Source organism: Nicotiana attenuata, unplaced genomic scaffold (assembly GCF_001879085.1).
Source record: "Nicotiana attenuata strain UT unplaced genomic scaffold, NIATTr2, whole genome shotgun sequence".
Classification (NCBI taxonomy): domain Eukaryota; kingdom Viridiplantae; phylum Streptophyta; class Magnoliopsida; order Solanales; family Solanaceae; genus Nicotiana; species Nicotiana attenuata.
The window spans coordinates 48,316-120,404 of NW_017671019.1; positions in this window are offsets into that span (position 1 = coordinate 48,316).

Here is a 72,089-nt window from a genome sequence, read left to right on the forward strand (position 1 = left end):
TCAGGTTTGCATGTTTGAATCACACATAAATTGCTTGCAAAATCGCCTTGCTCTTTTTCTCTCAATTTAAGTTTAACTTCTGCTTATGTGCATTACCTGTAAAAGAGAACAACACTGATATTTAAATGGGTTAGTAGTTAGAGATTAACTAGGATACAGATTTTACTCTTCTATCGTAGAGGAGTTCTAGTTGATCTCATACTCTAACACTATCCTCTTCTTAAACTGTGTTCTCTTCATGTAAGGAGTCTTTCTCTCCTTATCCAGTATGCAACCTTTTCGATCAGATCAGGAGATATTACTTCTGATAAGTTAGATTTATCTCCTTCACGTGCATCTCACATGTTTGGGTCGGTCATGACTGTGTTTCACAAGATGGACCTGGTCCATGTCTGAGTTATTTTGTCAGTCTTCAAAACTTCACCTGTTCTTGGGCCAACAAACCTGTTTGTCTTAAAAAGACTTCAAAATTCTACTACAAATTCATTAGATGAAATTATTAGACGTGTTTTTCTAGCAACAAATGCCTTGAATCTTGATCTGGAAAAAAATGAAAAAGAGAAAACATAGACGAGTTGGCTCGAGTGTCACTAAGCTTTATGCTTTGATGATAACAATCAATCAACAAAATAGTCCTTCAGCTAATTAAATAGCTTCAGACAGTCTGAGTATATGCCATTGTATCATCTAGTAATCCTTTGAGCCTTGACTTGACTTTGAATAGCATAAAGTCCATTATCCATTCAAAGTATATCATCTCCAAACCATGCGTAGCTTGTGTAAACACGGAGATTGCAACATCAAACAGTGGCATCTCTACGTCAAACATAGGACTGGTAACAAGGAAACCTGAGGCAAAATCGAAAAAATGAAAACTAAAGACAACAAAAAAAGCTAGTGAGGCAATAAAAGATATGCCAAGATTAATACATGCAATATTTTCACATATATTACCTGCTCATTTTTGTGGTTTCTCCATCTTTAGTCATTTTCATATCAAATATGTTTCCTGCGAACAATCATCACAGTGAACTCAATCAAGTTTAAATTACTGCTGCTTTTAGAGAAGAAAATCGTAGGGCTGACTTCTAAACAATTCTTGGATTATCAGTGCCAAACTGAAATTGATCTAAAATAAAAGGGACACAATTATACCATGACAAAGATAAAAATTTCCTTTTGTTGTATGTCGAAAAACAAATAGCTACACAAAATAGGTAGCAGACTAGCTTACCAGTGTTCGAATTCTTACTAGATATATTAACACTATACGTCAATTATGGAAGGGTCTTTTCCAGCGCTAGCTAAATCTGAAGAAAAAAATTATAATAATGAGTTATAGGATAAATATAAACTATTTACAACACTAATATACAACAAATATAGTAACAATATTATTAACTTGTTCAAGCTGCTTGATTTTATCAAGATCTTCCTCAACACTAACCGGTTGTTTTAATTTTTCCTTTCCAAGCCAATCTTGAAGACACACTAGAGCTTGCACCAATTTAGGAGTTAATGAACTCCTAAATGAATCAAGAAGACCTCCTCCCATACTAAACGCACATTCGGATGCCACACTTGAAACCAGAACAACTAACACATCACGAGCCATCTCCGCAAGAATCGAAAATCTAGCCGAGTTCAATTCCCACCAGAGAAGAACATCCTCAGTTTCTTCAGCAAAATATTTATCTAACTCTGTTCTAGTATCCACACCTCCATTCACAGTTTTATATTTTTGTAGATCTTGCATGAGTGATTCTAAAAGTCCTGTATTTTGGGTGCATACTTGACTACAGAAAGCCGGGAAGTAGAATTATCCAATGAAGAGCAATGTAAAAATGAAGCAAGCGCAACACTTTTTGAGCTGGACTTTACATACTCACAAAAATAATGAAGTCATATGCTTCTTCACTTCTACTTGTATAGTTGCCCTCGAATCTTCACCAAACATCTTTACAAGTGCATATCCAACTGATTCGAGCTTGTAACGTGGATCCAAAATACATGAGATGAAAATTATCTTGTTCATTTTTCCTGGATCACCCTAATACTTATCAAACTTTTCTTTCATCTTCTTTGTCATTTCACTTAAAACTGTATCTTCATTTGCTATCAATTGCTTCAAATAAATAGAGACCGCGAGAATTTCAAGAAAATGAATAATTGATGTAACATAACGTGATCCAGATATTTTCAAAGTAAGAAGAAGATTCAAGAAACTTTGTAATTCTTTTTACATTCTCCCAATCACTACTCAAAAGTTCACCTGTAGAAATTCCAACATCAATATAAGAATGCTCAAGATAATGTCCCAGGTCAACTTCATTAGAAGCATAATGTGAAAATGCAATTTCAAATTCAATAGCCTTACGCAATATCAAGTAGGTGGAATTCCACCTAGTTGGAACATCCGAGCATAAAGTTTTTTTTACAATTGAGTTGTTCATCATCAAAACATTCTTGAAACTTTTTTAACCTAGCAGGAGACTGCCTAACATATTTCACTGCATGCCTAGCACGTTCAATAGACACTGAAGATTCTTTTAAACCATCCTGGACCATAAGATTCATTATGTGAGCCATACATCTCACATGAAGGTGATTACCGATCAACAAATTAGTTTCCATTTTTGTTAATTGCTTAGACAATTTTTTTACTTCATATCATTTGAGCTTGCATTATCAATTATGACAGTGAAGATCTTATTTATCCTCCACTCATGTAAGCACCTACCAATACCATTTGCCATATCTTCGCCTTTATGGCTAACAATAGGACAAAAATTAATTATTCTCTTATGCATATTCCATTTACTATCAATCTAATGGACAATGATACACATGTAATTGATTCTTTGTATAGAAATCCAAGTATCAGTGGTAATACATACTCTTTGTTTTGTTTCTATAAAAGACCTATTCAACTTTTTCTTTTCTTCATTAAAAAGATTAAAACAATCCCTAGTTACAGTACTACGGGAAGGAATCCGAAAATAAGGTTGCGCCACTTTCATAAAGTCTCTAAAACCTTTTTTCTAAACAAAGCTGAAAGAAAGCTCAACAACTATTACCATATGACATATCCCTTCCTACACTCTTCTTAATCAGATTTCTAAGTAACAACAACTACGTCACCCTGACTACCCCCCAGAACAAATTGAAAGCCTAAATTTGATTGTTTTTTTTATCAACAATAGCAGGGCGTTTAGGACACTTAAACATAAGAAAGAAGTGTCAATGCACCGTATTTTGTCTTAAAACAATACTCACGAAAGCAATAGTCGTATTTTGCTTTTGTACTCCCTTCGGAAGTAACAATTTCTGTAAAATGATCCCACGCAACTGACCTTTTTTGTCTTTTTTTGGTTATATTTGACTCCGTTGTTTCAGCTTGACTTATTACATTTGAATTAAAAGCCCCACTTTCACCCATCACCTTATCACTTTGTATATTTTCAGTCATGCTATGAGTCACTATAACTAGAAAAGAAAAGGAATGAATACGAATGATAAAAAAACTACAATCTTTTTTATGACGAAGAAGTATTTTTCATTTAGAACTGAATCTAAATCGAACTAGAAAGTAAATTTATTTCCAGACAAACTATAGCGAGGAAACTAGCATTCTTATGCCACAAAATTCCTCTTTTAATCCCCAGAATAATTTTTACATTTTCCCCATATTTTTGACATATATTTGGCCTATTTTATCAATAGCAGAACTAAAGATTCGACCATAAAGTAAATATACTTCTAAGATCTGAGGGAAATTAGAAATTAAGAATTTTAGATTTTAGGGTTTCTAATAGAGTAATAGTGGATACGTGGAAAGGATATATATATATATATATATATATATATATATATATATATATATATATATATATATATATATTCTTAACGGGTTAACAGTTTATCCGATAAGAAAATTGAATAATCCGACCCCAAACTGATAAGTCGTTAATAATAGAATTTCAATATATTTTCCATCCGTTAAACTGATAACCCGGTACCAATAAGCCATTAAGCCGCTTTTGCGGTTCGGTTTTGGGTTTCGATTCGGTTTTGAACACCCCTACTCGGCATGCGTGTTACAATGTGTTTTATCATAGAAAAGATTCCCATTTATATAGTAGGAGAGTTTTATTCCTAGTATAAATCTAGAAAAGGTAAAAAAAATCTTCCTTTCTCATTAATTAACGATTCGTAACCGTCATCGAGCGAGATCCGCACCATGATATCCGGTTGGTTGCGGATATCACGACCCTCTATCTGTCATACACAACCGCTCATGGTGTTTTCCAAACTCTCAAAAGCCATCCCGAGTCTGGGGCGCGTCGCTTCATCAAGTCCGATGGCAAGCACTTCGTGTACTTTTTATGGGCCTCGATACAAAGAGTTCCCTACTTCGATATCGATCCCGTATGTCTATTGTAATGACCCCATCGTTCGTTTTGAACTTTAGTGCGTCATTCAGCAGTTTGAGGCCTTGAGTGGCTTCACTTCAGGTATTATGATTTGCACATGTGGTCGGAATTGAATTTCGGGAAGTTCAGAGTTGATTCAAATGGAAAATTCACATTTCGGAAGCTTTTAGTTAGAAGAGTTGACTAAGGTATGAATTTTGAGTAAACGACCTCGGAATTAGGATTTGAAGGTTCCAATATGTTTGTATGATGATTGTGAACTTGGGCGTATGCCCGGATTGGGTTTTGTATGACCCGGGAGCGTTATAAAGCTTATTGTGGAAAGTTGGCATTTTGAAAGAATTTCATAAATTTGGGTTGAAGTGTATTGTAATGTTATCAATGTCCATTTGGGATTCTGATCCCGAGAATAGCTCCGTATGGTGATTCTGGTTATGGAGCGCGTCCGGATGTGGATTTGGAGGTCCGTAGGTCATTTGACGAAAGTTGGAAATTTGAAGGTTTTTGGGAAGTTTGACCGAGAGTGGACTTTTTGATATCGGTTTTGGATTCTGATTCCGGAAGTTGGAGTATGTCTGTAATGTCAAATATGAGTTGTGTGCAAAATTTAAGGTCAATTGGACGTGATTTGATAGGTTTTGACATCGAATGTAGAAGTTTGAAGTTCTAAAGTTCATTAAGCTTGAATTGGGGTGCGATTCATGATTTCAATGTTGTTTGGTGTGATTTGAGGCCTCGAGCAAGTTTGTGTCATGTTTTGGGACAAGTTGGTGTGATTGGACAGGGTCTCGGGGGTGTTTCGGGGTGGTTTCAGACTAAGTTGGGCTGTTTTGGAACTAAAGTGCTGGTGTCTGGTTTCCTCTTTCACGAACGCAAAGGATCTCATGCGTTCGCGAAGGGGAATTTTGGGCGTGCTAGGTTTTGCCCTTCGCGAATTTGAGGCAATGGCCGCGAACGTGGAGAAATGCCCGAGTAACCTACGCGAACGCGAAGGGTCAGTCGCGAACGCATAGAAGGAAAGGGAGGAGGTAGGCCTGAGCGTTTGGCCTACGCGAACGTGAAGAGGGAAACGCGAACGGGAAGGGGCAAGGGTAGCTGGCCTTCGCGAACACGCTCAGGAGGTCGCGAACGCGATGAAGGTCGGGCCTGGGCAAATTTTTTTAAAGCGGGATTTAGCTCATTCCACTCATTTCTCTCTTGGTTTGGGCGATTTTGGAGAGGCTTCAAGGGGAGGTTTTCATTATCTATATGAAGGTAAGTAATTCCCATGTATTGTGAGCTAAATACAAGGTTTATATATAGATTTAGACATGAAAATTTGTAAAAATTTGGAATTTTAAAGAAAAACCTAGAAAATGGTATTTTTGGATTTTGACCACGAAATTGGACATGGAATTGAGAATAAATTATATATTTGAGTTCATAATGTTATGGGTAATGGTTATCTTCGAATGTTTTTGAAATCCAGGCACGTGAGTCCGAGGGTTGCTTTATCAACTTTTCGAGCGGAGTTGGGAATTTGTCTAAATCGATTTGTTATGAGTATTAGAGTATATTTTTATTGTGGACCGAAAAGTAAGCTTTGAGACGAGGTAAGTCTCTTTTTCTGACCTTGTAAGAAGGAATAACCCCATAGGTGAATTGGTTTAATATGTGCTTCTATTTGAGGGGGGCTACGTATGCACGAGGTGACGAGAGTCCGTACGTAGCTACTAATTATGCTTATGTCCGGGTAGCCTAGAACCCATATCATGTTATACTTGCGATGGTTGCACCCTACTTGCTAATTTAATTGCTTAAATCATATTGGAACTTGATAAAGGAATTGTAAAAGGTCAAATTTCATTTACATGAGTTTGGGACGGGTTACTTGACCGTTAATGAGAATTGGTATTTCTTTGAGTATTAGCCTCTTAATAATTCTTGAATCAGTTGTTTATAAAATATTTTCTCTTTCTTGTGGAGCGGGCCGAACACCTCGGTAGCAGATAAATGCATCTATGGTTCGTGCCGTTCGGCCATCGGCAGTGCACATTTTATATATTTGTATGTTGAATCGAGTCGTACGATCTCCACATAATTCGTGCGTAAAAATTCTTGGAGCCTAATTATAATTGATATTGTTTCACTAGCTTGAGACATTATTGTTAAATGATTGAAATTAATTTGGATTTTACTATTAGTGAAAGAATTGTTTATTTATTTCTTGTTATTGAGTTTTCACCCGTATTTATATAATCCATACTTAATTATAATTTCGGTACTTTATTGTTAGCCCATAGTAAGTGTCGATGTTGACCCCTCGTCACTACTTCTTCGAGGTTAGACTAGATACTTACTGGGTACGCGTTGATTTACGTACTCATGCTATACTTGCTGCACATTTTGTGCAGGCTCATATATGTCTAGTGGTCTTGTGGGAGCAGAGGCGCGGTTATTGCGGGGACATACGGTGAGCTGCATTCCATGTTACGAATCCGCAACATACAGAGTCCATATCAGAGTTATTTACATTCTCCTGTCTAATTTGTATTCCAGACAGATGTTGTATATTTTCATGTTTCATAGTTGATGCTTATGCACTTGTGACACTAGGTTTTGGGGGTGCTTACGGGTTGTTCATTATTGTAGCTGTGAAAAATGTTATCATTGCCCTGTGAATTTTATTTCTTACTATTTAATTGATGAAAAATTATGATTTCAAAAATACTAAAATGAGTAATTAAGTTAATCCTTCACTATTGGCTTGCCTGAGGCCGGTGTTAGTCGCTCACGACCTTTAGTAGATTTTGGGTCGTGAAATTTATGCCCTCGCTTCATTTTGTTCACTGGGAAATCAAGGTGTGCGTCATCTTCGATTTCACCCATATACAGATAGTCCCCTCGTTTTCCGGAGATCAGGTTTGCCGAAACGATGGGAAACAATAGATAAACTCCAGTTCCTTCCCTCGTACGTTACAACCGAGGTGACAGATAAGCCGAAACGTCCTGTCACTCATGTTGTTCTGACTCTCGACATGTGTCAGTCCTCGGTTGACTACGTTTGAATGTGACACGCCACGTATTGACTGTTTCTCCCCTATAAAAGCTTCACTTTTTTGCATTTCCTTCACTTTCTGATCCTAGCTGTTACCATCGAACTTTATAACAGCTTTCAACTTTTTCAAATCTTCATACCTCACTTCTTGATCCCTCATATCTTCATCTCTAACCTTCAAACCTTCACATTTTTTCTTGGATTTCCAACCCAGAACTTCATAACTTCATCTTTAACCTTCAAACTTTCATACGCCTTCTTCAAATCTTCATATATTTCCCAGATTCACGATGGCTAAAACTTCCAAGTCTGTACCACAACAAGCAGCCCCCTCATCTTCCCACCCGAACACGGGCATCCAGACGACCGTCCCCGAGGTGGCTCCTGAGCTTCCTATGAAGAGCTTTATACACAGGGGTTGCTCTATCGGGGATGATTTCAAAGTCAAGAATGCCTCCATCTAACAAGAACGAGGTGAAGGAGCATGGAGATACATATGCTCCATTACTAAAGATACCCTTCCCATAGTCTGAGAGGACTGTAAATGGGAAGGCAAATACGTGGTCGTCCACGGGCCTAATGAGGATATTACTACCCATGTGGAAAGGTATTTAAGTGTTTTCACTACCCCTTCACGCTGGGCTCGGTAAACCCAATAATCCGAGCCTTTTGTAAGAGGTACGAGTTGTGTCTCGGGCGAATCCACCCGTCCTTCTAGAGGGTCATGATCCTTCTACGCCATTTCGTGAACAACATTGAACCTTCCCGGTTCACCCTCGACCACATAATCCATCTTTACAGTCCCCAAATTTTCCAACGAGGACTGATAAAGCTAGTTCGCCGAGCAAGCAAGGCCCCCTTCTCAAGTATCGACGAGGATCGAGACTGAGGCTAGCAGGGGAGGTTTGTTCGAGTGAAAATCGAAGACCTTATCCCTCTCGAGTTCCTGCCGTTTCCTTAGAAGTAGAACGCATCTCGTAAGTGTCGTCTTTCTTAAGTATTAACTTCTTTTTGATTCTTTCTCTCATTGCATGTATTTACGGCCGTCAGTTGTTGCCCGAGTTCCTGATGCAATCCCCCGGTTCAAGGAGTAGATCGGAGGGATCTATAAGCAGATGTCGTACTCCGAGCGCACATGGCGCGAACTTTCAAAGGGAAAATGGGAGTCCCGTTCTCATCTGCATAGTTATCACTACATCCACAACTTACATAATGCTAACTTTGTCTCTTCTTTTATAGGTCTGCCTAAGACCACCAAACTTAGGCCGCTGGACGGGCACGAGGATACGTCCTTACCCACCGGGCCCTCCATTTTGGGGTAGTCCGGGATTGCTACGGAGGAGGAGAAGAAGAGGAAAAGAAAATCCTCAGGTTCCCCAGATCCCGAGGCAAAGAGAAAAAAGAGGGCATCCACCCCGGATTCTAAAGCCCAAGAAGAATACTAAGTCCAGGGTACCGGACCCTGACTTCCTATACCGGCTCAGGGATGAGCCCGAAGAAGACGACATCTTTGTTTTCCATGGATTTACCCCTACCGCAGAGAAGGCGGCGACTGAGTAAAGGGGCCACGAAGTCGATCCCCTTCCAATTCGAGAGGCCGAAGAGGAGATGGAGGCTGCGACCTCCCAAGAAGTTGTTCCTGCTCTGAAGGAGGCGACCAGTATGATCGATATCATCTACACGCCCTCCTATACCGAATCCATGATTGAAGAGGCCTAAGCGGGTAAAGGAAAGTCAAGTGAAGGAGTACAAGGTGCAGATGATCCTCTCTAATCTTTCTTCGATGGCATGGAAATGTCCATATTATTTCTCTGGGCCGGGTCACCTAGAGATCCCAAAGAAGGACATGCCCTTGGGAGCTGGCGGGCCGAGTTCAAGCCCAAGATTGGTAAAGAAATTTCCCGCACCGAGCATGGACCCTGAGCGTAAAAGAACAGTTGTTCTCACAGTACAGGAGGATGATCGTGTCATGTCTGCTCCGGTAGGTATAGCCAGCTACCTTTGATGCCTGGTGACCGAGGAGGACCAGGCAAAGATGAACGAGGTAGGCACATCAAGTCTCTTCAACGAGGCACACCATGCGTTGAACGGGTAAGGCTCTACCACTTCCCTTTTATGAATCCCACTTAAATTTTTCCTTTGATGTATCTTACTAATTCCACTGTTTTACAAGCTTCAGTGCTTCACCATGAAAGCTTCCTCCGGTACCGCATGGAAATCATCCAGCTCGAGTTCGAGCTGAAAGAACAGATCCGGAAGAAGGACATGTACATGATTCTTAGTGAGTAACAGGACGAGGCCCTTAAGACCTCTCGATTGTCTAGGCCGAGCTGGAAAAAACTTAGAAGGAAGCCTCAATCCTTAAATAGGAACTAGGCATGGTGGCTAACAACACAACTTCACAGGTCCAACAAAAGATAGACCTGATCGACCAATTGTGAGCCGAGATGGATAAGGTCAAGGCCTAGACCAAAGTATGGAAAGGTAGGATGGATCGGCTGGCTTCAGAGAAGGAAGCTGCTAAGGTGGAGCTGGCTTCGGTCGAGAACCAACTTTGGGTGGCGAAGGACAAAGCCGACAAGTGGTCTAGTTTGAACGACAATCTACGGGCACAACTGGGCTCTGCCGTCGTGGAACGGGATGCCCTCGCAAGAGAATATGCAGCACTGGGGGCCAAATTGGATACAACTTCTGCTGATGCCAAGGAAATTGTGGCCCAGTATAAGGCCGATGTGGAGGCGGCCGAGACTCACTTAAAGACAAAGGCCGAATATATGAAGTAGCTGTCCCGAAGAGAGACCCTCGAAGAGTTTCACGCCCGAGGTTTCGACTTAGCGGCCGAGATCGAGGAACGTAAGAGGCTCGAGGATGAGGCAAAGGTTCTCTACAAGCCCGAGGGTTCCGAAGGCTCTGAGGGATCTGAGGGCTCCGAGGGTTCTAGTGACGAGTTGGGCCCTGATGAAGACCAGGCGTACATGCCTTAGTATCTTTTTCAGTATTTTGTTTTGTTCTGCATGTATATTTTTTTGTTTTGAGGTCGTTCTATCGGCCCTTTTTAAATATATTTTTGAATATATATATGAAATTTTCCCTTTTCTTGCAATATCACATCTTTACTTTTCCAGCATCTTCTTGCGATTTCTATTCATGTATTGTTTTTGATGCCTTAGCATAAAATTAGATGTAGTTATAGGGCATTCGTTTTCCAGAGGTTCGAACGAAGCTCGACTTCGATGCAACTTTCTTTGCTCGTGGCTTCGAAACCTCGGTACAACTGGGGGTTTCCAAGACGCTTAAGTGTTTTTAGACGATGCTTTTGTCGGGAGTAGCCTTTTAGTAGATTTCGAGTTCTTGTAGAGGCCTTAATTTCTAGTTTCGGACGTCTCTGAGCCGTTTTCATGGTGGCCGTAGCCATTGGGCACTACCTAATAGGTTTGGTACCTCCAAAATTCGGTAGTCCAGGCCGTCCGAATTTTCTTCGGGCGGCAGTCCCCGAGTCGGGGTAGCCCATGGGCTCGATAATCCCCGAGTAAGGGTAGTCCGTAGGCTTTTAGGATCTGTGACTGAAAAACCCGTAATGATAAAGTGTAAAGGAAGTGGAAATTTATTTCATTTCTTGGTATGCAAGGGACATGATTAAAAGCGGATAAAAACTTGTGTCATGCCTAGGATGGACTATGTGGGCTCTTCGGTTGTAATACTTTCTATTCGCTGTTTCTGCACGGCCAACCGAACCAGGGTGGCTTCCCGCCTTTCATCCAATAGTTCCAGGCTCGTGATCTTGGCTTCGCCATTTGACTCTTCTGCTGCAGATTGAAACCTGAGGCTCGATTCTCCCACTTCGACTGGTATTAAGGCTTAGGCCCCGTAGACCAATGAAAACGGGGTGGCCCTGGTGCTAGATTTCAAGGTCGTACGGTATGCCCACAGGACTTTGGGCAGGATTTCCTTCCATTTCCCTTTGGCATCGGTCAACCTCTTTTTCAGGTTTTGAACTATGGTCCTATTTGTTGATTCTTCCTGCCCGTTCCTACTAGGGTGATAAGGCGTCGATAGTATCTTATCTTGTGATCTTCGAAAAACTTGTTTACCATGGTGCCGATGAATTGTTTCCCATTATCACAAACGATCTTGGCCGATATCCCGAATTGACATATTATGTGATCCCAGATGAAGTCAATGACTTCTTTCTCCCAGACTTTTTTGAACGCTTGAGCTTTGACACATTTGGAAAAATTATCGGTCATGAATAGTATTAATTGAGCCTTACCAAGTGCCCATTATAGGGGACCGACGATTGCCATTCCCACTTCATATATGGCCATGGGGACAAAACCGAGTGGAGTTTTTCCCCCGGTTGATGGATCATCGGGACGTGTCTCTGGCAGGCGTCGCACTTTCATACGAAGTCATTTGCATCTTTCTCCATTTCGGTCCTGTAATAGCCGACCCTGATTAATTTCCGAACCGAAGATTCTGCCCATGAATGGTTCCCGCAAGTGCCTTCGTGAACTTCACTCAAGGAATATTCGGTATCTCCCGCCCCCAAACATCTGTCTAGCGGATTGTCAAATGTTCTTCTGAACAATATCCTTTCGACCAAGCTAAATCTGGCAGCCTTGGTATGCAGGGCTCTCGATTCTTTGGGATACGATGGAAATTTTCTGATCTTCAAGTAGTCTATATACTTGTTCCTCCAATCCCAAGTTAAACTCGTCGAATTTACTTCAGTGTAGACTTCTTCTGTCACCGGCTTCATGAGCTGCACTACTGTTCCCGAGCTAAATTCATCGGCATCGACCGCCCCAAGTTAGCTAGAGCATCGTCCTCGTTGTTCTGATCTCGGGGTACGTGTTGCAGGGTTCATTCCCTAAAGTGATGTAGCATTACCTGTAATTTATCTAAGTACCTTCTCATCCGTTCCTCTTTTACTTCGAACGTCCCATTAACTTGATTTACCATGAAGAGGGAGTCGTACTTAGCTTCGATCACCTCGGCCCATGGCTTTTAGCCAATTCAAGACCTGCACTCATGGCCTCATATTCGGCCTCATTTTTAGTCATTTTTACAGTTCTAATACACTATCTAACTACATTCCCTACATGCGGTTTTAATAAAATGCCGAGCCTAGATCCCTTTGCGTTTGAGGCACTGTCCGTAAAAAGGGTCTGACGAGGGCAAAGCACACAATAAAATTGTACTCGCAAGTCAATGATAGTATAGATTAATTATCGTCTCCACAGGGATTAAAAGTGAACGGTGTTTGAATAATCTCCAGTTGATTACTATCCGGAAAAACTAACACTTGATTTGATATCTATTACTATGATTAACTATTAAAGTTTAAGCAAATAACAATTGATCACTAAAGATAGAAAGTCAGCACGACGAAATATCAATGAGGAAAATAAGGGTAATTTACTAAATAGGTGCACGATAACTGACTCGGGATCCAATTCTTGAGTTAATTCACTCTATAATACGATTGATTCTTATGAATTCAACCGATTATCAGATTAAACTTGAAGCTAATATTTCTCTTTCAATTAAATATTAATTTCAGTAATTAACCCAATTGAAGCATAGTAAACAATTGCAACAATAAAATGATATTATGATCTAAAGGGTAACTTCTCAAGAATGTTCCCTATTTTCTAGTTTAATTAACATTTCAAGAGACTCATTCGATTACCTATTTGAATCACAAAATTAAACTAGAGCATAAGATGTGAAGAAATTCAATATCAAACTCCTCTTTCAATTAAGCAAAATACTAAATAACTCCATAATACATATCAAAGCTCCATCTATTAATTCTCGCACTTATCAAGAATCGAATCCCAAATCAAGTTATTGAAACACCATATCTATCAACACCAAAATGGAAATTACTCCATAGCAATGGAGTAAGATATCTCAAATAAATTTAAGAATAAAGAAAACATCAATTCTAATGATTTGATACAAATTCTCGTATTGCACCGATTGTCGGTTGAAATCCTGATGAATCCTTGAGTCTTCTTCCTTGGGTGGCTCTCCAATCTTCTCTATGTCAAAAAAGATGCTTCTAAATGGTGTTTTTTTGGTGCATTTAAGCTATCACAAAATCATTCCGGAGGAAACTAACCTTTTTTTAGCCGAAATAGGAAAACACTCTAACACTTTTGTAGAGCCGCGCCGCACCCCGCACCGCGCCATGCAGCGCGCTTGTAGAAAATTCCAGAACACTTCACAAAATGAAACATGGGCATACTTTGCACTGCCACGCTGCACCTCGCGGCGCCCCATGCGGCACGATTATGCCATTTTCACAGAGCAAATTTGTTTCGTCATCTTTATACATCCGGACTTGGTTCTCGACCCCCGAATGTGATCGCAACTTAATAGCTTGGGCTTCTACTCAGACTTCAAAGATCCAACTTGTTCGATTTAGCTCCAAATTACCTTAATAGCTCGGATTGTTTCCTTCAAGGCATAAAGCACATAATAAGTGTAAATCACTATCGTTTAAGCTCAACCACACGTAAAATGCGGTAATTAGAGTGCAATCTTATGGCTGAAACACGAGTTTCTAGCCTACCATAAACACCACACACCTAAACCATTGCGCATCCTCGAGCAATCAAATTGCACTTCACATAGATATGACCTTCTTATCAGATAACTTCCCTGACGCCATCATGTCAAGAGTATTTAAAATAGACTAAGCACTACATCATGACATCCTAGCCTCAAAAGTCGACTCACAGGCACCATGCAATTTTCACAACCTGCTCACTTACTCTAACTCAGAGGTCAAAGATTTTACCTTACCTTCGTAAATTATGTGCCCACACACAAACAATAGAGAGTAGTTCCACATACAATAAAATTCAAGGACAAATAGGAAGTCATGATAGAATGGATTAACTCACTCTTAGAAATGAAATTCATGTGCCACAGAGAATGTACCATAGGCTTACTCGTAGTGTACTACTCTACTAATTGAGCTCATTCAATCAAGGATCAAGTAGGACTTTATTTGGTTGTAATGTAAGCTGCGGGATGGGTAGGATACATTTGGATATAAGCGTGACTACACCTCCCTAAGCCCTTTAATACATACAATTTAACCATTCAAAACCCCCCACTTATGTCAACCTATAACTCCACCTTCATATCAATATACGTCAACTCCCAACTTCTTTAAGCACAAATACATGAAGAGTTACCACTATCAATGAATATTTTTTTTCACAACAATGCAACTTTTTTTTTCATTTTCTTTTTCAATTCAAGTGGCTCTTACTTTTTCGAAACAGTGCACCTTTCGCATTATTTCAATTGTTCCACTCAAAAGACAAACCAACACCCCACACTCTAACTTTTACAAAGTTCATAACAAATTCAAGTGCTCACGAGAGGAGAAAGGTTCAAATAGATGGTCAATTCAAACAAATGAGTAAGGCTTGTAATGTGGTAGCCAAAGAAACAGGATTACAGGCTCAAAGGGGTTAAGTAAGATTCATAACAATGAGGTGGTTAAAAGAATATAATTGGATCAACAAAGAGACCCCTATATAATTTCCAAGACTGAATAAAACTACTATTTCGCTTTGCAAACACACAGGGGAAGTTCTAGACATCAAATGCAATGCACAGAATAACACAAAACCTCACACACACAAGGCAAATAACTCACTTAGTACCGGATCTATCCCGACTCTCTAGCCAAAGTAGTTAAGCAGAGTCACAATTAAACAAGTTAAGGTACCTGTCCATGAGTCAAAAACTGAGTCTTGTCATCACAACTAAGATACTCACTACTCTCAAGGCATAACAACGTCGAGAAAAATAATCTTCATAAAATATACAGCACGAGACTTCATTATTCCTAATCATAGAAAAACTTACTACACCCAGCTCAAACAAAACCCTTGGAAAAGAACCATGACACAAAGAAAAATGAAGGGGGAATTATTACACTATCTCAAAAAGACAAAATAATTTTTTTATCGACTATAATTCCCTCAAGAAACCAGTCAACGAAATCCATCGTCAGGAAAGTCGAAACTAAACAATTACTATATTATCTACAAAGCAAGAAAACAAATAGAAACAAGTACAAATAAGAGGGAATAGAGTTGGAATCCTCATCCCGTGGCCTACTCCTCATCAACACCCTCAAAGGTGCGTAGGTACTCTTCATCATCAGAGGGAATAGAGTTGGCTTCCTCATCTGGTGGCATCTGTGCTCCATCGGCCAAGCCTAAGCACTACTGAGTGACTGCAGAGAGGGGATTGTCCTCCTGTAGTTCTGTCAGGTCAACCTCACCCCGAGAAGCGCTGTCACACCTCCTTTTTCCTACACCCGGAAGGGGTATAAGGGAGTTTTTTCTAATTTAAGTGACAATCGAAACGGGATTATTTATTTAAAATTCAGAGTCGCCACTTGGGATAATTTTATGGTGTCCCAAGTCACCGGTTCAAATCCCGAATCGAGGAAAAGATTGACTCTGTTTTACAGTCCGCGAACACATAAATCCGGGTAAGGAATTCTGTTAACCCAGGAGAAGGTGTTAGGCATTCCCGGATTCCGTGGTTCTAGCACGGTCGCTCAACCGATATAAATGGCCTATTATCTGATTTTAGTACATGTTTTAGCCTATGGTTCAATTGTAACTTTATAACCTCTTTTATTCATTTTTAAGGAAGATTGCAACGCCATTTAAAATACGTCTTGAACCACGTCACATAAATGCACCCGCAGTCCGCAACACATTTTATCTAACGTTGTTGAGATTTGAATTTGGGTTACATAAATGCGCACCCGAGTTTAGGAAGGTAAATTATTAAATAGCGCGCCTAAAGCAACTACGCATTTTTAAATTTGCGAGGGCCATGGAAATTTTTCTAAACGGCGCGCCTCGATTTCTAAGGATTAAAAAAGATATTAATTAAGCGAGGGCCGAGCAATCTTGCAATTTTATTTGGCACGGCACACCTCGATTCTAATTTTAAGGATCTAACTAACTAAATGAGGCTTAAAGAAATTATAATTACTCCTAAGTTCATGCTCAAACTCAGATTATTAATCATAGGGCCAGCACTAAGCGAGGCCTAATCTAAATTGAGGTTCAGTTTGCATCTTGCTGGTCATAAACCCAAGTGTAATGAAAACAAACATTTTAATCACATGAGATGGTTTGGGCCATGCTATAGGCCCAATGTTATTTGAAGATTTTTCAAAGGAGAATGCAGAGTGGCCAGGCCTGGTCCAAAACCCATGTCTGGTTGCCCATTACTGCCGATTCAGCGTGTGAAATAACTGGGCTCAAAGTGAAGCCCATCTTGGCAGCCTGATTATGAAACGGGAGGGCAATTACAATTGCACCAATGATGACAACCCAAAACATGATTCAGCAAATACACTTGAAGCAAAATGTATCATTCAAGAAAATCTGCATCGAGTAAATACTGATAATCTTTAATTCAAATGCAAAGCAGATTTTAAGGCTAACATAGATTTTAAAGTGAAGATACAATCCCTAGTTGCAATAATACACCCTTACATAAATTATCCACTAATTAACAAAACCCAAAGACCCCCCCCAGCTCACATTGAATTCTGATTCACCTCTCACCCTTGAACAAGACATGGATTTCAAATTGCCTCTAAAGCAAACAAGATACAAAAGAGCTGAAACTGAATAATGAAAATTACTAATTCTGAAATCAAACTCCAGAAATCATTTGACAGTCTTTATAGGTTCAACATGACAGGGACACAAGCAAAGGAAGGTTGAACTTCAAAATGATGCACTTCGAGCTATTCTACAAACCATGAGAAAAATTGACCAACCTAATGACCATGCTAATTAATAGGAAGAATGGATCTTAAGTTAGATACTTAAAGAAACAAATGACTATCCTAATGAACACTCAACCATAACCATATGCAGCACTTTCAGAAAAACCCACACAAACCACATATCAAGTTAACAGCACTCATATTCTTCCACTTATGCATATTATCCTAATTATGGGCAACTTATAAGCCATACACAGGTGAGCAACAAACTAACATGAGGTATTCTCCATGCAAATACCTCCAATTCGACAGACTAATAAACTCCATATCCCACCTTAAGACGGAATGTAACATGAAGGATACGAATGAGTAAGATAAATCATAGTTACATTACACTACTTCAGAAATTCCTAAAAACATAGCTAACATTCATGGGAACAGAATAATATTCATTTCTAAAATCTTCAATCAATTACAGTACTCCAAACTTGCATCTCAACTATTCAGAGAATCAAGAAGTACCTGGATGCAGAAATCAAAACAAAAAAAAGATGAGAGGATCATTAGCAATGTAGTAAACCCAGCCAGCAATTCAACGACAGTGAACTCAACTTCTTTAAACCATCTTTAAACCCCAGATGAATCATAGATAACTTCAGAAATTGAAAACCTCAAGAATTAAAGAAGAACTCCAATGGAACAGTGAATTTGTGATATTTTCAGACCCTTTCAGTATTTCAGCCGTTTTTCAATTTTCAGTATTTTTCTCTCTAGCTTTCTCTGCCTTGTTAATGAAGAAAAGGTGCCTTTATAGGCAAGCCTTTAGGGCAGCAAGAATGCATTTAGTTTTGCACTTCTGCCCTTTTTCGATTTTCATTTCTGCTTAGGGATCCTTAGGTTAAATATCAAATTAGCACATTAGTCCCTACCCCAGCTTTCTAGAAGCTTCCTTAATCTGTTATGCAAGATTCCCTAAGCTACACTACCCAAAATACCCCTTAAACCTCTGCTAATTTGCCCAGAAATTTCATGGGTCAAGTTGACCCAATGGCTCAAACCCAGCCTAATTCTAACAAGACCTGGGCTAATTCCTTTTCTTTGGGCCCATGTCTAACTCTGCAGTTCAGGATAAATGAGGAGGCAGAAAAAGGTAATTCAGATTTCAAACAAGCTATGCACCAAATGTTCCCAATACGGCCCAAAACTAACTAAAAAAAGAAATTAAACAAAAACTAATCTAATGAAACCTAATAAACTAAAGAAAAATAGCAATTAACACCTAAACTGAACTAAAAGAAACATATGCAAGGGCGATTTTGAGAAACAGAATAACAGAAAAAGAAGAATAGAAGAAGATAAGAAAAAATGGAAAAGAGAAAGCACTGGACAAACCTATCAAAACTAGGCAGACATAAGATTTGAACCAATCTTGAAGAGTCCTCAAACTTTTGGCCGAAATAGACCCTAATCGTGTGTTCTCGACTGAAAACATACGATTAGAGTCAAATTCGACCTCAAATTCTCAAAAGCCTCGCCGATTTGATTTTTGGGATTTAGGATTCATACTTTGATCTAATATTCGACGCGTTCTGTGAGGATTCAAAGGAAAAGAAGTGAATATTTGGAATGGGGAAATGAAAGGGAATTTGGGGTGTTGATTTGGGGCAGTTTGGCGGTGGCGCCGCCGGGCTCAAGGTGGGGATATGGAGGCGGCGCTTTAGGGTTTATGTCTCTGAAGGAGGGCTGAGTTGAGAGAAACGATGAGAGAAGGGGGGGGGGGGCAACTGTTCGGACAGTTATATATGGGGGAAGTGATCAGTTCTGAGCCGCTGGATTTACAGGGATCAACGGCTCAGATCAAGGGTCAAGAAACATCGTCGCTTGGTTTTTTTTAAGTGAGATGGACCGGGTTGGGGACCAAATTGGACGGGTTAATTGGGGGAATTTGGTTTTAAATCGATTGGGCCTGAATGGATTGAGTGGAATTGGCCCAAAACTGATTTCTTTACTTGTTTTTTTCGTTTTCTTTTCAATTATTATTTTCAAAAATTCTTTTTTTTTTCAAAATTAAAACCTAAATTAATTCCTAAACCAAATTAATTCTAAAAAATTAAATTAATTACTAAAAATAATACTTACTACAACTAATTGATTATCAAGTTAAAAGTAAACTACCAAAGTTCAAAACTAAAATTAAAAAGTGCAAAAATAAGATATTCTTTGTGACTTTTCCATTTCTTAAAACAACTAATTTGCTAATTAATCTAAAAAAGGTAAAATTAAGTCCTAGATNATTGGGGCGGGTTTGGGCTGGTTCTGGTTGGGTTTGGACGAGTACTGATTGGTCCTGGAGGGATTTGAATGGAATTCTCCCAAAACCGATTTCTTTCCTTTTCCCTTTTCAAAAATCTTTTTAATTCCCTTTCTTTTTGTTTGTATTTCTTTTTCTAAAAATAAAATAAAACAAAACCCAACTTAATTCTTAACCCAAATTATCCTAGAAAATTAAATTAATTAACCCTAATAATTATTACAACTAATTAAATACCAAATTAAAGGAAAACCAACAAAGTTCGAATCTAAAAATTGAATAATGCAAAATAAATCATTTTTTTGTGATTTTTCCATTTTGTAAAGCAACAAAATTACTAATTCATTTATATAACTTGTTATAGTATATGTTAGTGTGTGTATATATATAACAGAGTTAATGAATTACATTCATTCATCACTAGGTTGTTAGTCGATGAATCAATTATAACATATTATTTGATATAAGTCGAGACGTTTTGTTTTTAATCAATACTCTCTCCCTCTCTTTCCCTCTCTCTCTCTCTTTCTCTCTCTCTCTCTCTCTATATATATATAGACACGCACACACATACACACACACACAGAGACACACACACACATATATATATATATATATAGACACACACACACACACACACACACACACACACATATATATANCCAAAGTTCAAAACTAAAATTAAAAAGTGCAAAAATAAGATATTCTTTGTGACTTTTCCATTTCTTAAAACAACTAATTTGCTAATTAATCTAAAAAAGGTAAAATTAAGTCCTAGATGCAAATGCAACATATTTTTTTTATTTTTCATGAATTAAATAAAATAAACGTGCACAGACAAATGCAAACAGTTGATAAAAAAATGCCACAAAAATCTACAAAATTGCAAATAATGGGAGAAATTTAGTTTTCTTGAATCTATGGGAGTAATTCATATAGGGAAAAAATTACGTGCTCACAGTTGTCCCTCTTTGCTCGGAAACACGAAGAGTTTTCGTGCAAAGATAAAGTGAGCGGATACGAGCGATTTTTGCCCGCTTGAATACTCCGAGGGAAGCATTTTTGAAAGATTTGACCGCACCCTGCTTCCGAGGTTGCCTACATATCCTTGGCTATAAAGGAATCAGGTCAGTGTAGTTCAGGAAGTTTCGGTAACTGGGACTACCAGGAAGCTATGATTTCACTGTTGCTGCAGCTGCTACTGCTTACTGAACTCCTTATGACACCATGACAAAATAAAAGAAGCTAGACTAAACTATGATCGATGCATTACAAAAATCCTATCTATATCCTCAAACTTGATCTTGTGGTTCCTGTTGCCTTGTTGACTTGTGTTCTCCAGATGAAGTTCCTTTGTTGCTGACTTGAATTGTAATCTGAGATGCTTTCCCTTTTCTTCAGGTGGGCGCCTGATTGCTGAACTTGAACCGTCTTCCTTCGAACATTGCTGCTTTCCCTTCGTTCTTCAGGTGGTCTCCTGCTTACCAACACTTGCATTGCTGCTTTGTTCTTCAGGTGGGCTCCTGATTACCAGCACTTGAGTTGCTTTGTTCTTCAGGTGGGCTCCTAATTACCGACACTTGAATTGCTTTGTTCTCCAGGTGAGCTCCTGATTATCGACGCTTGAATTGCTTTGTTCTCCAGGTGGGCTCCTGATTACCGACGCTTGAATTTCTTTGTTCTCCAGGTGGGCTCCTGATTACCGACACTTGAATTGCTTTGTTCTCCAGGTGGGCTCCTGATTACCGACGCTTGAATTGCTTTGTTCTCCAGGTGGGCTCCTGATTACCGACGCATTGATTTGTTCTCCAGGTGGGCTCCTGATTACAGACACTTGAATTGCTTTGTTCTCCAAGTGGGCTCCTGATTACCGGCGCTTGAATTGCTTTGTTCTCTTGGTGGGCTCCTGATTACCTGATTAAGGAGTTGTCGCACCTCCTTTTTCACTACACCCCCGGAAGGGGTGTATAAGGGAGTTTTTTCCAGCTTAAAGTGACAATCGAAACGGGATTTATTTATTTAAAGATTCAGAGTCGCCACTTGGAATAATTTATGGTGTCCCAAGACACCGGTTCAAATCCCGAATCGAGGAAAAGATTGACTCTGTTTTACAATCCGCGAACACAGAAATCCGGGTACGGAATTCTGTTAACCCAGGAGAAGGTGTTTGGCATTCCCGAGTTCCGTGGTTCTAGCACGGTCACTCAACTGTTATTATTGGCCTATTATCTGATTTTAATACTTGTTTTAGCATATTGTACAATTTTAAACTTTATAACCGCTTTTAATTATTTTTAAGGAAAAATTGCAATGTCATTTAAAATACGTCTTGAACCACGTCACATAAATGCACCCGCGGCTTTCGACACATTTTATCTAACATTGTTGAGATTTGGATTTGGGTCACATAAATGCGCACCCGAGTTTAGGAAGATAAATTATTAAAATAACGCGCCTAAAACAACTACGCATTTTTAAATTTGTGAGGGCCATGGAAATTCAACTAAATGGCACACCACGAATTTTAAGGATTAAAATATTAATTAAACGAGGGCCATGCATTTTGAGATTTTATTTGGCACGGCGCGCCCCAATTTATCCTAACTTTTAAAGGAAATTCAAAACTAAGCTTTTGAGGGCCATAGACTATGTTTTTGCTTCATATGGCTCGCCTCCCAACTTTGCAATTTAAAAACCCAATTGACTAATCGAAGATTGTTTGAAGATATTGAAAATTACGTTAAGCTAAAGCTCAAACTAGGTGAATAGGCCTTGGCCAACACAGACAATTAACCAGAAAACGGGGCAGAAGGGGCGAAAAGGATCCAAGTCCCATTCGCAGGTATCTTAAGTTTTGGGCCCAAGGTGAGCCCAATTTTCATAACTCTGGAACTACCACATACAGGACTCAACATCGAGCCCTCACAGCATACAAGTAGCGATTGAAATGGCAAAAGATCGAAGTAAATCCAAATGGCTAATCAATGGAATTACCATATACACAACAATTTTAAATCATCCTTTAATTGACCAATGAATAATTACATGAAGCTTTAGCAATGCCATGATTTTGAAAACAATTAGAGGTCCAATTTTTGAGAAACTATACAGCAGATGACTCTAAATTTTCAAAGCCCTAAGTTAACTTGAAGTGCTAATATTGGAATCTAAACCTTAATTAAACCTCACATTAACAAAACTTATAGGATTAAATAGCCATGGTCTTAAAGCAACCAAATCTACTCAATCAAATTCTTCTAATACTAACAGTATCCAAACCAACAATTAAGATCCAATTTTACCTGAACCCCAAAAATCACACCAAAGCTCTCAACATAGCTTAGGCATTTCACACTTAGTCAAAAACAAATGCAGAATACAGAGCATGCTTGTTAGTCATAGCTATAACTTCAATCGACAAAAGAATAACTGTGAAGCACCACATATATTCTGAATCAAACTGATCCAAATGGGAGTTCAAACCTATATAAATGTTCAATCACTCATCCATAAGACTTGCTCACACCACTTCTGAACATGCTATCTACATTGAGACTAAACATTTAACTCTAATCCCAATCACAACTTTATAATATGCAGGTATTAGCTCATATAACATCTATCACTACAGATCTATTACATAATGTTGAAACAATAAGAGAAACAGAGAAAAACTATGTCAAACACAGCTTGTATTCCATCAAGTTTCTACTCGAATTACATAGTCAACATTTATTCATTGTTCATGGGCTAGAGAGATACCTGGAAAGTAAAAATAATAGAAAAGTGAGAAAATCAGCAGCAGGCAGTAGCAGTCAGCCCAGATTTGACCAATCAAACAGTGAAATCAGCTCATGAAAATCAATGGTACAGTAGAAGCAATCCAAAACCAACTCTTGAAATCCCAAATTCAAGACATTTCTAATCAGATGCCATGACTTGAAAATAACCTTTTCAGAAATTTTTAAACCAACACAAGAAATCTAGAAGCTGAAACTTAATGTAACTTAAGCAATTTCAATAAAAGAATCTAGAATTTCAAGTGTTACTTTAGAATTCACTCCAAAAATGCCCATCCGTTTCCATTTAGTCTTTTTTATCTCTCAAAAATCTCTGACTTGTTCAAGAAGGGAGTGTGCCTTTATAGGCAAGCTTTTAGGGCTGCAGAAATACAACTAGTTTTGCACCCTAATCCTTTTTATATTTTCATTTTTGCTCACTTGCCCTTAATGTAAATATCAGATTTTCAAAATATCCCCAATCCCAGCTTCCTAGAAGCTTCCCTAGTCTATTATGCAAGATTCCCTAAGTCAATTTTCCCAAACTACCCCTCAAACCCCTGAAAATTTCTTCTGAAAACCAGACCAACAATGGGTCACAATTGACCCAATAACCCAAACCCACAAGCTGCTCTTTGCAAATGGGCCAGAGACAGCCCAAAGCCCAAACGACACAATTTATCCAATCAAAAACTATAAGCCAGAATAACACAAATGCTGAAATGGTTTTGACACTTTAAAAATCTAGACTAAATGATTCATTAACTGGAATTAACTAAATTAATAAATCTAAACTAGGCTAATTAACAGACTAAACATATTAATTAAAGAAAAAGATGCAGGACTAACATGCATGAACAAACGATTCTGGAAAAAACTAATAAAAAGAAATCGAGAGGAGGAGAAAGAAACAGAAGATACAAAGAAAGCAGAATGAAGAATAAAAGAAAAGAAAAAATACCATAAAAATGCCTCGGACAACAAACAATGAAGAAGAAACTCCAAATATTCAAATCTTTGGTCGATTTTGATATTAATCGTGTGTTCTTATCAAGAACACACGAATAAAATCAAATTAGACCTGGGATTTTCAAGAAACCTCGAATCAGGGGTTTTGGGATTTTAGGGTTCAGATTTTTTGATCTAAAATACGAGAGATTCTGGCAAGTTTCGAAAGAAACAGGGTGAGGATTTGGAATGAGGGGGTCATGGTGGTTTTGTGGTGTCAATTTGGAGCGGTTTAGGAGCGGCACCGCCGACGACAAGCGGTGAAAAAGGAGGCGGCTCTAGGGTTTCTTAGGGTGATCTGCGAGAGGAGTGAAGTGAGAGAGACGATGAGGGGGGGAGGGGGATTCGGACAGTGTTATACTAAACCAAACCCACTTCCGGACCGTTCGATCAAAGAGGATCCACGATCTTGATCACCTGCTATTGAAACGGGGTCGTTTGGCTTACTGGTGGGGAGGATCGGGTATTGGGGCGGGTTTGGGCTGGTTCTGGTTGGGTTTGGACGAGTACTGATTGGTCCTGGAGGGATTTGAATGGAATTCTCCCAAAACCGATTTCTTTCCTTTTCCCTTTTCAAAAATCTTTTTAATTCCCTTTCTTTTTGTTTGTATTTCTTTTTCTAAAAATAAAATAAAACAAAACCCAACTTAATTCTTAACCCAAATTATCCTAGAAAATTAAATTAATTAACCCTAATAATTATTACAACTAATTAAATACCAAATTAAAGGAAAACCAACAAAGTTCGAATCTAAAAATTGAATAATGCAAAATAAATCATTTTTTTTGTGATTTTTCCATTTTGTAAAGCAACAAAATTACTAATTCATTTAAAAATGCAAAATTAAATCCTAAATTCAAATGCAACATATTTTTTGTATTTTTTCCATAATTTAAACAAAATTAACATGCACAGGCGAATGCAAACAATTGAGAAAATTCCTCAAAAATTCCCAAACATGGCAAATAATTAAAAAGAAAAAGAAATCTATTTTTTTTGGATTCTGTAGGAATAATTCATATAGGGCAAAAATCACGTGCTCACAGCTGCCCCTCTTTGCTCGGAAACACGAAGAGTTTTCGTGCAAAGATAAAGTGAGCGGATACGAGCGATTTTTGCCCGTTTGAATACTCCGTGGGAAGCATTTTTGAAAAATTTGACCGCACCATGCTTCCGAGGTTGCCTACATATCCTTGGCTATAAAGGAATCAGGTCAGTGTAGTTCGGGAAGTTTCGGTAGCAGGGACTACCATGAAGCTGTGATTTCACTATTGCTGCTGCTGCTGCTGCTACTGCTTACTGAACTCCTTATTACACCGTGACAAAATAAAAGAAGCTAGACTAAACTATGCTCTATGCATTACAAAAATCCTATCTATATCTTCAAACTTGACCTCGCAATTTCTGTTGCTCTGTTGACTTGTACTCTCCAGGTGAACTTCCTTTGTTGCTTACTTGAATTGTAATATGAGATGCTTTCCCTTTTCTCCAGGTGGGCTCCTGATTACCAATACTTGAATTGCTTTATTCTCCAGGTGGGCTCCTGATTACCGACGCTTGATCTGCTTTGTTCTCCAGGTGGGCTCCTGATTACCGACGCTTGATCTGCTTTGTTCTCCAGGTGGGCTCCTGATTACCGACGCTTGATCTGCTTTGTTCTCCAGGTGGGCTCCTGATTACCGACGCTTGATCTGCTTTGTTCTCCAGGTGGGCTCCTGATTACCTACATTTGATCTGCTTTGTTCTCCAGGTGGGCTCCTGATTACCGATGCTTGATCTGCTTTGTTCTCCAGGTGGGCTCCTGATTACCGACGCTTGATCTGCTTTGTTCTCCAGGTGGGCTCCTGATTACCGACGCTTGATCTGCTTTGTTCTCCAGGTGGGCTCCTGATTACCGACGCTTGATCTGCTTTGTTCTCCAGGTGGGCTCCTGATTACCGACGCTTGATCTGCTTTGTTCTCCAGGTGGGCTCCTGATTATCGACGCTTGATCTGCTTTGTTCTCCAGGTGGGCTTCTGATTACCGACGCTTGATCTGCTTTGTTCTCCAGGTGGGCTCATGATTACCGACGCTTGATCTGCTTTGTTCTCTAGGTGGGCTTCTGATTACCGACGCTTGATCTGCTTTGTTCTCCAGGTGGGCTCCTGATTACCGACACTTGATCTGCTTTGTTCTCCAAGTGGGCTCCTGATTACTGACACTTGATCTGCTTTGTTCTCCAGGTGGGCTCCTGATTACCGACGCTTGATCTGCTTTGTTCTCCAAGTGGGCTCCTGATTACCGACGCTTGAATTGCTTTGTTCTCCAGGTGGGCTCCTGATTACCGTCGCTTGACCCGTTGCTTATCTTTAAAACTGGTGTTGTTCTCTCTTGCTCTCCAGGTGGGTTCCTGATTTCAACAAAATAGACAAAACAAAGAAAATTTTCTGCCCCAGTTTGGTGGTTGGGCACATCTGTGAGTGTTAACTGAATCATGTTACCAAATATCACTAAGAATTTGAAAGCTAGATCCCAATAATAGTTTTAAAGCTAAATTATATCTTCTAAAGGTGTGACTTTCGCTAAATCTTGTTATCTAAGAAAGTCTTAAAACTACATCCCATTATCCAGGAGGGTCCTGAAAACTCTTAATTGAATCCTATCTCAAGCATGAAAACTTTGAAGCCAACTTATATTCCTTTGGGGTACATTTATGCTAGATTTTGCTACTCATGATTGTTTTGAATTTTAAACTAGGTCCCATTTTCCAAGAGGGTCCTGAGAATTTACGGTCAAACCTGTCTGGTGCTTGCTTTTCCTTACGGAGGGTTTCTCCGAAACAAACGAAATTTTCTGCCCCTGTTTCAAATCTAAGAAAAATCTTGTCAGTTTAAAAATATGGTGGTTGGTTTGTGGCCTTGACTTTGAGGGCAATTGCTCCTTCACTTCCCATGATAACTTTGATTTCCACTCGAAGACCTTGCTTGTTTATTGACTAACCACTTTCTCTGTCACCCTTATCACGGAAAATACCTCTGATTCGTTCAAACCAAATACCATTCATCTGTTGCATTGTGTTCTTGCATTTACAAGCACCGAACCTTTGTGTTTCTCCTGAATCCCAAAGAACGTTAATTGACATCCCCTTAGTGCGCATGATGTTCTTTCCTGACTTAAAACACCGGCCTTGGCCTTGAGGTCTATTGCTCTTTCATTTGCCATAATAACTTTGATTTCTGCTTGGAAGACCTTGCTTGTCATTAGTTAACCACTTTCTTTGTCAATATCTCGCAGAAAATACCTTTGATCCATTCACCCTAACTCTCCATCTGTTGCATTGTTCATGAATTGATATATACCAAACCTTTGTATTTCGCATGAATCTCAAAGCACGTTGATTGTTACCAACCCAGTGCGCTTGCTGTTCTTTCCCGACTTATGACACTTTGATGTGCTAGCCAGATCCCGTTTTGTGCAATTGGAAAGCTGGTGGCAGATTTTGAAGTCATTTCTCACTTGTTTTGCCCAAACAGACTCAGGAAGATGAAGTAAACAAGACAAAAGGAAAAGAGTAAAGGACAATGGGAAGGGATGATTCCTAACAAGAAACTACAAAGTAGAAACCTATAAGATGTGGATACCAACTCTAATGACCATGACATGCACTTGTGGCCTATTCTGTCAAGCAAGTCTGATGTTCAACTCTTGTTATACCCCTAAACCGCGAAACTAGGCTTCAATGCTCCGATTATCCAATCTGATTCACAATCCTTATTCGACTTGTAGTGCCCGAAGGGTTTTCACCATCAAGCCTCTCTCATTTTGTTCTTTCTCTCAACTTACCGTCGCCTTATGGTGCCTATGAAGGTTTTCACCGATAAGACTCTCTCATTTTTCTCTTTTCTTCTTATTTCCTCTGATTCTGCAGATGGCAAGGCATCAACCATAGTAAAACATCATATGCTCCTGGCATGTCTAGGTCGGCACTCTTACAGATTATATGGGAGGTCTTTGTTGGACCGTAATGTGGCGTTTGGACAGGGTTAGAAAGAAAGGGTATCATAAAGGCTCAATACAACTAAGATAGCAGGGTTAATTTATTTACAACTTTTGGAATCCATTTTAAAAAACTTTGCCCCAATTTCTAAAACAGGGGAATTTGAATCTATTTTTCCCTCTTTTTTTTTTTTTTGAAATTTCCACTCGACTTCGTGGGATTATGAAATATTTTATTTGGTATGACCGAACCGTAAGGCTGCCTACGTATCTTGTGGTGACAAGAATCAGGTCAAACATAGTTCACAAGACTACTTTTGTTGCTATTTTTCTTTTTCTTTTCTTTTTCTCTTTTGTTTTTTTTCTTTTCTTTCTTCCTTTTTCTCTTTATTTTTCTTTTTTTTTTGAATTTTCCTTTTGGTATGAATCTTTTCAAATAAACCTATTGGGACATAAACTTTTTCTTTTTTTTTTATGACTCTAACTTGATTTCAAAAGAGGGGAGGTCAAAGAAACTAGTACAGGCTCAAGAGGGTATCAAATGGTATAAGTGTTTGGGTAGCTGAAAGAGGGCCTCCCAATCCCCGAAAATGCCAAGTACAACACATGCAACTTGAAATGAAAATTGAAGATAATGCACAATATTTCTTTTGCGGCTTCGGCGCTGATATCACTGATATGCCTTCCACTTTTCTTTAGCGCCTTGTCAAGTACAGAACCCTCGTTGGGTGATTCCCTCTTCACAATGGATATCCTTCGTCAATTCGGAGAAAACTTCCTTCACTTTATCTTGTAACTTGAGATGCACTTGAACTCAAAGTTGCTTGCTTCAAATTGTCCAGGATGCACTCTCCCTTAACGAATTCTTGTCACCCCTTTAACTTTCCCAATTATCTGCCCCAGTTTCACACAGTCCGGGCTTCAAATGATCTCGAAATGCCTTTACTTATTTCCCTCAAATGTCCCTATCATCTTCGAAATTGTTTTATTGCTTCATGATTAAACTAACCTTTAAGACCAGGCCTAGAATTATGCATGCATGTCATGTCACCAGAACCAGCATGAAAAGAACTATAAAAGGAGAAGAGGACTAACCAGAAATGACCAGAAATAACAGAAACCAGAAAATTGCATTGGACAAACGGTGAAGGGGTTTAAACAACAAAACAAGTACTAAACTGGGGTTACAACCCTGGAACAAACCTAGACAGCACTAAACGAGTTACTACAACTAAACAAACCAGGCAAGATAAAAGGATAAAAGGGTTTGGAACACAAGACAATATCCGGATTACGACCCTGAAATAAACCGGACAATAGAAATGACAACAAAATAAACCACCAAGACTCCTCCTTGGCTAGCCAAGAAAGGAGCATCTTTCCAATCACCAAGCTCGACATCTTAGCCACTGAGTTCCGCATCAACAATACTAGGACCTTCACAAGTCTTCATCACATTGTTCTTAAAAAATTGCTTTTGGGTTCCTTTTGCCGGCTCTTTCTTAAGATCAACCTCCGATAGCGCTGAAAGCTTTGTAGCGCGCGGACCTCCGAGGATCTCAGAAGAATTCTCATATTCCTTTTCAAAACAAATCATACCCACCATATGCGTCTCATTACGAACAGGCGATTGACTTTGGCTAGTGTCTGCTGCATCTGGATTTTGCACGACAATGTCACCTGCATCAATAAGCTTCTGAATTGCTTTTTTTAGGTGCCAACACTTTTCTGCAATGTGACCCGGGGCATTGGAGCAATATGCGCATCTTTGAGAAAAATCAAACTTCTTTGGTAGAGGGTTTGGCATTTTTATCTGAATCGGCTTCAACATGTCCAATTGCCTCAACCTTTGGAACAAACTGGCATATGATTCTCCAATAGGGGTGAAAGCCTTTTCTTTTTTCAGTAGTCTTTTCAGTTTATATTCTGGCCTCGGTTGGAACCTTTTGCGGGTAGGTGGCTGATATGCTTGAGGGGGCGGGTAGGACATTTGGGGATGTGGTGTGGGCCATCGCGGGCCTCGTGGGTGTGGAGCATATGGTGGTGCATTGTGGACAGGGTACTGGGAAAGTGATGTACGACTTTGGGGGTTCTGTGGAGAGAAGTAGCATTGGGGAGGGTCATCTGGTGCACAAGGATATCCATGGGGCCAATGTCGAGGCTGAAAGTGTTGAGCAGGAATACCCAGCGGATCATCTTTTCTATTTCTCTTTCTTCAACCCAAACTTATTGGGATGTTCTGAATGTCTTCCATAGTATCTTTCAATGCCGAATAACTCATGATTTTGCCTGACTTGATTCCCTCTTCTACCATCTCCCCCATTTTTAACACGTCATTGAAAGGTTTACCCGAGGTCGGAATCAAATGACTGAAGTAGGTGGGCCCCTGAGCTTGTAGGAAAAGCTCAACCATTTCTTCTTCACCAGTCGTGGGGCTGACTCAAGCAGCTTGCTCCCTCCATCTGAGCCCAAACTCCTAAAGCCTTCCTCTGGTTTCTTTTCCATTTTAGGGAGGGAGGAGCGGTCTGGGGTAATGCCTAATTTGTATGGAAAGTGTCGAACAAAATCTTGAGCCATGTCACCCAATGTAGGCCACTTAACGACATCTTGACTATTATGCCACTCCAAAGCTGCCCCAGTCAAGCTCTTACTGAAATATGCCATCAACAAGTCATCTTTCTCTCCAAAACTTCTCATTTCACTGCAATAAACCCTCAGGTGGGCTACCGGATCTCCACACCCATCATACAAGTTAAATTTTGGCATTTTAAACCCCACGGGCAGGCAAACGTCAAGGGACATAGACAATTCTTTGTAAGACATGTTACCCTGGTCTCCCATTCCTTGCTTGTTCTTTAAGGACTGTTCTATGCCTTTCAGCTTCCTGGATATCTCATCTCGCCCTTCTCTTCCTATGAACTTTTTATTTTCAACATGAGGCTCATCCCGCGGGCTCTGCTTGTATGAGTTGGGAACCTTGTGCGAAACCTCTGAGGGGTAATATTGGGCATCATGAGTTTTGAGTGGATATTCGTTGTTGGGGATAATGGATATGTCAGGAGGGCAATTTTGGGGAGAGGTAATTGGAGGATGAGTGATGGAGCTACAAGGGTGGTTGGGAAAGCTTTCATAAACGGGTGGATCTGGAAAGTATGGGGGATCATTTGGCACTGTGTCCGGAGTTTGGGTAAGGGCAACATCTAAGAAGCTAGGTGGTGGCGGGGGTGGTGCCTCCCAGTCATCCAAGCCTGATACATGTCTGCCATGTGTTGTCTTAATATCATTACCTCTTCAACCAACCCATTACCCTGTTCAAACAATTGCTTTTGGGCACCACTATCAACCGACTCGGTTCTGTTGTCATCTGCCATTGCCTTTCAACCTTATGTTGTAGAGAAGAGTTACCACTTTGAGAACCACAAACCAACCACCTTTCTGCTATGAAGATATCAAAAATGGGGTCATCCCGTTAACGTTAGGGCATTTAACAGCAAAAATATCACATTGCGTGCAATGCACCTAGCAACAATTAATGGTTCTAGAATGACTTCGAGGGTCATAAGGTCACTTGGCATCATCCCAATTTGTCTATTTGAATCTTCTATTTTCTTTTCTTTTCTCGCACTTCTTAGCTCGCTCATTTTCCTTCCCTTTTTTCTTTCTGATTATCGCTCTTTTCTTCCCTCTCATTTCTCACATACCATGATTTCATCTTTTTTCCTTTCTTATTTCTTCTTCTTTTTATTTTAAAAAAAACTGATTCGATCGAACCCTATGTAGGTTGCCTACGTATCATGACGCCAAATGAATCAGATCTTTGCGTAGTTCTGGAAGATCGGGAATAAAGTAAACAAACTAACTTTCTCCTTTTTTTTTTCTTTTCTTAGTGACTACTCTGACGAGATAAGGGAAATAAAAGAAACAAATCTTTTTTTTTCTAGGCTTAATGTTTTATAACTTATTCTAAACTCAAGCTTAACGGATTTTTTTTCTTTTGACACAAATTCTCTATTAAGGAAAAATCCTAGAAGAGAAAAATATTTTTGACTTTTTTTAGGAAGGAAATCATGTTGCTTTCTTTTTCTTCTATGTACAATGTCCTAAAGTTCTAATGAAAATAAAAGGATTTTTTTTTCATTTTTCATTAGTTTCCTAAAGAAGAACCTCAAAAGAAATTTTTTTTTTGGATTTTTGAAATTAATACCTTAAAGAAAACTCTTTAAAGAGGTACTAAAAAAAATTCCCCTTTTTTTTTTTTTGAATTTTTAGTCCTAATATACTAAAGGAAATATAAAAGCAAAAATTTTCTACTTGGAGTTCTAGATATTAACTTCCTAAGGAGAAACACCTCAAAAGAGATTTTTTTTTTAAAAAAATTCTAGAATTGGTATTCTAAAGAAAACTTCCCAAGGAAATAAAAACACAAAATCTTTTTTTTTTTTTTGGATTTTTGATTTATAACACACTTCTACTTTTTTTTTTACAAAAATTAGTAAATACAATACAAAAGACTCGACATTACTGTACAAAACTAGAAGGTAAAACACAACATAAAAAGAAAAACAGACTCAAAATCAAAAAGAAAAACTCTCCTTAAAGCAACTCCTGAATGATCCTGACTGGATGGTCTTGGGGTGTCTCTCATGCTCAAACTCCGGTAAGTAGATCCACACCTGTATGACAAAACTTTAAACCAACACTATGTGAGACAATAACACCCCCTACTGGACACATGCAAGACATGATTGAGGCTATTTTTGCAAAATGACTTATTTGGCCAAAAGGTGGCTAGAAGTGCAAAATTTGGCTAAGACCCCGCAANGTTTAAACGTAACTATGTACAAATGTTAAGAACTTTTTCTTAGTTTTTTACTTTTTTCCTTTTTTCGTTATTTTTTGGTTTTTTAAGTAAAGATGGTAGGATGTGCAAAATCTTTTTGAATTTTTTATTTTTTTCTTTTCTTTTTCAAAAATGTGACAGAAAACATAATTGGATCCTACTTGATTTATTTTCACACTTCACCCTCTCTCTTATTTTTTTTCCTCTTTTTTTCTTTTTCATTTTCCCTCAACTATCATTGGTCCGTGAAATGATCCTTTTACCCTTGAAAATTGCAACATGTAGCACATAGGATGCATCAGGATGGTCTTTTAATTTTGGGTACACCTGTCCTAGACGGGCCCAACCCCTGTGTTGAGTCCCCAAAGTCACATGCATATGATGCAAACGAGCGTTCCTACTAGGGATCCGACATGAGGCTGAGTTATTCTAAGTTCAAAACCTGGGTATGCTGTTCTAGACTTGTGTACCCGAGCGGACAACTCGAGCCGAGGAGGGGGCTACGTACCGGGAACCAAAAGGCCATCCGGCTTTATAACTTGTCCGAGCCTCTTTCTTATTTCAAGGTATGACACTAACAGAATAGGGAGTCAAGCCCGCGTGCACATCCCTGAAGATGGGAAGAGAAGGGTTTTGTAACAGTTTATATACAATTCAAATAATATCAAAGCGGTAAAAAACGGTAATTATCACATTAGGCTCAACATGTAAAAATCAGATAATGAATAAAGCCAACTATAAAAATTATTCTAAGCTCGAATTCTGAACCCTGAACCATGAGTTCTGGGTTCTTGTCCCCAGCAGAGTCGGCAGATTTGTCACACCTCCTTTTTCCTACACCCGGAAGGTGTATAAGGGAGTTTTTTCCAATTTAAGTGACAATCAAAATGGGATTATTTATTTAAAATTCAGAGTCGCCACTTGGGATAATTTTATGGTGTCCCAAGTCACCGGTTCAAATCTCGAATTGAAAAAAAGATTGACTCTATTTTACAGTCCGCGAACACAGAAATCCGGGTAAGGAATTCTGTTAACCCGGGAGAAGGTGTTAGGAATTCCCGGATTCCGTGGTTCTAGCACGGTCGTTCAACTGATATAAATGGCCTATTATCTGATTTTAGTACATGTTTTAGCCCATGGTTCAATTGTAACTTTATAACCGCTTTTATTCATTTTTATGGAAGATTGCAATGCCATTTAAAATACGTCTTGAACCACGTCACATAAATGCACCCGCAGTCCGCAACACATTTTATCTAACGTTGTTGAGATTTGGATTTGGGTCACATAAATGCGCACCCGAGTTTAGGAAGGTAAATTATTAAATAGCGCGCCTAAAGCAACTACGCATTTTTAAATTTGCGAGGGCCATGGAAATTTCGCTAAACGACGCGCCTCGATTTCTAAGGATTAAAAAAGATATTAATTAAGCGAGGGCCGAGCAATCTTGCAATTTTATTTGGCACGGCACACCTCGATTCTAATTTTATGGATCTAACTAACTAAATGAGGCTTAAAGAAATTATAATTACTCCTAAGTTCATGCTCAAACTCAAATTATTAATCACAGGGCCAACACTAAGCGAGGCCTAATCTAAATTGAGGTTCAGTTTGCATCTTGGTGGTCATAAACCCAAGTGTAATGAAAACAAACATTTTAATCACATGAGATGGTTTGGGCCATGCTATAGGCCCAATGTTATTTGAAGATTTTTCAAAGGAGAATGCAGAGTGGTCAGGCCTGGTCCAAAACCCATGTCTGGTTGCCCATTACTGCCGATTCAGCGTGTGAAATAACTGGGCTCAAAGTGAAGCCCAGCTTGGCAGCCTGATTACGAAAGGGGAGGGCAATTTCAATTGGGCCAATAATGACAGCCCAAAAGATGATTCAGCAAACACACTTGAAGCAAAATGTATCATCCAAGAAAATCTGCATCGAGTAAATACTGATAATCTTTAATTCAAATGCAAAGCAGATTTTAAGGCTAACATAGATTTTAAAGTGAAGATACAATCCCTAGTTGCAATAATACACCCTTGCACAAATTATCCACTAATTAACAGAACCCAAAGCCCCCCCCCCCCCCCCCCCCCCCCAGCTCACATTGAATTCTGATTCACCTCTCACCCTTGAACAAGACATGGATTTCAAATTGCCTCTAAAGAAAATAAGATACAAAAGAGCTGAAACTGAATAATAAAAATTACTAATTCTGAAATCAAACTCCAGAAATCATTTGACAGTCTTTATAGGTTCAACATGACAGGGACACAAGCAAAGGAAGGTTGAACTTCAAAATGATGCACTTTGAGCTATTCTACAAACCATGAGAAAAATTGACCAACCTAATGACCATGCTAATTGATAGGAAAAATGGATCATAAATCAGATACTTAAAGAAACAAATGACTATCCTAATGAACACTCAACCATAACCATAGGCATCACTTTCAGAAAAACCCACACAAACCACATATCAAGTTAACAGCACTCATATTCTTCCACTTATGCATATCATCCTAATTATAGGCAACTTATAAGCCATACACAGGTTAGCAACAAACTAACATGAGGTATTCTCCATGCAAATACCTCCAATTCGACAGACTAATAAACTCCATATTCCACCTTAAGACAGAATGTAACATGAAGGATACGAATGAGTAAGATAAATCATAGTTACATTACACTACTTCAGAAATTCCTAAAAATATTGCTAACATTCATGGGAAGAGAATAATATTCATTTCTGAAATCTTCAATCAATTACAGTACTCCAAACTTGCATCTCAACTATTCAGAGAATCAAGAAGCACCTGGATGCAGAAATCAAAACAAAAAAAAAGATGAGAGGATCAATAGCAATGTAGTAAACCCAGCCAGCAATTCAACAACAGTGAACTCAACTTCTTTAAACCATCTTCAAACCCCAGATGAATCAAGGATAACTTCAGAAATTGAAAACCTCAAGAATTAAAGAAGAACTCCAATGGAACAGTGAATTTATGATATTTTCAGACCCTTTCGGTATTTTAGCCGTTTTTTAATTTTCAGTATTTTTCTCTCTAGCTTTCTCTGCCTTGTTAATGAAGAAAAGGTGCCTTTATAGGCAAGCCTTTAGGGCAGCAAGAATGCATTTAGTTTTGCACTTCTGCCCTTTTTTGATTTTCATTTCTGCTTAGGGATCCTTAGCTTAAAAATCAAATTAGCACATTAGTCCCCACCCCAGCTTCCTAGAAGCTTCCTTAATCTGTTATGCAAGATTCCCTAAGCTACACTACCCAAAATACCCCTTAAACCCCTACAAATAACTAGAAATTTCATGGGTCAAGTTGACCCAATGGCTCAAACCCAGCCTAATTCTAACAAGACCTGGGCTAATCCCTTTTCTTTGGGCCCAGGTCTAACTCCTCATTTTAGGAGAAATGAGAAGGCAGAAAAAGGTAATTCAGATTTCAAACAAGCTATGCACCAAATGTTCCCAATACGACCCAAAACTAACTAAAAAAAAGAAATTAAATAAAAACTAATCTAATGATTCCAAATAAACTAAAGAAAAATAGCAATTAACACCTAAACTGAACTAAAAGAAACACATGCAAGGGCGATTTTGAGAAACAGAATAACAGAAAAAGAAGAATAGAAGAAGATAAGAAAAAATGGAAAAGAGAAAGCACTGGACAAACCTATCAAAACTAGACGGACATCAGATTTGAACATATCTTGAAGAGTCCTCAAACTTTTGGCCGAAATAGACGCTAATTGTGTGTTCTCGACTGAAAACATGCGATTAGAGTCAAATTCGACCTCAAATTCTCAAAAGCCTCGGCGATTTGATTTTTGGAATTTAGGGTTCATACTTTGATCTAATATCCGACGCGTTCTACGAGGATTCGAAGGAAAAGAAGTGAAGATTTGGAATGGGGAAATGAAAGGGAATTTGGGGTGTTGATTTGGGGCGGTTTGGCTGTGGCGCCGCCGGGCTCATAGTGGGGATATGGAGGCGGCGCTTTTGGGTTTCTGTCTCTGAAGGAGGGCTGAGTTGAGAGAAACGATGAGAGAAGGGGGGGGGGGGCAACAGTTCGGACAGTTATATATAGGGGGAGTGATCAGTTTTGAGCCGCTGGATTTACAGGGATCAACGGCTCAGATCAAGGGTCAAGAAACGGCGTCGTTTTTTTTTAAGTGAGACGGACCGGGTTGGGGACCAAATTGGACGGGTTAATTGGGGGAATTTGGTTTTAAATCGATTGAGCCTGAATGGATTGAGTGGAATTGGCCCAAAACTAATTTCTTTACTTCTTTCTTTCTATTTCTTTTCAATTCTTATTTTCAAAAATTCTTTTTTTTTTCAAAATTAAAACCTAAATTAATTCCTAAATCAAATTAATCCTAACAAATTAAATTAGTTACTAAAAATAATACTTACTACAACTAATTAATTACCAAGTTAAAAGCAAACTACCAAAGTTCAAAACTAAAATTAAAAAGTGCAAAAATAAGATATTCTTTGTGACTTTTCCATTTCTTAAAACAACTAATTTGCTAATTAATCTAAAAAATATAAAATTAAGTCCTAAATGCAAATGCAACATATTTTTGTATTTTTCATGAATTAAATAAAACGTGCACAGACAAATGCAAACAGTTGACAAAAAAAATGCCACAAAAATCTACAAAATTGCAAATGATGGGAGAAAATTGTTTTTCTTGAATCTATGGGAGTAATTCATATAGGGCAAAAATCACGTGCTCACAAGCGCGAAGGCACATATCTTGAAATAGCAGCTGCATGTCTCCTCCATACGAATAGATCTCTGGTCTACCGGAATAGCAGCAATAGGGGGGTCCGTCACAACTGTGATATCAAAAGGCCTAAGAAGACGCATCACCTGAATCGTCCTATCATAATGGAACTCCTCTTCCACATGGTGTGTACACAGAAGCCGCGTGATCATACTCGGGAAGTACAGGCGGTGGGCCCCAAGTGGTCGCACTCGAGACATGTGCTCAAACATCAAACTTTATCCGAGTCAAGATAGCATAAATGAGGCACAGCTTCACCCGGGAGACATCAGTGTCGTTCTGAGTAGGCATGAGCTTTGCATTTATCAACCTTAGAATGACTCTGTCGGGACGCTGGAAATGGCACTTTTTCATATCTTTATGGAACTCAATAGCATCTCCCGTCCAGGTAACAAGAGACCCCGCGCCACACAGCTGGCATCTAATATCAGGACTGGGGGTCGACGCAGCAACCTCAGGAACAAGTTATGTGAATTCTCTTTGAACCCCATGATTTGGTTTATGACCCGAGAAGAAAATGGAATCATCTTCCCTCGCACTTGGACTTCATATACCGCATCTAACTGGCCTTAGGTTGCCAGTTAGCATAAAATTCCTTAACCATGTTCACATTCACCAATTCACCGGGATGAAACAAGGTTTCAAAGGCCAAGTATCTAATGTTGTTGTAAATTTTCGAGTACTTTCTCACAAGCTTACTATCATCAATCCCTACTTCCGGGTCAGGACTTACTGCCGGAACAAAGGTCCGAAACCACGTCCTAGCATGAGCTGGCACAGCCCGAATGCCATATTTGTAGCCCGGCACTAAATCTGCATTTAGGTCAATGCTCTTCTTCCTCCTCCATCGGGTCGGGGCGAGGTGCCTGATAACTAGGGATTCTAGTCTATTTTATGCTCCTTTTTGCTTAAGTTTTGGATTAAAAGTGTGCACAAGTATTCCCGAAAGCTAACTTATTGTGCTTGTTTGCAGTGTTTGGTCAAAAAAGAGACAAGAAAGTCAAAACCAGCTCAAAAAGGAGTAAAACCTGCACAAGTCAAAGCTGAGTCAAAAGAGCGCTGACAGCGAAGAAACTGGCGCGAACGCGGAGGGTCCACCACCGAGGCGGTCTTTTACGCTCTCAGTAGTGGCAAAGTTCAGAGAGTGATGTTTTGGTCTTAACAAGTCACCGCTGCCCGCGGTGAAATTGCGCTGCAGCGGTAGCTTTAGCACGGCCGCGGTCAAGTTACCGCCCTCAGTGGAAGTCAGAATCAGAGAGCCAAAAGTGGAGCTAAAAGTTGAAGAACGCGGTCCGCGCTTAATTTTGCGCGGCCGCGGTAACCATAGCGCTGTAGCGGTCCATTTTCCGCTATCAGCGGAACCTCCGTAAGGGCATTTTTGTTCGAAAAATTTAGCTGTGTATAAATACTTCTTTTTGAGATTTTTAGGTTATTTGTTGTTTGGTAGAGCACGTGAACAATCGTTTTTAGCCTTTTTGAGTAATTTTAGAATATCTTTAACAATTAATCTTAGATTTTAATCTTGTATTTACTTTTTATGGGTTATATTTCATCTAAATCTTTGTTCCTCTTTGATTATGAGTAGCTAGACCCATTAGCTAGGGTTGTGGCTCAACCCTAGTGTGGGTATTTAATGGGTCTTCTATTTTAGGGCTTAAATGTTTATGGGTGAATGATATTTGGTCTGATTTATGCTTTAAATGTTGAATTGGTAGTTGCAAACACTAATTTGTGCCTTTTTGACTTAGGCTCTTCTTGAGAAAGAGAGTCCAAGTTTATGAAATTCAGGCTAACAAGGAATTGGGGTGCATTCAATCTCATTCAAGAGATTGATAACCCTAACTAAAGGGTTAATCCTAGAGATAGTAATACCCGACTTGCGCCAATTTTGCTTGCACTATTTGAACACCCAATTGGGCTTGAGAAATCCAATTAGGGCAAAGTTACTCAAACTACCGAGAGGTATAGAGTGAGTAGTTACGTGCAATTGCTATATCATGATCTCAATTATAACAAATTTGCCCTAAGTTTTAGATCCCGTTAGATACTCACCTAGGAGTAAGTCACATCCCTTGTGCCTTTCTACCAATTAAGAAAACCTTATACAAAAATATCATACTTAGCTTATTTTCCTGCATCATTAGTATTAAAGTAGAATAGTAAAAAAACAAAGAATGATTGGATGTGCAATTAAGAACATCACACATTGATAGATTAGATAGGAACCCAATTCCAAACCTTTCTTAGCTCTCTGCGGAAATCGATCCCGACCCCTCGGGTAAAAGATGCATCGACTGCTCTTGCCACTCTATAGTGGTAAAGGGTTGGCTCTGATCACTTTTTGGCGCCGTTGCCGGGGAGCTAAACGGTTTTGGCTGTCTATCAAACTAGTTTTTTGTCTTGTTTTTCTTTCCATTTGTTTTCTAATTTGTGTGAGTTAACCGATTCAGGCACAACATGGCAAACAATGATCCTATTGGAAATGTTCCGGGGAGGAGGTTGATGATAATGGTGAAGATGAGGTGCCTCTAGTACCTCAAGGTCAAAGAAGAGGCCGCCAGGCCAATGACAACATTCCAGAACTTCCCCCGCCTCCTCCAAGAGTCGCTCCTCGAGTGCTTCCAAAAGAGGGTTACGCAAGTGCAATTGTCCCACCCCGGATCTGGGCGGGCAATTTCCAAATTACAAATGTGATGTTGACTTTATTGGAGCAGCGAGGGTACTTCACAGGCGCTCCCCATCAAAATGCATATAAATATCTTAAAGGCTTTATGGATACTTGTTGGGGAAGCAAGCAGATGAATGTGTCGGAGGATGCATTAAGATTGAGATTGTTCCCTTTCTCACTTCGAGGGAAAGCTTTGGAGTGGCTCGAAAGACTTCCCAACCATTCCATCCAAGGTAATGGTGGTTTCAACCAAGATGATGGGTATGATGAGCAAAGTGAAGAAGTGCAGTATGTGAAATTATCAAGGACAAATGGGAAATACTCCTAACCAACAACAACAGTGGAGATCCCAAGGAAATTGGGGGAATCAAAACCAACAAGAAAAATGGCAACTGGGGGAACAACAATCAGAATTGGGGCAACCAGAACAATCAGAACAACCAGGGCAACTGGAGTGGCAACAACAACAATTGGGGAGGAAACAACAATCAAGGGGGTTGGAATAATGGCAATCAAGGGAATCGGGGGCAAGGCTTTCAAAGGTCTCCGATGTATCAACAACCAAACAACCCGCCTCCATTTCTGTCCTAGTTCATCAAACAATGAGATGGGGAGGATCGAGATGATGTTTGAACAAATGATGAAAAAGAACGTTGACTTTGACGCCCAGTTGGCATCCCACAATACTTCAATCCAAAACTTGGAGGTTCAACTTGGCAATATTTTGCGATCTTTGAATACTCTCCCTAAGGGGGATCTACCTAGTGATACGGTAGTAAAACCAAAGGGTGGGAACAATACCTGGCATGCAATGGCGGTGATCACAAGAAGCGGTCGAGGTGGTGATGTGAAAACCTCCAAGCAAAAGGAAGTTGTGAGTGATGAGGTTGAAGTGCAAGATGATGAAGTTCCCATAGTTGATGAGCATGTGAATGAAGAGAACTTGAATGCGGAAGTGAGAATTTTCATGATAATGAGGTGGAGACTCAAAATGACGTGAACCCGTCTAGGGAACACGTAATAGACATACCGAAAACGGTAGTGCCCAAGGCTAAGGCTCCTTTGCCAAGGCCTCCTCCACCTTACCCTCAAAGACTTGCGAAGCAAAAGAATGAAAACCAATTTAAGAAGTTTATTGAGATGATGAAAAGCTTGTCAATCAATGTTCCTTTGGTGGATGCTCTTGAGAAAATGCCGGGTTACGCCAAGTTCATGAAAGACTTGGTGACTAAAAAGAGATCTGTGGATTGTGAGGCCATCAAAATGACTCACCAAGTAAGTGCAATTGTGCACTCGATGGCTCCAAAGCTTGAAGATCCCGGCGCCTTCACCATTCCATTACCATTGGGAGTGCGAATTTTGCAAAGGCATTGTGTGATTTGGGAGCAAGTATCAATTTGATGCCTTACTCCTTCTTCAAAACTTTGGGTATTGGTCAACCGAGAGCTGCTTCATTGAGATTGCAAATGGCGGATAAAACTATGAAAAGGCCGCTTGGTATTATTGATGATGTTCTTGTCCAGGTGGAAAAATTTATCTTGCCTGCTAATTTTGTAATTCTTGACTGTGAAGTCGACTATGAGGTGCCTATAATTTTGGGAAGACCTTTCCTTACAACTGGGAAGGCATTGGTTGATGTGGAAGCAAGGGAACTCACCTTCCAGGTGGGTGATGAAAAAGTGGTCTTTCATGTGTGCAAATCAATGAGGCAGCCGAATAGTACTGAAGTGTGCTCTTTTGTGGATCTTATCACGGAGGTGATAGTTGATGATACTAGTGCCATGATTAATATGGAGATCCTTTGGAAGCAGTCTTGTTGAACCTTGATGTGAATGAGGATGAAGGAAGGGTGCAGTGGGTCAATGCTTTGCATGGAATGGGCTCTTATTCTTATGAGCCCCGTAAGCTCTCTTTGGATCTTGAGAACAAAAAGACTCCGCCAACAAAGCCCTCTATTGAGGAACCTCCCGTTTTGGAGTTGAAGCCTTTGCCCTTACACCTCAGGTAGGAATTCTTGGGCCCTAGTTCAACTTTGCCTGGTATTCTTTCCTTTTGTCTTACTAACATGCAGGTAGATGCCACATTGGCGGTGCTCCAAAGAAGGAAGAAGGCGATTCGATGGACTCTAGCTGATATTCGGGGAATAAGCCCCGCCTTTTGCACGCACAGGATTATACTTGAAGATGATGCCAATCCCCCTGTAGAACATCAAAGGAGGTTGATCGAGGCTATGCAAGAGGTTGTCAAAAAGGAGGTGATGAAGTGGCTTGATGCAGGGGTTGTGTACCCCATCTCAGATAGTTCTTGGACTTCACCGGTGCAATGTGTGCCGAAGAAGGGTGGTATGACTGTGGTTACCAATGAGAAAAATGAGTTGATTCCCACCAGGACTGTAACCGGATGGAGGGTGTGCATAGACTACCGAAAGCTGAATAAAGTGACCCGCAAGGATCATTTTCCATTGCCCTTTCTTGACCAAATTCTAGATAGACCTGCTGGGCGTGCCTTCTACGATTTTGTGGATGGGTATTCAGGTTACAACCAGATTTTGATTGCTCCGAAAGATCAGGAAACAACCACCTTCACATGCCCGTATGGGACCTTTGCATTTTCACGGATGCCATTCGATTTGTGTAATGCATCGGCTACCTTCCAGCGGTGTATGATGGCTATATTTACCAACATGGTGGAGGATTTCTTGGAAGTGTTTTTGGATGATTTCAGTGTTGCGGGTGACTCCTTTGATGAGTGTTTGAAGAATCTTGACAAAAGTGTTGGCCCAGAGTGAAGAGACAAATCTTGTGCTCAATTGGGAAAAATACCACTTCATGGTCGAGGAGGGCATTGTCTTCCACCATAAGATCTCAAAGAACGGAATAGAGGTGGACAAGGCTAAGATTGAAGTGATTTTAAAGCTTCCTCCTCCTACTTCAGTCAAGGGGGTTAGAAGTTTTCTTGTGCATGCGGGGTTCTACCGAAGATTCATCAAAGACTTTTCTAAGGTAGTCAATCCTTTGTGCAAGCTATTGGAAAAGGATGCAAAGTTCGTGTTTAATGATGAATGCATGAAAGCTTTTGAACTTATCAAGTACAAATTGACAACCACTCCTATTATAACCGCACCTAATTGGAGCTAACCTTTTGAGCTCATGTGTGATGCAAGTGATATTGTGGTTGGAGCGGTCTTCGGTCAAAGGATAAACAAGATGTTTCACCTTGTGTATTATGCAAGAAAAATGATGAATGATGCTCAAGCGAATTACACGGTGATGGAAAAAGAGTTGTTAGCAATTGTGTTTGCAATGGAGAAGTTTAGGCCTTATCTCATGGGTGCCAAGGTGATAGTTCATACCGACCATGCAGCACTCCGCTACTTGATGACAAAGAAGGATTCTAAGGCTCGGTTTATGAGATGGGTTCTATTGATTCAAGAGTTTGACCTTGAGATTTTTGATCGTAAAGGAAGTGAAAACCAAGTGCCGGACCACTTGTCCCGCTTGGAGGAGGAGTGGAGGCCCCTTGATGGCCTTGAAATAAATGATTCATTTCTTGATGATCAACTCCTCTCTGTATCTGTGAATAGCATGCCTTGGTTTGCTGATGTTGCCAGCTTTCTTGTGACCGGTATTGTCCCGTGTGAGCTCTCTTCTAACCAAAGCAAGAAGCTTAAACGGGATAGCTTGGACTACTACTGGGATGAGCCTTGTTCAAAATATGTAATGATGGTGTGATTTGGAGATGAGTTCAGGAAGAGGAGAAAATGAGTATTCTGGATGCTTGTCATTCCTCTCCCTACGGTGGTCATCATGGTTGGGCGAGGACAACTTCAAAGGTGCTTAGTTGTGGTTTTTATTGGCCTACATTGTACAAGGATGCGGGTGAGCTTGTGAAGAGATGTGATGAGTGTCAGAGAGCAGGTGGAATTTCAAAGAAGGATGAAATGCCTCTCACCACTATTCTTGAGGTTGACATATTTGATGTGTGGGGAATTGACTTCATGGGACCCTTTTTGAGTTCTTGTGGCAACACACACATTCTGGTGGCCGTTGATTATGTGTCCAAGTGGGTTAAGGCCGTGGCTTTACCCAACAACGAGGCTCGGAGTGTGGTGGATTTTCTCAAGAAGAATGTATTTACTCGGATTGGCACTCCTAGAGCAATCATCAGTGATGTGGGTTCTCATTTCTGCAATAAGGTATTTGACACTTTGCTTGCAAAGTATGGTGTCAATCACAAGGTTTCAACCCCTTACCATCCTCAGGCTAGTGGGCAAGTTTAGGTCTCCAACAGGGAGATTAAGAGCATATTGTCAAAGATGGTTAATGCAAATAAGACTGACTGGTCAAAGAAACTGGATGATGCTTTGAGGGCTTACAGGACTGCTTACAAGACTCCTATTGGTATATCTCCATACCGGTTGGTGTTTGGGAAAGACTGCCATCTCCCAGTTGAGTTAGAGCACAAGGACACGTGGGATTTGAGGAAGTTGAATCTTGAATGGGATATTGTAGCAAATCACCGGGTGGAGCAACTCAATGAGCTTGATGAGTTCCGGTTTCATGCCTATTCCAGTTCATCCTTGTATAAGGACAAGATGAAGTACTTACATGACAAGTATGCCCGTGGCAAGGAATTCAAGGAAGGTGACTTGGTTTCTCTTATTCAACTCCCGGTTACGACTGTTTCCGAGAAAGCTCAAGTCAAAATGGAGTGGACCTTTTGAGGTGGTGCTTATGACTCCGTTCGGTGCTCTTGATTTGAAAAACAAAAATGGTAAAATCTTCAGAGTTAATGGGCACAGAGTGAAGCACTATCTTGGCAAGTTAGATGACAGCCACAAGGTGGAAATGATCCATCTCAAGTGATTGATGGTAACCTGCGTCGTGCCATGACGTTAAATCAGGCGCTTCTTGGGAGGCAACCCATGTGTTTTTCTTCTTTTTGATTTTCTTTCTAGTGTAGGATTGGTTTATGTACTAACTGGTTGTAAGATGTGTGTAGGAATGTTTGATGCAGTGCAAGACAAAGCTGGGAAAATTTGGCACTCTCTGAAGTTGGACCGCTGACAACTCCATTTTTCGCGGTCAGTGGTGGCCTTATCGCGCAGGCGGAAATTGGTGGCGGATGCAGGATTGAAAAGTCACAAATGAGATTTAAAGCCCCGTGAAAACGTCTACTCAAAACTCGAAAGCTCGTAGTGCCAAGTTAGAAATATGTGTCACCACTCCGCGCAAGTTCGTCTCAATTTGGGTGATCGTGGATCGACTCACGAAATCAACATACTTCTTACCAGTCATATCTACCGACACAACGGAACAGTATGCTCAGTTGTATATCAAGGAAATAGTCAGGTTGCATGGTACTCCAGTCTCAATCATTTCTGATCGAGGGGCTCAGTTTACGGCCAACTTTTGGAAGAAATTTCAGCAAGGTTTGGGCACGCAGGTAAATCTTAGCACAGCTTTTCACCCCAAACTGACGGGCAAGCAGAGCGGACTATTTCAGACGCTTGAGGACATGTTGCGTGCTTGTGCTCTTAATTTCAAAGGTAGCTGGGATGATCATTTGCCACTCATAGAGTTTGCTTATAACAACAGCTTCCACGCTAGTATTCAGATGGTACCATTTGAGGCGTTGTATGGTAGGAGATGTAGGTCTCCCATTGGGTGGTTCGAGGTTGGAGAAACTGAATTGATAGGGCTAGACCTTGTGCACCAGGCCATGGATAAGGTCAAAATTATTAAGGAGAGATTGAAAACTGCTCGGAGTCGCCAAAAGTCTTATTCGGACGTCCGTCGCAGGGATTTGGAGTTCAAAGAAGATGATTGGGTATTCTTAAAGGTTTCCCCCATGAAGGGTATCATGCGGTTTTGGGAAGAAAGGAAAATTGAGCCCAAGGTATGTCAGACCGTACAGAATCATCCAGCGGATTGGTCAGGTGGCATACAAGCTTGAGTTGCCACCCGAGATATCATTGGTACACCTAATCTTTCATGTGTCTATGTTCAAGAAAGTAGTGGGAGATCCGTCCACTATCGTTCCAGTTGAAACTATTGAAGTTAATGAAGAACTGTCATATGAAGAAGTTCTAGTTGCCATTCTTGACAGGCAGGTCCGGAAATTGAGAAATAAGGAAATTGCCTCTGTAAAGGTGTTATGGCGAAACCAGCAGGTTGAGGAAGCCACTTGGGAAGCCAAGGAAGAAATGTAAAGGAAGTACCCACATTTGTTTGTATAGCCATATAATAGCTTTCATCCATTTGGTCCCTATGAACTATGTATCCTTGATTTGATCTATGTAAAACTGTTCTGTTTCGTTTTGGTTATATGAATGCCTATGCGGCCATGGTTAATATTGTACAGGTTACGTTGTGTCTATGGAATATGTATATGCTGTTAGGATATGTTTCTGGGGCTCTCTGACATGTGGATAGGCCTAGATACAAAGGACACTCTAGCAAAAATTTTAGAAATTTAGGGAGTTAGCCAAATTCGGGGCCGTTGAGGTGTTCCATGATTGCAAAAAGCTGAGATTGCATAAAGATTGCTAAAGAGTGAACTTTGATCCTCATTCGAGGATGAATGATCTTAAGCGGGGGAGGATGTAAAGCCCCGTGAAAACGACTACTCAAAACTCGAAAGCTCGTAGTGCCAAGTTAGAAATATGACCCTTTGACTAATCTATGCATTAAAAAGTCAAGGAACAACGTTTTCGAGAAAAGTGCGATTCTGCTGTCCAGAATGCGGTCGCATAATAGCTATGCGGACCGCATAATCACCGCAGAGTTAAGCAGTGTGATGGTTAATTTTGAGGTCAACTATGCGGCCAATTATGCGATCGCATACTCGATATGCGGGCCACATAGTCGTCGCATAATCTTCGTGGGATTTTTGCAAGGAGCAATTCTGCAGTGCATTATGCGACCGCAGAATAGGTATGCGGACCGCATTCTTGTAGCATACCCAGGCAGTGTATTCCGTTTTTGGGACCATTTTTGCGGTCCATTTTGCGGGCCGCATGTCAGGTATGCGATCGCATATGAGTCGGGGCTCCTATTTTCTAATTTTTAAAACCCGACCCCATCCCATTAAAAACACCCCATCCGACCTTCTCTATGTTATTTTTGCTGAAAGTAGAGTGAGAAAAGGAGTTCTAGAGAGAGAGGGGGTGACCTTCATCTAATCCCCACCCAACTCTTACCCCAAAATCTTGAAGATTGTCAAGAGAGTTGCTAGGTCTTCACCCTAAAAAGGTAAGAACTTGTTCCATAATCTGTAATTTCGAAATTTCTATTTAAGATAAGTGATTAACAATTGAGTTCTTGGGTAAAAGGGCTAATAATCTTGCATGCATAAGAGATAATGGGGTATGGGGAGGATGAGAACTAAATAGGCAACAATTGGAGTATAACATTGAAGAAATCTCTTTCAAAAAGGGGCCTAAGATCACAATGCAAACTTGGTGCTTGATAGTATACCTGAACGAGCTAAAATCTTAACCATGTCTCTAATTCTTGGTTCGATTTGTAATTCTTATACTATAGATTGGAGTGCTAAGAGTCCTAGAATTTTGTAAGAATTAAGGAAAGCTTTATTGATGTATGTATGGCTAAAACCCCGTCTTTTAGAAATTGAGCTTCATCGTTGTTTGTGTGAATATGGTAAAATTAAAGTTGAATTGTTCCATTGTTTGATTTGCATTAATTGGTGTTGTAACCTTATATGCGTGAAAAATGTGTCTCAACATGATCAACGTGCTATCTTGATAACTTGAAAGGGGCAAAGAAATGAATTATGTATTGAAATGCTTGGACCTTAAATTTAGATTGAAGTTGCATTGTTGTGCCACCTACGGGAAGTCTTATCTATGCTTATAATTTAAATTGTTCTTGTGTGCACCTACTGTCTTAAATGGCCAAGCTAATATTAAAATTGGGAACGATGTAAAATGTGGCCTAGTGCCAAGAATGATGTGATAAGTTGTGGCCCCAAGTGCCTATGAAATGATATATGTGAAACAAAATGATTAATGAGAAGGGAACAATGCCTTGGTAAGGCGGCCTAGCCGATCGGGCCGAGATCGGACTCCGCTCAAGATAGCGGTGGTATTGTGAATGAATTCTGGAAAAAGGGAAAATGAGATTGTGATTGAAGTATATGTCTCAAATGAGGTAACCTAGCCGATCGGGTCGAGATCGGACTCCGCTCAAGATAGCGGTGGTATTGTGAACAATGATGAATAGTGTGAAATGCCCCAAACTAAATGTTATGGAAAAATAATGTGAAAGTTGTATGATTCTTTTATTTGATAATGTGGTGATCGTTTGAAGTTTTGAGTTATACTTGTGATTTCTTATTCTTGTATGAAAGTTCTTTCTAACTACATGGTGTTTAGTTATACATACTAGTACTATTCCATGGTACTAACGTCCCTTTTGCCGGGGGCGCTACATTTTTAAATAAATGTAGGTGGCTCTATAGCAGACAGTGTCGATCGCGCGTAGCGGAGTGTCCTCCTCTCGAAGACTTGGTGAGCCCCTTTTTCCTTCAAGGGGTTACGTTGTACACCTTTAGTTGTAGACTTCCACTTTTGAGGTATAGCCGGGGCTTTGTTGCCGGCGTTGTCATGATTCATCTTTTGTATCCATAGAGGCTCTGTAGTCGTTGTGTGGGTTATGTATGGGTGTTAGATGGTTTAATGATCTGTGTTGTAGCTCTATTCTCTAGTTCGTCTAAGCTATGACTGTATAAAATCTTGGAAACTTAGCCATGGTTTAAGATTTGTAATATAAAAATGAACTAACAATGTTGAATGCTCGATTTTGCTATTATCTGATTAATAGAAAGTCGAATTCCTTAATCATATTGAGTTGGGTAGAAAGAGTCAATAAGCCTTGCTCAGTTGGGTTCACTCGATTGAGCGCCGGTCGCGCCTCTCGAGGTTGGGGCGTGACATGAGACTTCTCTGAAGTTTCTACCGCGTCTGCTGTGCATTTTTCGCGGTCAGCGGTGCCCCACCACGGCCGCGTTCCATTTACCGCTCTCTGCGGTAGTTCAAATCATGCAGGCCTTCTGTTTATCTCGAGCGTGGACTGCGGTGATTTTTTGCGGCCGCGCCAGGTGAGTGGTCGTGGGTCCCATGGTGTTTCCTATAAATAGGAGATCAAGAAGCCTTTTACCCTTTTCGATCTTTTGACTCTCAAGCTAAATTTGCACTGTTCACTTTAGCCCTAATCCGCACAAACACAACTAATGTACATTTTTTTCACCACTCATCTCACATCTGGTAATTTCACTCACTCATTAGTCTTTAATTTTGTACTTGTTTTTCTTTTAATTGATAGTTTTTACTTCTTCTTCTTCTTCTTCTTCTTCTTCTTCTTCTTCTTCTTCTTCTTCTTCTTCTTCTTCTTCTTCTTCTCTCTTAATTTTGACCTAGGGTTCATTAGTATTAATTATATTAGGCTTAAAATAGTTAGGATTTATTGATGAACACCTAGTGAGGTTAACAATGTAGATGATATTGCTAAAAGCACGAACAATTTGAAACCCTAAGTTGACTCAGGCCGATTTTAACTTTCGCGGCCGCGGGGGTTTTTCCGTGGTCAACGGTGGTTAGGTTCAGAGAAGCAAATATCATGGGTCCGCGGCTGCGGTTGATTTCCACGGGCAGCGACTCAACCTCCGTGTCTGCGCTCAATTTTCCACGCTCAGCGGTAGTATGGAATCAGAGGGTGGGTAGTCTGATCCCCACACCTCCGCAGCCGCGATGCATTTTCTGTGGTCAGCGGTGATCATTCCGCGGCCGCGCTCGATTTTCCGCTGTCAGCGGTCTGCAATCTTTTTCTGTTAATTGTTCTTCTTCTTTTCTTCAGTGCTTCTTCTAGCACCAGTACTAATACTCTTCCACTGATTATGTTTGCAGACAATGGTTAAATCTAGAGGTGGCAGTGAGAAACAAAAGGGGAAAGCAGAGTTCTCCCGGGGTAGGGGACGAGGACAAATTAAGTTAACCCCAGCAATACGGAAATCAATCGGACAAATGAGGAAAAACATTCGAGCTGTAGATAGAGCTGCTTCCCACTCAGAGGGGAGTGAGCATGTTCCCTCCCGGGAGGCCTCAGAGGGTGACTCGGTGCCCACATATGTACCAGACTTCCCGGGGGGATTGAGACTGACAGATGAGCCTACACCCCCAGCCTCTCCTACTTTTCCTACTTCTTCTAAGTCGTCTGATGGCACTGTGGAGAGTAGTGAGTCCTTAGCTTTACCTACAGCTTCGTCACCTGGACAGGATCCCATAGATGTAGATGCTGAGGTACCGGATGACGGGAGAGGGAGGGATACCCAGACTGGAGGCTTGGAGAGGATAAGAAACCCGGAGGTGTGGCAATGGAGGTTTGTCAGTGAGCTGGCATATCACAAATTCAGGGAGTGGTGGCCTCAAAAGTCACTCATACATGAGCACCAGTTCATAGAGCGAGATCTTCTGCCTCACAACTCCAATGTGAAACAGCACTTCACTGAAAGAGTGGGATGGGACTACTTCACCAGCAAGTTGCTGGATGCTAATGAGACTTAGCCAAGGAATTCTACGCCAATGCATCCCACATCAAAAGGGGCACAAAAGTGACTAAGGTGCAGTCAAGTTTGATGGGAAAATTCTCAATGATTACCTCGGATTCAATGATGAAGATGAGTCACCGTACTTAGAGAAAGTGGCTATGGATGAGGCAGCCCGCCCGTGGCTGGCATAACTACTGGCTCTCCCGGATACTACTCCAGCATGGTTGACAGCGGGGTTTCCTATCTTGAGGAACACCCTAAACTTTGAGGCTAAGGGTTGGGAAACCTTTGTGTGCAGTAGACTAGACCCCACTACTCACGACAGTGATATGCCGGTTTTTCGGGCGATTGTAGTGGCGGCTATCATGGCGGGGTTCCCGATCATGTCGGGAATATCATGTCTAGGGTGATCACCAGAGTGGTCAACGAGGGTGATAGATCTTACCCCTTTTAAAACTTCCTCACCATGTACGTTGAGGATCAGGAGGTAGGGAAAAGGGATTTTGATATCAAGGTGAAGCCCAAGAAACCCTTCTCATGGTACAGTCTTCAGGGTCCCGGCAACCCCAAATCCAAGAGATCCAAGGGTAAAGCTACTACTTATACTGGCCAGTCTGAAGAGCCAGCAGTGGTAGTTACTACTTCACAGCCTCCCACTACCATACCGGATCCTGCATCTGGACCATCTACTTCCATGTCGTCCTCAATGCCCTCCTGCTCAGCATACCCGTTGACGGCTCACAGGATTAACCAAACACTCTCCAGCATCAACAACTGGATGCAGGCAGCAACTTCTAAGCTGTCTGTGCTATCCAGTTTAGTGGCAGCCCAGTCAGTTCCCGCACAGTCCCAGGTGCCAGCTTCAGTGGAGGAGACTCTCAAGGAGCTTCTGGACAACCAGAAAAAACTCCTAGAAAACCAAAAGCTTATCATGGATGCTCTTGCAGTTCAAGGAAATTCAATTAAGGAGCTGAGCAAGCAGACAAAGGAGCTAGAAAGGACTCGGCCTCAAAGGAGTCGGTGAAGAAATTGAGGGGAGAGGTGGAGAAGATGAAGGCAGCTGGCGACTTACTATTGGAGCTTCTATTAGAGGATCCAGCTCCAGCAGCTCAGGTAGAGCAGGTTCAGGAGCAGGAGACTGAGGGTGAGCCCAGGAGGAGGAGAGTGATACCCCAGGGTGATGATGTGGAGATTCAGCTGGAGGACCCCGTGCCAAGTGATCCAAGCACCCAGCCACAGAACCCCATGCCGACATAGGACCCATAGGGAGTTTTCTTTACTCTCTAACCCCTTTTTGATCTTCTTTTTGGTTATTTAGCATTGAGGACAATGCTAGTTTTCATTTGAGGGGGTGGTCCTATTTTGATTTGTGATACTGGATGTAAATATGACACTTACTTTTCCTTTACTGTTATTTTTTCACTTTTGGTATGTATATAACTTTACCATTTATTTTCTTTACTTTTCGTTATTTTTCAATTTCGGTATGTATATAAAGTTACTTTTTCATGTATATATTCATTCCCTCTTATGTATATTCGTCTGAATCCCCTATTGTACATATTTAGTTTACTTTCCGCATTTTACTTCATAAGTTCTTTTGCAACTTTCCTAAATAGCATAGCTTCTTATTTCATTTAGTAGCTTTTTTTCTGGTTCGTAGCTTCTTATTTTACAAGTTTTTGTGATCAATAAGCCTTTGGTTTTCTTAATGCCACGGTTCTTTCCAAAGGCGGAGTTTGTGTGAACCGGATGACTCTTCCCGATGATGGATGGCATGACAACCTTCTTAAGGCTTTGAGTCTGTTTTCTTTTCGTTTTTGTGTAAATAGTAGCTAGTGAGTAATAGTGCCTCAGGCAAAGCTTCACTTGGGCCTAACACATTTACCTTTGACCTTGTGGTTAAAAACAAATTGGTGTGTATAGGATGGTGATAGTTGTGACCTTGAGACTCTTGTGTTGACTAAACAATCATCAAGTGTTTCTTTGGAACCATTTGCATTGCTCAAATCTTAGCTAAGGTTGTTGTGGGCCCCCGACTCTGTCTCTTTAGCAATCCTATAGCTTGTGTGGTGAGGTATTGATTTGCAAGTCCAAGTCCCGTACCAATGAGTCTAGAACTTGCCATGAATGTTTGTCTAGGCGAAATCCTAAGTGTAGCTCGACTTGAGAAGTGATTATAGGCTCTCCTTGATCCTAATTGAGACTTGAAAACATCCATAGCCCACCAATGATGATATCCCTAGTCAACCCTGTCGACGCCCCCTTTTTCCTAAGAAATCGGGTTTACGACATTTTTTGGAAAAGACAACTCTATTCCCGTTTGGGAATTGGGTTTTGGAAATGAAGAGTCGCCACCTAATGATTATAGTGCATTAGGACACTTTAAAAGAATTTGAGATGAAGAACCAGAGTTTGGGTAAGGGCTAGAAATTATCTCGAGGGGAAGGTGTTAGGCACCCCTCAAGATCCACTAGTGTGGTTCCCGGTCATGTTACAATTGTGACTTTAAGTGCAAACAACAAGTAAACAAGCAAGAATTACAAATACGAGGGGGTTTTCATATAATAGTTGCAAATAATTTGAAATTAAACGAAGTTAAAGAGGCTAAAATTTGAGAAGAAAGTAGTTTTAAAATTCAGAATAAACAAGTGAAAAGAGGGAGAAATTTTACATAATTGCTGGAAGTAGCAGTTAAAGAAGCCGAAATTTGAGAAAAAGAAATTTTCGAAATAAACAAGTAAAAAGATAAAGGGGAGAGGGGGCCCTATGTTTATAAATAATATGGATCACCCCAAACAACACCCGGTAACCGTTTATACACGTGGTGTTATCGCGTGGTCATCATATCCATATCTACCCTTCCCACCCCATTAAGGTATTAAAGCGCGGAATGTCTCGTTACTTATTGCATGCTAGTACCCGTCCCAATCCTAAGTCCCGGAGACATTTGGACTACTAGTCCTAAAGGGAGAGGGGTTTGGGGCCTTTTGGAGAGTTTTCAAAGGACAAAATACTAAGGCGTCAATCAAAACACATAATGCAAGTAAAAGGGAAAGCAAATAAGCAAGTAGGGCTCACATAAGCCTCCTAAAATCAGATAAAGCCATAGAGTTTAGCATGTCTTGCACGTACTGGTTTAGTCTTAAATTAAATTAAAGCGATAAGCGGACTGGTTCAACACATATTTTTGGACAGGAAGTCTACATTAGGCTTACTCGAATGCAGTTGACTAAGACTGATCCAGTTGATTAGTTAAACCTTTTTTGTCTATGTGTTGGATAGAACTACTGATTTTAAAACACAAGCTGATTTTAAAAGAAAATTTCAGAGTAACAAAAAGTTTCAGAAAAGGGTACGTGGTTTAACAACTAAAAGAGTTCCAGAATGCAGATCGGTTGGGAAATGTTTACCAGAGTTCATGCGAGTAGGTTTAGAAAGAAAAGTCGTTTGTTTTAGTAAAATCAACACTGTTTTGAATAAGTGAGACAATTTTTTGTTTCGAAATCCCTATAGGCATGCTTTCTATACGTGATACCCTTTTAAATGCTAATGGAAGCCTTGTAAACCAAGATATCTACATATGCCATTTTATTATTAAACCTATCTGTGTGCCTAATGATGCTATTATATGCTGAGATGCAAACCCCTATAGGCATGGTATCTACATGCGTAGTTGCAGAATTCAGAAGTTAAATCCTATAGACATGCTTTCTACGTGTGAAATTGCACAAATTAGAGACAAAATCCTATAGGCATATTTTCTACCCTTTGTGCATAAAAGTAACCCCTCCCTTTTTCACTAAATCCCCATGAGTTTATACAATTCATTACAGACCAGTAGAACAAGACTGAAATTAAAAGTACATCAGAAGCTATCAGCTACATCCGAGCAGCCTAATTCAGACTTAGTGTCTAATAATATGAGATTGAGCCACTTCCGAGATCAAGATTTCCAAAGCCTTCTCTTATCTAGGGTGTTTCAGAGATCCAAGGAGTTTCAGGAACCCCAGGCAGTGCTTACACCCAAGATATTAATCAGAATGAGTTATAGTGTAGTGTGGAAGAGCCAACCCTCAGGTGTCCAAGTTTAGAAGGAGCTCAGGGGTCCCAAAGCAAGGCTCACAAGAGAGGGGCAGAACTTAAATTCTAAGAATGAGTGCAAGTGCAATAGAGGGGGGGGGGGAATGCCAAGGCAGGCTGGTGGTCATACCTAACCATGAGGTAGGCTGGCACACCCCTGACCAAGCCTGTTCAGCCAGCAAATAAGAGCACAGACCTATTGAAGGTCAGACTATGGTCTAGACAGTGATTAGGACACTGCCAGACCAAGGTCTTAAGCTCAAGATACATATAAAGGGGAAAGGGGAATGGGAATTGAAAGAGTTTAGGACTCAGGGAGTCCAGTCCATATACATGAACAACAATGTCAAGTGTTGTCATGTTTCTGAACCATAACTCAACATACAAAAGGGATTGGGGGATAGGTATTCATGTAGGAGCATAGCAAAGAGACAAACCAACTTGAAAAATTTACATTATGGAAGCAGTAAACCCAATAAAGAATGAACTGGAGAATAAACACATAGGGGAGTGGCAGAAATTAAACAAAGGTAACATACCAGTTGCAGAAGAAGCAAGCAAAGAGAAGCAGGATACTTTCAAACCAAGCCACAATCAGAGGAACCTTAAGCTTATGAGTACAGAGAACTCGAATGTTTTTTTAAAGAAAATCTGAGTGTATTTTGAGAGAAGAAGTGATGACTTGTTCATGTTCCCACTCCCTTGAAAGGGAAGAAGTGCAGGTATTTATAGTTTTGAAAACGAGTAGAAAACAAGGTAACAAATACAGTTTCAACACAAACATGGAAATAATCACAGTCAAAATCAATTAACACAGGTTTTCCCTTTAATCAAGGGATTACTGCTCAACGGGCACTTAACAGGATTAATATAAGGAAAGAAAATCAATTTGTAAGCAGAATGATTGTTGCCATAAAAGGAGCGGTAAAACCATATAGTAGGGGATTAAGTCTAAATACAGGAGTGTACTTATTTTGGAAAGGATCTGGTAAGGCCAAACAAAGAAGGAGAATCAATTAACCCTTAACGGGCGAGTAAAAAATCAGAACTGCACAAGGAAAAGTTTTGAAAATCAATCACGAATTTGAAAATCAATCACAGAAGGGACTCAGTGTATAAATGAGGTGCACAAGTAATAGACATGTGAGGCCAAGCTATGGCAAGGAGAGGTAGCATACAGTAATAGCATGATAGTTATGTAGGTCAAATTTCGTTGGCTTAGTAAGAGAGAAAAGGTCAGAAGCATGCAAAAGGTTAGGTGAAAACCTTTCTGAAAACATAATCGAGTTTGACAGATAGTAAGAAAGCAGAATCAAAAGAATCACACAAAGAGATGCTGAAACCTTCAAATAAAGTAGAACAATTTCAAATAGGAGAATCGCACAAGTAAACTTCAGGAACTTGAGTAAACCCCGAAGAAACTAGGGTTTTTCGAAATGAATCGAGTTTAGAGGCGATAAACAAGTAAAATAAACAAACAGTCTCAGAAGCTCGAATAAACCCCCAAAATTAGGGTTTTCGACACTAATCAGGTGCAAACAAAGTAAATCAAACAGATAGACTTAAAAACTCAAACAAATCTCCAAAAATTAGGTTTTCAACACCAATCAAACTTAGAGATGATAAACAAATGAATCGAACAAAATATTAACAAACAGACTCAGAAACCCTAGTTTGAAATCAAAAGATTTTAAAAAGGAAAATCGGGGAAAATGTTTAAAACATCACATATAGCACAGATCGAGCACAGATCCGAACGAAAAAGAACCTCGAATAGGCTAGGGTTTCTGAGAACCCTAGAAACGAGAAAGGCTTGGAAGAGACAAGATCAGATCTGGAGTCGATAAGGTCGGAATCAGGCTCAAGATGGCTGGAAACTTCGAATTGATGAAGGTCTGAGCGAGGACCTTCGAGGTCTGGCCTCAAACCTTCAGGTATCAAGCACGTGAGAGCAGTAGGGGGTGAGAATAGGTCGTCCATCGTTAGAACAACCATAGATTCCGGTGGATTTGGGGTTGGAGGTGGTAGAGAGCGATTAGGGTTTCGAGAGAGCTAGAGAGAATTTGAGAGAAGAGAGGAGTTAGAGGCGGCACTTCTGAAAGAATGGGGTAGGGTTTAGGGGTCGTTTGGAATTAAAAAGGAAAGAAGAGATCTGGGCCGTTGATCAAAATGATCAATGGTTCAGATTTTAAAAAGAAAACGAGCGGGTTTGGGCGATTGGATCAAGTAATCGGGTTTAAATTGATTTGGGGGTTGGGATTGGGTTGAATTGAGGTGCAAATTGGGCTGTAATTGAAATGAAATTGAGGCCAGATTTTAAATAGCCACTTTTCCCCCGTTTTATTTTATAAAAATAGCAATGATGGTTTTAAAAATAAATTAAAAATACTGAGTAAACAAATATTACATAAATATTAACTTAAAAATACTGGAACTAATTTTGTAACTATGAAATGCTATTAATCACAAAATAGGCTACGTCACGACCCCAAACCCGGTCGTGATGGCGCCCAACACTAATGCTAGGCAAGCCCGACCATTTACTCTCTCAACCCGAGCACAAAGCTCAAAACCAATTAATCAGATACTTAAAATCAAATATTAATACTCATAGTTGAAATACTCAATTAAAACAATACGAAATACTGACATAACTGTAACTCCCAAAGACCTGGGGTCATGAGTCTAGAGCCTCTAACTAATACAGAGTCAAGAATCCTCAGAATAAGTATGTTCTAAAGTACGGAAATAATAAAGGGATAAGGGAGGAGTCCGGTCCTGCGGACGTCATAGCAGCTACCTCGACCACTCCTGGAACTCTGGAAACCAGCGGCTAGCTCAACTCAGCTCCCGAAGTACCTGAATCTGCACACAAGGTGCAGAGAGTAGGGGTGAGTACTACCGACTCAGTGAGTAATAAGCATATAAAATGTCTGAAGATAAGAAATCCACGAAATGCCACAAAGCAAAGCTAAAACTAACAGTCCAATACCTAACTACGAACTAACAGCAAAACAACTTCAAATATATCAGTCAAGTATAATGTAAAGATGCAATGCAATGCACATGACCGCTACGGCGCGTAGCCCGATCCATTTAACGTCGACGACGCTCACTGGGGGTGTGTACAGACTCCGGAGGGGCTCCTTCAGCCCAAGCGCAATATAATCATATCATTCGCTGCGGCGTGCAGCCTGATCCATACTCAGTCCACAATATGCATATGAGTCACGTAACAGATTCAATTAATTTCCCAATTTCCAATTTATTAAGAAGAATATGCTTTCGGTATTTAACTTCAGGATAAGTGACTTAGCGTTTCATAACAGTGATTAAACACAAGACTGAGATCAATGATTATTCAAAGCATGCTATCACAATGACAATCATCCTCTAAGGATGCTACAGATCGGCACAAGGCCCCAAACACGGCAATAAGCCCAGATATATTCAATACAGGGTGCGTATCAGTCGTCAATATAGAAATATTCTTGTTCGGGATAGACTAAGTCTCAATCCCAGTCATAACCAATCCCGCACCTGCCATGGGGTGCGAGTCACGCCCTACAATAGCGTCACAATGTGATAAGCCGGGGTTTCAAACCCTCAGGCCATCATATACACCAACTACTCACCTCTAACCGGCCGTAGAATGGTCCGCAATGCCTTTTCCTTTCGTATCGACCTCCTCGCGCGTCGAATCTAGTCAAAATCACAACGAATACATAAATATGGGTTAAAGAAACATAACCCAATCAAAAATACTCGAAAAGTACTAAAATTCACGAAGTTGGTAAAACCCGAGCCCCGGGCCCACTTCTCGAAAAATTCCGAAAATCACACCAACGGATTCCCCGTCTCGCCACGAGTCCGTGCATATAAAGTTTACCAAAATCGGAGCTCGTTTGACCCTCCAAATTCCATTTTTACACCACAATTTTCCAAGCCCTAGCTTGACCCGGTTTTGATGAATTTTCTACAATTTACATGTAATTTCTACCATAAATTCGAATATTTAGGCCAAGGAACTTACCTCCAAGTGATTCTCAGTCAAAACCCTCGAATTTCCTTGTTCAAAGCTCTTAAGAACGTCAACAATGGAGGAAAAATATGAAAGGGTCGCGGATGAAATATTATTTTAAAACCCTTCTGTCGCCCAGCGATTTTCGCTTCTGCGGTCCCGCTTTCGCTTATGCGGGACCGCTTCTGCGGCCACATTTCCGCTTAAGCGGTTTTCACTTAGAAGCCCGGACTTCGCTTATGCGACGCGAAGTCCGCTTCTGCGGTTCCTTCAAAACCGCTTCTGCGGCACCTTGTCCGCTTATGCGGACCCGCTGGTGCGAGCCACCTTCCGCATCTGCGGAATTTTCCCTAGCCGGCCACGACCGCTTCTGCGACCACGTACCCGCTTCTGCGGTACCGCTTCTGCGGTCCATTTCCGCAGAAGCGGAAACACCAGATGACAGAAAAATCTGACCTGCAATTACACCTCAAAACTCTCGTTTAACCACCCGAATTCACCCCGAGGCCCTCGGGACCTCAACCAAATGCACAGATATGTTCTATTACTTCATTCAAACTTGCTCGTAACATAAAAACACTATCATAAACACCAAAATCATCGAATTACCACGGATTCAAGCCTAAGTTAAACTAAAACTTCCGAAACTTGCATTTGATCTAAAACCCGTCCTAAACACCTCCGAATGATCTGAAACTTTGCACGCATATCCAAAATCACCTAACAGAGCTACTGCAACTCTCGGAATTCCATTCCGACCCTCGAATCAAAATCTCACCTACCATCCGGAATTCACCAAATCAAACCTTAGCCAATTCAAGCCTAATTCTACACCGGACCTCCAAATTCAATTCCGACTGCGCTCCTAAGTCACAAATCATCCCCCGAAACTAGTCGAATCATCGGAAATCCATTCCGAGCCTTCTAACTCATAAGTCAACATTCGGTTGACTTTTCCAAACTAACCTTCTCATAAAGAGACTTATTGTCTCATTTCTAACCGAACTCTAACCGAATTACTTCAAATTCTCCAAACACATATAATGAAACATATAGAAGCATAAAACGGGGCGGTAACTCCCGTAACGACGGGTCGGGTCGTTACATCCTCCCCAACTTAAACAAACGCTCGTCCTCGCGCGTATCCAGAGTTGTTCTAGAAGCCAACCAACAGCTGAACGATCTTACCAATCATATAACCGGGGTGATCCCACGTCACCCTATCTCGCATAGGTCCGATAACACAGCATGGCTGAAATTTTTACAATCCATCTAGTCCATAAACCATAGAACCACACCGCACTTTCCGAAATCATACACAAGATCAGAATCTCACATCTATCTTCAAAATAAGCCTAAACCAGCTGTAATAACCCATACTTGCACCCTCAGGTGAAAAACATATGATATACCGCCTAAACCAAACACTTGGAACCATAACTTCTATTCACAGCAGTTGTCCCCAGCAACCAATTACCGGCAGAGAACCTCTTATTAGCTAAAGCCTTATTCCAACACTCTCATATACTGCCAACGATGAATGAAACACGCTATAAACCGTAGTCATCTCTCAGATCAACCATTCATGAAACCACTTCCCTTGACTAATATCAAAATAGATTTCCGGGTCAAACCTCGATATTATCTTCCTAACAAGCTAAGATCAAATCTGTCCGTATTCATTAATGAACCCAACGATCACCTCGAATCCAACACCACTCTGGTGATATGATACCTCAATACAAGTCTAAACCACATCTTGCAATTTACACGCACCAGTAAGAAACGATCTGAACACATTCAAATCATAACAAATGACTCAACGAAAGAGTTGTACCTCTCGCATCGTAGAAATATAACAGCTGAATCTTCCTCGAAAGGTCATAACTTCATGTAGCCTCAAGACTCTGTGAATCAAAATTCAACAGCCACACACAATTGATGCCTGACACTAACGCAATTCATCACATCCATGGTGAAACAGATAACACACGACACGCAACCTGATAGGCCATACCCAACACTCTATTTTTTACCGAGCGACACGCAATTACTCTTCCCGCTCGACCTCCACTATGAATCCCCTAATAGAACTGCACCACGTGTGCCCATAACCAGCAAATCATACGCCTCACAGCACAAAAAAAGTAACTCCTAGATCTCCTCAGCTCACTAACAAATTCAATAACGATCGAGTTAACCTGTCCCTCAACAATTCAACTTGGGACTAACCAAGCTAACTCAAGCTACATACGTAGCCACGCTGGCCTGCCAACGAACTCAATACTAAGAAGTCCGAAGCTGCTCCTTCCACTACTATAACCCCTGCCGGAGCCGTACGATACGGTGTCCGGCACCAATTAAGTACCGAAATCCACAATCTCACCCGTCGATATGTCCGGCCACAAGAAATGCATCCGAACAGTCCCTCAATACTGGAACTGAATCAATGGTAGAAGCCTCTGCACTGGCATCCGCCACGACAGATACTCGATATTTACCTGTGCTACCGAGCAAACTCGAATACCACCAGTGGACCCAACAAGAACATGCCGCACTGCTGCCGAAATATAATCAGTTTAATCACATTACCTTTTTCTGAGACATGTACTCTCATCAAATCACTTCCACTTAGCAATATCATTTTCCCCAATCATCCGAAGATCATTTATCTAATCAGTTAGGAGGAAATCACGACACATCCCATGCTCTGCATGACATACACAGGTCTTGTTCAAATTCTTACAATACTGACACGACGGATAAGACCTGTACACATTCATAACTACTACCGAAACAACAATTCATTAGTTCTATACTCTTGGCCAGAACTATCACCTCATTCTGAGCCAAACAATGGTCTTAGCTCTTTAATTTTTACTTCACATACTCAGATTGCACTGATCTCAAATTCAATGATCTCGTCTTACCCAGTACGAAATGTTCGGGCAATAAGCCACTCCAGACATAATTATAAATCGTATATGATGCCACAAAGCGCCGATAGGCTACCGATACGAACGCGGTACAAAAAGAAAAAGAACTCTGAAAGGAACTGCATAACTCACGCACTACTATGTGCTCTCCATAGAAAAATAAGAAGCAAGGCATACAAAATAGCATATAGAAAACCATGCTCAATATCATACTATTGCGGCGCGCAACCCGATCCAAATAACACACTCATGGCGGCGTGCCAGCCGATCCACACATAGATCTCGCATAAGAAGATACACGTCGAGCCAAATCTGCTCATTATCATAAAATACCGAATATCGGTCATGAGCATGCTAAGTGCATAATATCATCCCTAAGGGATATTTAGCGTTATAAACTACAAACTCAAGCACAACTGAGGTGCGATATACAATCGGGATTTCAACAGTCAAGTTGCTCATATAACATCATTCCTACGCGGATTCTTAACATGTAAGCAATTTCTCGAGTTGAATCACAACTCACACAGCGCAATGCCTCACTACGCGAGATATCTGACCATGAAGCATCAACCTAACTACTCCTCCATGAGGACTGTGTTACAAAAATGCACACATCTGGCCTGATATAGATCCATTATTCACATTAAGTCTATCCACCGACTTCAAGCCGATTCTGCTCACAATGAACTAGTTTGACAACCTTTCAAGGGTCCATAATAACTCCCTTTTTCACATAGCACACAAGAACAACCATCACAATCGGGGGTAATCCTCCCCAGTTCACAACCCCATAGGCCAAGTGCCCTCCAGGCATGAATTCCTCAATTTAACGACATCATCTCAAACTTCATACTTGGTTTACATCTTTAATCAATCAAGTGATCACATGTCACACTTATAAAATCTTCCAGTGGGGCACACTCCCACAACCTACCGCAACAATATTTGGGGCGTACCTCTAAACCACCGGTCGCACTAACGCTGAAGAGCGATCAAGAATCATTAGCCAGGACGCAAAGCCCTTTTTACAAAACACCGATCTTAGGTGACGCTGAAGACAATACCAATTTACCTTAACAATCGAAACTTCTTTCCTGCTCATCCGAGCTCATGACATCTTTGTCAAAATTTTCCCTTCACTCGTGCCATTCTCGACCCAATTTCCGCAACCAGAACTGATTCACCAGCATGCATCATATCAGAACTAACATAGTACATAACTATACAATTAACTAATCAACAACAACCTCCCCAACTTAGCTCGAAGCCATATATCACAACTCACTATACTCATAACGCGTATGCTCCATTGCTGTCGTAATACCACAGTGAGATTGAACTCGCTCTTTCATAAGCTTGTGGAAACTCAAAACATTTGGAATTTTAACTCTTCTGCATTTTCTTGCATTCGCTCACATAGAAGTTAAGCCTACTTTCTAGGCGACCAAATTTTTACTAAATCCCAAATTTTTCCAAAATTTCGGCAGAGTTTCCTTTGTAATTGGGCCTATCCACCTGCCAGAGAATCACCAAAACCATCCTAACAACACGGCTACAACTTGACAAAACATCACAATGTATATCAACAACATTAATCTCAATACTACCTGTATTATATTATCAAAATTGATACATGGACATGCGTTGCACCTATTCGAATCATGACACATAGAAAATACCTTCCACCGACATACACATAATACATCCAATTTAGTCTTCCTGAGTTTGAACTCGTACCGCTGCAAATATTGCACTTAACTTTCCAACTAGGAGATACGAAAATATTCTTCACGCACCCATAACTCGGGGCTACACAACAGATCACAATAGGAATCGAACGCCTAACAGTTCATCTATTATCCTGCAGACTCCCTCGTCACTACCAAGATCGTGTAGATATATCTCATAGTACTAACATACTCATCACATGGATATCCAGCCGCCATTCCCACAGTTAGGGACAACACTGAACATATAAATTCAAATCACTTGTTCACACTGTCACACCTCCTTTTTCACTACTACACCCCGTGAAGGGATATAATAATAAGGGAGTTATTTCCAACTTGAAGTGACAATCGAAACGGGATTATTTAATTAAAAATCAGAGTCGCCACTTGGGAGATTAATAGTGTCCCAAGTCACCGGTTAAATCCCGATCCGAGGAGATTATGACTCTGTTAACAGTCCGCGAACCAGAACTACGAGTAAGGAATTCTGTTAACCCTGGAGAAGGTGTTAGGCATTCCCGGATTCCGTGGTTCTAGCACGGTCGGTCAACTGTTGTATTTGTTTTTATCTGATTTTTTAAACATATACTAACCTATGTGCCTTTTATTCTAATCGCTTTTATTTTATGTCTTTAATAAGAATTGCAACGTCGTGAAAATGTGTCTCGAACCACGTCACACCAGTGCGCCCGTGGCTTTTGACGCATTCCGACTCCGTTGAGATTTAGATTTGGGTCACATAAATGTGCACCCGCATTAAGGAGGGTAATATTATTAAAATACGCGCCTAAAGCAACTACGCTTTATTATCTTTGGGGAAAACCGTAAAATTCGCTAAGCGGTTTACCCGAATTCAAAGTATTTTGTAACATCTATTGAGGGCCCCGTGATTCTGCATTTTTATTGGCGAGGCTCATCTCACTTTATTATTTAAAAGGCAACCTAAAGAAACTACGATTCTTCTATTAAGTCTTGTCTCTAAACGACCTTAATTAATTAGCATTGATGTACTTTCAGTGTCTTGGGCCTCAAAGCTAGCCCTAAACAAGTTCAGCCGTACTCATGAGAACAAAGTTGTCCAAACATGGGCCTTGTACAAGCAAATTCCAGGCCCAACTGGAGTTGCATCAATTTGAGCGGCTACTGAACTTTGCCAATTGATAATTCAGAAATAAAGCATTCTGTCCAAAATGCTAAGGGCCCAACACTTTGGGCCTAATGTTAGAGCAGTTGGCCCAGATATGATTAAATATAACCAGGTATAACTGAGGAACATAGCTTCAGGGTCGAACCCAGGCAGGGACAGCTTGAGTGTAAATCCAAACGTCCCAGCCTTCCCAATATGATTACCAAATTATGCAATTACTCGCGTTTTCTGGGATTCGATGGTAGTAATAGTCTAATTGCCAGTTCAGTTAAAACAAACAACTATGGTGAGCTCCATTTGGATTAATGCTATGCTACCAATATTCAATCAAGCATTCAGCTCATGATCCGAACCCTTAAAATAATAATCATGCACGTCTACTTTTAACAGTTCATACACAATATTCAGCTACTAAGAAATTGATCTACAGCTAATTCTAAACATCAGCTGTCCAGCTACACAGTCCAATTAATACAACCATGAATATTCAATCAAACAGTAATCGAGCTATCTAGACTTAATAAGATGTCAAATTGAAATTCCAGGGCAGCACACAAGCTTCAATTGTATTTCCATATTCATCAAATGCAGTTGCATCAATATAGGCTGGAAATATGTACCTGGAAGACAGAATGTAAGCAAATGAGGATTCACAGCAAAGAAAAATCAGAGGAACAACACAGCAGTACAAGCAGCAGCGAATGATAGTTTCCAACAGCAACAACACAGAAAATTCAACCCAGGAATAGACCAGTGATCCCGGTATCAAATGGAATTGAGAGACTGCACACAGTAGCACCAAAATAGACCCAAGACTGACTTGCTTGGACTCCAAACCCAACCGAAAATCAAAACAAGACTACTTCTGACCTTCAACTACAAGAAATTAAGTTAAACAATGCAAACCAACGACTAAACATGGAATTGACCTAAGAGATTGAATAAACAGTATTCCTTTTTTTTGGATTTTTGTTTTGTAATTTCCTATTGTTTTTGGTTTTCGAATTTTGAATTTCTGCTTGCAAATCTGGGGACTGATGAGTACTTTTGAGGAGGGGGAATTTTTAGGCCTCTCCAAAACTTGTGAATCAAGGCAAATGAATGCCTATTTATAGGTGAACTTAGGTCCAATTTCAGATTTTTCCCTTACCCCATTGGTCCCTATTTTAATTCTATTTTTATCCTTTATTTTCTGACTTGTCACACAAGTAACTACCCTAAGTTTACTGAAATATGCACTATAGTCCAACCTAGAAGGTTCTATACCCATTACAATTCCTATTCTACCCTTACTTTACTTCAATAATTACCAATCTTAATGAAACTACCCTTTTCCATGCCTAAACTACCCTTTGAATCCCCTGAAATTACTGACCAAGTTAAACCAGTCCATTAACTATAACCAAGCAATCTATTTCTAGGGTAATCAAACTAGACAAATTAGCTAACCAAGAGGTTGGAACAATTAAAATCAAATTGCAGTAAACAATTAGGAGTCGACTAACTGAACCTAAAATCAGACCACTTAAACGTATTTGGCTACTGGGAACAGCATTGACATGAAGAACAAAACTTAAGCTAGATCCTGAACATGGAATTACTAATGCAATTACTGAATTAAACTAAACTAAACTAATTGATTACTACTAACCAATAACAACAGTAAAGGCTCAAATCGTGTGTTTTTCAAAAGTAAAACACGTGATTAGGGAAATTACGGTCCAAAATCCCCATGATTTCTGAGTTAGGGTTCTGCCGGGCTTTGGGACTTAAAATTCGTAACGTTCCGGGCAGATTCGAGACTAGTGGCTATGGGGGTTGGGTAGAGGAGACTCAGATGAACCTAGGGTATCAATTTGGGACCATTTGGCATACTTTGGGTCTTGGCCGGAAAATATTCAAACTGAGATTCGACCAATTCCGGGCAGATTCGAGAGAAACTAACCGGGGATTTGGATAGGGAAAGGGGAAAGGGACCTAGGGTGTTAATTTGGACCGATTTGGGAGAAGTTGTGTCATGGCCGGAAAAATCTTCGATCTAATATTTGACGCTTTGGGGTGGGATTCGAGACAAACCAAGATGGGGGTTGGAAAGAGGAGAGAACAGTGGTTCTAGGGTGTAATTTTGGTGGTCATCGGAGCGTTGCCGCCGGCGGCGGCGATTTCCGGCCGGCGGTGCTAGGGCGGAAGACGGTGGTGGATGGTGGGGTGATAGTGGCGTTACAGGGAGTACGAGGAAGATAAATTGGGTTTTGGTTTTTTTGTATAATTTCGGACAGTTTTATTTAATTTTGAGAATCAATCGTGGCCACTGGATTTGGGGAGATGGACGGTCGTGATTAAACGACGTCAAAACGACGTCGTTTTGAGCATGGGGCAATTGGACCGGGCAGGGCGTTTGGGCCAGTGGCTTGGTCTGGTGATTGGGATTCTTTTGGGCTGGGTAAAATGTGACCAAACGGCCCAAAACTGAGTATTATTAAAGCACCTTCTTTTAAATGCTTTTGTTTTCATTTTTATTTCCTTTGTTTATTTTTTGTAATTCATTTTGTATATATATTTTTTTCTGATTTTATAAAAATGCAAAGATTAAAATGAGACCTAATTTATTTCCAAAATTTAGCTAATTAATTCCAATTCAACAACTATCAATTAAAAATGCAAAAAATGGATTATTTTTGGTTATTTTCCTTAAAAGAAACAACTTGACCACTAAGTAATCCTTAAATATGAAATTAGATCCTAAATGCAAATGTCAGGCATATTTTTTTTATATTTTTAATATGAAATAAAAATACACAAATAAAATGCAAACAATTGACAAAAAAAAAAAATAACACAAAATTCACAAAAGTGCAAAATAATGAAAGAGAAATTATTTTGTTTGAATTTTGGGAATAATTCATATATAGGGCAAAAATCACGTGCTCACACACACAATCAGCACCTCGGTGCTCAAGCCATAGGCAAAGATCCGGACTTAAGTCCTCCTGACTGGCCCAACATGAACTCACGGAGATTACATCTCGCCCCTCGATCGGGGAATCACAAGCCATCAAGGCAAATATATTACTGAGCGCTTGCCTGTGGAAGGAATTTCAAGAGTTATATCTCAAGCTGAATCAAGTACGCACGATAAGAATTCCAAGAATGGGAAGTTTTCCTAAAGGTTCTGCAGCCTCTCGTGGAGAAATACAGGCGTCCCCGTATCGTTCCACGAGACTCTACTAAACCGGCTCATGACTCATGAGGCCTAGTAACCTAGGCTCTGATACCAACTTGTCACGACCCCAAACCCGGTCGTGATGGCGCCCAACACTAATGCTAGGCAAGCCCGACCATTTACTCTCTCAACCCGAGCACAAAGCTCAAAACCAATTAATCAGATACTTATAATCAAATATTAATACTCATAGTTGAAATACTCAATTAAAACAATACAAAATACTGACATAACTGTAACTCCCAAAGACTTGGGGTCATGAGTCTAGAGCCTCTAACTAATACAGAGTCAAGAATCCTCAGAATAAGTATGTTCTAAAGTACGGAAATAATAAAGGGATAAGGGAGGAGTCGGGTCTTGCGGACGTCATAGCAGCTACCTCAACCACTGGAAACCAGCGGCTAGCTCAACTCAGCTCCCGAAGTACCTGAATCTGCACACAAGGTGTAGGGAGTAGGGGTGAGTACTACCGACTCAGTGAGTAATAAGCATATAAAATGTCTGAAGATAAGAAATCCACGAAATGCCACAAAGCAAAGCTAAAACTAACAGTCCAATACCTAACTACGAACTAACAGCAAAACAACTTCAAATATATTAGCCAAGTATAATGTAAAGATGCAATGCAATGCACATGACCGCTACGGCGCGTAGCCCGATCCATTTAACGTCGACGACACTCACTGGGGGTGTGTACAGACTCCGGAGGGGCTCCTTCAGCCCAAGCGCAATATAATCATATCATTCGCTGCGGCGTGCAGCCCGATCCATACTCAGTCCACAATATGCATATGAGTCACGTAACAGATTCTATTAATTTCCCAATTTCCAATTTATTAAGAAGAATATGCTTTAGGTATTTAACTTCAGGATAAGTGACTTAGCGTTTCATAACAGTGATTAAACACACGACTGAGATCAATGATTATACAAAGCATGCTATCACAATGATAATCATCCTCTAAGGATGCTACAAATCGGCACAAGGCCCCAAACACGGCAATAAGCCCAGATATATTCAATACAGGGTGCGTATCAGTCGTCAATATAGAAATATTCTTGTTCGGGATGGACTAAGTCTCAATCCCTAGTCATAACTAATCCCGCACCTGCCATGGGGTGCGAGTCACGCCCTACAATAGCGTCACAATGTGATAAGCCGGGGTTTCCAACCCTCAGGCCATCATATACACCAACTACTCACCTCTAACCGGCCGTAGAATGGTCCGCAATGCCTTTTCCTTTCGTATCGACCTCCTCGCGCGTCGAATCTAGTAAAAATCACAACGAATACATAAATATGGGTTAAAGAAACATAACCCAATCAAAAATACTCGAAAAGTACTAAAATTCACGAAGTTGGTAAAACCCGAGCCCCGGGCCCACTTCTCGAAAAATTCCGAAAATCACACCAACAGAATCCCCGTCTCGCCACGAGTCCGTGCATATAAAGTTTACCAAAATCGGAGCTCGTTTGACCCTCCAAATTCCATTTTTACACCACAATTTTCCAAGCCCTAGCTTGACCCGGTTTTGATGAATTTTCTACAATTTACATGTAATTTCTACCATAAATTCGAATATTTAGGCCAAGGAACTTACCTCTAAGTGATTCTCAGTCAAAACCCTCGAATTTCCTTGCTCAATGCTCTTAAGAACGTCATCAATGGAGGAAAAATATGAAAGGGTCGCGGATGAAATATTATTTTAAAACCCTTCTGTTGCCCAGCGATTTTCACTTCTGCGGTCCCGTAACCGCTTATGCGGGACCGCTTCTGCGGCCATATGACCGCTTATGCGGTTTTTCATTAAAACTCAAGGGCCGCTTCTGCGACACTAATTTCCGCTTCTGCGACCGCCTGTCCGCTTCTGCGGACTCGCTTAAGCGAAAAGTGTCCCGCTTCTGCGGAACTGCCCAACTCCACTCCAGACCGCTTATGTGATCTCTTAGCCACATCTGCGGAACCGCTTCTGCGGCTCCTTTTCCGCAGATGCGGAAATACCAGAAGCCAGGTGCACCAGACCTGCAACAAACATCAAGATTCTCTGTTTAACCACCCGAAATCACTCCGAGGCCCCCGGGACCTCAACAAGTAGCACCAACACACCCCAAGACCTTATTCAAACTTGTTCCAATCATCAAAACACGATCGTTAATATCAATATCATCGAATTACCACGGATTCAAGCCTAAGTTAAACTAAAACTTCCAAAACTTGCATTTGATCTAAAACCCGTCCTAAACACCTCCGAATGATCTGAAACTTTGCACGCATATCCAAAATCACCTAACGGAGCTACTGCAACTCTCGGAATTCCATTCCGACCCTCGGAATCTTACCTACCATCCGGAATTCACCAAATCCAACCTTAGCCAATTCAAGCCTAATTCTACACCGGACCTCCAAATTCAATTCCGACTGCGCTCCTAAGTCACAAAATCATCCCCCGAAACTAGTCGAATCATCGGAAATCCATTCCGAGCCTTCTAACTCATAAGTCAACATTCGGTTGACTTTTCCAAACTAACCTTCTCATAAAGAGACTTATTGTCTCATTTCTAACTGAACTCTAACCGAATTGCTTCAAATTCTCCAAACACATATAATGAAACATATAGAAGCATAAAACAGGGAAAACGGGCGGTAACTCCCGTAACGACGGGTCGGGTCGTTACAGGCTATAATTGCAATTATATGCAATTTTGCTTTAAAAATACCAGATAAATTTGTAAAAATATGCAAAAATTACTTTAATTATATTTTGGTGAAAATGTGAGAATAAAAATAAATTATTTGCCAAAATAATAATTTTGGGAATAATTATTGGATTTTGTTGTATTAAAATAGGCAATGAATTGGTTTAAAAATCATTAAAAATGCCAGAACTCTTGGATGTGCTTATATATGCACATATATGCTATTTTGGAAGTATTTTGAGTATAAAATTACTAGGGAAAAATTGGGTATCAACAAACCCCGTTGAGACATAGCCCTTATTCTTTCAAAAACCATGATACAAACCTTTATCCATTCTAAAATGATCCTCTCTTGAAACACGATCTTTCCTTAGCACAAGGCAAAAACATAAGTTTGGGGGGAGAGACGAGGAATGCAAAAGTGATAAAAGGAACAAAAAGGAAGAAAAGGAAAGGAAAAAGAAAGAGAAAGAAAAAGTCAAAAAGAAAGCAAACAATGTAGAATAAATGAAGGGATTCAGTAAAAGCAAAAATGAAAGGCTTGGAAAGACTAGAAAGGAGAAAAAGGATTGACATGAACAAGAATGAGTGACAGTGTGTCTCTCTAGCCCCTAAGGAAGAAGTAAATGACTCAAAAGTCAAGAAAATGTGAGCCAAAATGAAGCAAATGAAGTGCTTAAGGAAAGATGAAACCTTCATAGACCAATATATCCTACATTGAACCAAAAAGCCTTCATTACATTCCCGCAAAAGCCCTATATGATCTTGAGTTGAGTGAGCTTATATTAGTGGTGACTGACATAAGGGGCAAGCTTATGGTACTTAGAGCTGGACTTGTGACCTTCCTTTAAGAGAGATGAGTGTGTTTTCCACAATCCTCGTTCTGAGCGCTACAATCTAAAAGTGAGGTTTGCTTATGGAAAGTTGAGGGGTATGAGTTTGGGTTCCACAACGACCAATGTGATAGAAAGAGTTCCTTTGATGAGTTGAGTCAACTGTTGATGCTTTTGTGTCGTACTAAAGCCAAGGTGC